The sequence below is a fragment of the Acartia tonsa genome, chromosome 1, assembly GCF_053477335.1.
Source record: "Acartia tonsa isolate MP-2025a chromosome 1, ASM5347733v1, whole genome shotgun sequence".
Taxonomy (NCBI): Eukaryota; Metazoa; Arthropoda; class Copepoda; order Calanoida; family Acartiidae; genus Acartia; species Acartia tonsa.
The window spans coordinates 12,574,048-12,646,136 of NC_137260.1; the positions used below are offsets into that span (position 1 = coordinate 12,574,048).

The 72,089-nt window shown below is 33.7% G+C and overlaps 2 protein-coding genes and 1 long non-coding RNA gene across 3 annotated transcripts; all 3 read left to right on the plus strand.

The window, feature by feature from the left end:
- The first annotated feature begins 1,164 nt into the window (after nucleotides 1-1,164).
- LOC145313256 (uncharacterized) lies at nucleotides 1,165-2,958 on the plus strand. Its single transcript, XM_080152580.1, has 4 exons — nucleotides 1,165-1,359; nucleotides 1,607-1,728; nucleotides 2,176-2,436; nucleotides 2,814-2,958. The coding sequence occupies exons 1-4, from the start codon at nucleotides 1,180-1,182 to the stop codon at nucleotides 2,938-2,940; spliced, it is 690 nt and encodes a 229-aa protein (XP_080008706.1). The 5' UTR covers nucleotides 1,165-1,179; the 3' UTR covers nucleotides 2,941-2,958.
- A 529-nt stretch (nucleotides 2,959-3,487) lies between these two features.
- On the plus strand, nucleotides 3,488-4,327 carry LOC145313266 (uncharacterized). The gene is made up of 2 exons (XR_013877290.1): nucleotides 3,488-3,600; nucleotides 4,185-4,327. It is a non-coding gene; the product is annotated as an uncharacterized LOC145313266 (long non-coding RNA).
- A 23,498-nt stretch (nucleotides 4,328-27,825) lies between these two features.
- Nucleotides 27,826-37,226, plus strand: LOC145313272 (uncharacterized). Its single transcript, XM_080152598.1, has 16 exons — nucleotides 27,826-27,866; nucleotides 28,268-28,327; nucleotides 28,962-29,001; nucleotides 29,887-29,953; nucleotides 30,453-30,480; nucleotides 30,641-30,712; nucleotides 32,096-32,150; nucleotides 32,984-33,028; nucleotides 33,324-33,383; nucleotides 33,813-33,862; nucleotides 34,441-34,481; nucleotides 35,020-35,127; nucleotides 35,482-35,514; nucleotides 35,885-35,974; nucleotides 36,325-36,389; nucleotides 37,041-37,226. Exons 2-16 carry the CDS (start codon nucleotides 28,312-28,314, stop codon nucleotides 37,171-37,173), a joined length of 903 nt encoding a protein of 300 aa, XP_080008724.1. The 5' UTR covers nucleotides 27,826-27,866; nucleotides 28,268-28,311; the 3' UTR covers nucleotides 37,174-37,226.
- The last annotated feature ends 34,863 nt before the right edge of the window (nucleotides 37,227-72,089 follow it).

Below are 72,089 nucleotides of genomic sequence, written 5' to 3' on the forward strand. Positions count from 1 at the left end.
GGCTTTTTCCGACGATTTTTATAAGGTACAGGGAAAGGAAGAAATTTTCCGTATTATATAAAATGTCCATTAAATTGATTTTTTGGTATTATCCTCTTAGAAATTTTTTTTTCAATATTGAAAATTTGAGTACCCCCCCCCCCCCCCCCCCCACAGCGAACTATGAACTCTGGAGGCAGCGCTCGGCTCCCTAGCCTGCCTAGCCGCAGCGCTCTGCCCCCTTGCCTGCCTAGCCGCAGCGCTCGGCCCACTTGCCTGCCTAGCCGCAGCGCTCGGCTCCCTAGCCTAAAACCTAACCTAACCTAAAATAGTTGTTCGTCGGTAGTCGGGGGGGGGGGGGACAAAATTGAAAAAAATTGAAAAAAAAATTATAATTATAAAGATGTAATTTTGTTAATAATCATTAATGATGTGGATCAATTTATCGGGGATTGCCTTATCCCTTTAAATCCTTGAAGTTTTACCAACAAAATTCCGTTTGTCCCACTGTCTTATTTGAGAGCTTTACTCTCATAAACGTTATCATTGTTATTTTGTGGAAGGGAATTATGTTTTTTGTAAACGCGAAGCTTTTCTATAATTAGTGTTGGATGGCCGGTCTGTATGGACGAAACTCATAGCTATTATCATTAATTCAAGCATGTAGGAATTGTCCTATCTATTTCAAACTTGTTACCTACTGATTATTTTGGTCTAGCTAAAAAGTATAAGGTTTCTACTTTTGTCGTATTTTTTTAGTTTCATACCTATAGTTTTTGATTATAACAAATTCTTTTATTTAGATTGTAAAGAAACAAGACCTCAGATCAGCATTTGAAACATAGGGGGCAGTTGAAGAAGTAAGTTACAGAAAAGTTTCGCAGCTTATATTTATCTTTGTAGATCTGTATAATAATACAAACAATATTTTGGTTTCTTTACAACAAAATGGCTGGGTGTTGCCACCCCCTTAAAAGTCAAGGCTTGCCTTCACCTTTTCATTACTTGAATTTTTTGTTTGAAACTTTCACTACTGCTTTTAGTTAGGTTTAGGGAGATCAAGAAGGGTTTAGAATATTCCACAAGGGTAGGAGGTATTTTTAAGTTATAGGGAATTGTTTTCATTTATTTTTACCTTATTGTTATTAAACAAACTTCAGGTCTTGAAGTTATTTTTACTTCACTTTATTTTTTAAGGAAATGAACGGTACATTATATGCCGGTGAATGGCTGAGAGTGGAAATATCCCGGGGACGAGGCAGGGGACGTGGAGGCGGTGATAGAGGACGCGGAGGTGATAGGGGGCGCAGTTCTTACAGAGGTAGAGGCCGGGGTGGGGGCGGGGATAGGTATGAAAGACGCAGCCCCCCACATTACTCTAGGAAAGTTTTTGTTTTAAAAAGTAAAAGTTAGAAAATCTTTAGGTAGGCTTATTTATTAAATGTAACGTTTAAAAGCAATGCATTTTTTGTAATTTCGCCATGGACTGACGTACAGTTTTGTTATAAAGTTGCTGCGCTAATAAAACAGCAGTACCTAAGATAAAAAAATTTAAAATTAATCTTCCAAAATACTTACTAAAAATCATCGAATTTTTTTTTTCAAAATGAAAACATTTAAAAATAACAGAGGTGGCTCTAGAGGAAGGGGAGGTGATAAGGGTGGCTTTAGAGGCAGAGGCCGTGGAGGGGACAGGGGTGGTTTCAGAGGACGTGGTGGCAGAGGGGGTGGTAGATCCCCTCCACCAAGGTAAAATTTTAAATTTTAAGATTAGTTTAGATATTGCTAGCGGCTGCGGCCCTAGCATTTAGGGGCTCTGTATTAAAAAGGATAGATAGGGGACAGAAATATAGTCTAAAACCATTCCGTGTCATATGAGAAGCTTTCCTACCTATAAAGGAGAACTCAATCGGTTTAGTAGTTATCGAAATCTTAAGCTAAAGACAAAGAACCTTTTTACTTTAAACAATTTAGTATATAAACAAAATATATTAGTGTAATTTCCAAATTTGCTAACTTTAAATGCCTACCATCTCTTTTATTGCTTTATTAAAGATTTTCTAAAATTACAATAACTTTCCTACCTAGATATGCTCTTTTTTATTAGTTCTTCCCTTTTCTACCAATCAAAAAATTTTAAAAACCTTTTTTTTAATGAATTTTAACTTTTTAAGTAAATTATGTTTATTTTTTCAGGTATGAGAGGAGAGATGGCTACGGACCCCCCTCACATTACTTCACAAGGGAGGCACACCCCAGGGGCGACTACTCCCCTCCACAACAACGTTACAGAGGCCCCCCACCGCCAATGAGGGATATGTCGCCACGAGGACCCCCCCGCGGACCTCCTCCCCCCCACCACAGAGAATATTCCCCGTCACCCAGGAGGGGACCTCCCGGTAGGGGCCCACCACCCAGGGATTACTCACCTGAACCAAGAGGTCGGCCACCCCCAAGGTAAAATCAAATTTATATCAGGGATGTAAAGGGATAAGTCAATGGCCGATAAACTGATGAACATCAACATCGATGATACATAAAATTAGTGGTTAAAAAACGTTTGAACACTCAACTTATTGAAACAATAAATCAAAATTTAATTAACTCCCCAAAGTAGTTACCTAAGCCAATGAATAAGAAAACGTTATAATAAAACTTTTGGGACTGATGAAATTAACAGTTCATTGTCTCCTCTCAATAATGACATAAAGTACCTAGTTTTTTTACCTAATTTGATTTTTAATAGGTATTTTTTAGAATTTTGATGATATATGTTATTTTTAATAGATAACGACATAACATTTACTTATTATAAACTAATCTGAATATTCAAGGTACATGTCACCACCCCCATCCAAAGGGCCACCAGGTGACTATTCTCCAGGACGCAGGGGACCTCCACCCTCCCCGGGTAGACGTGGACCAGGGACCAAGGCTATTCAGGAATGGGTTATTAAATGATTTAAGACGAAGTAAAATATTGTTTAAGTTTAAAAAAAGATTGTACTAAAATAATTTACGTTTCTGTAGACACAACGGGAAACATGGTTCTTATGGGATAGGACAAAAGACGAAGTATTGAAATTAAATCAAGATTTACCTAATAAAAATTAGGTACTCAAAGTTTTTGAGTTGACGAATAAGTAAACTTGTTTCTGAAACTTTGGATACCATTATGATATTTACACCATATTTTACCCTCCCTGCCTGGGGTTTAGGTCTAAATTTATCTAATATTAGTACTTGTTTGGGACAGGGATCTAAAGGGACAAGACAATGGCGGATAAATTGATGTACATCAGCAATGATGATACACAAAATTACCCCTTCTGTGGAGTATAATTAGTTGTTGAAAGCTTTAGACACTTAACTTGATTAATCAACCATTCAAAATTCAATAAAAGTCCCTAGAGTTGTTAAAGCAACGAAGAAGAAAATAAAGCTTTGGGGACTAGTGTAATAAACAGTCCACTTCCTTCCTTCATTTAATCCTCCATAACTTAGGACCCCGTGTTCCACGACTCCATACGCCACGTGAAGCATATAATCAGTAATGCCGAGTAGTATGGACACAGCATGTTCTTGTTAGCCAGGGATGTTGTTACTGCTTATGTTTTCCAGGTAAGCTTTCCCTTTATTTTTTCTCGTTCTGCGTTTTCAAAGATGTTTAGTTAGATAAGTTTGCTGATTTTTTTGCCACGTGTCAAGATGCCTGTAGGAAATGAATGAGGGGGGAGAGGGGGAGTCGAACCTACACACTTTTATTTTTGCTTTCAAAAGAAAAAATTTAGGTGTGAGAGTAAGGGGGGGGGGGAAGTTCTGACACATTTGCGTAAACAGCGAGTATAGGCTTTATCTTTGGGACGGACGGACGGACGGACGGACAGACATCGTTCTACTTTGTATTATAGATTAGATATTTAGTAGGGAGGGATGGGACATTGGGCTGTAAATTACACTAGCCCCCAAAGTTTTCAAATAACATTTTCTTATTCTTTGGCCTAACAACCTTGGGTACTTTTATTGATTTTTTATTGGTTGGTTCATTAAGTTGAGTGTCCTAACATTTCAATCACTTATTGTAATCTACAGAAGGGGTAACGATGTGTATCATCATTAGAGATGAACATCAATTTATCAGCCATTGTCTTATCCCTTTATATCCCTGTAATTATCTAATTAACTAATGAGCAATTTTATTCCAGGTTGAATATCAGTGATACGAGGTCGAATGGGGCCGGTGCCCAGCAAATCCAGGAGGTTGCGCAACAGTTTTCGCGGCCAGAGCAGTAGAATCAAGAAAAATATGTTTAAGTGTTGTTTCAATCAATAAAGATAAAAATGAAAACAATTTTTTTTTATTTTTGCGATTTATACCTACAAGCGATGTTTTTCTATAATTAAGGTCAGTCGTTTTTTACCACTTTCTCGTGATTTTTACCACCCGTTTTTACCACAATTTTTGGTAAATTTTTACCATATTTACCCTATTTCTGGTAAAATTTTACCAATTTAGGGCAAAAATATTACCAGGTGTTGAACAGTTTTACCACTTTTTCGGTAAAATCTTGCAGAAATTTGCGGTAAGATTTTACCAAAAAAGTGGTAAAAATTGGTCAAAATCTAGTATAAATTTGCGTCCTAAAATGGTAATATTTTACCGGAAATCTGGTAAAATTTTACCGATAATTGTGGTAAAAATCGCTGGTAAAAAGCGTGAGAAAGTACCACAAAAAGTGTTTTTACCACGGTTACGGTAAAATTTTACCACCTTTTAAATCGTATAGGCTGGTAAAATTTTACCATAAAAGTGGTAAAAACTAGGTTTTTTTATGGTATTAATTCCGTCCTGGGATCAAAACGGAGTTTAATTGTCGTTTTTGAATAAGAACTCTACAAGCTAGAATGATTCAATTGATAATGAAACAGATGATAACGAAGTAGAAACTGTTTTGGGAGAAATTTTGGGAGAAAAAAGAAAAATATTTGTTTTGATATTATTCCATGTTTCTGCACTCGCTGTTACCTCACTAGAATTTTAGAAGCACAAATACCATGACTAGTGAATGTAAGTACGTACATTTGTAGTAGCAGCCGCGGATTTCAGCCGCTGTGAGTTCGAATATTACGGCGGTGTAGGCAGACGTGGACAGACCTTAATATAGAGGAGCCCTGCCCTAGTTTCTACCAGGGGGAAAAGGTTTACAATGCTTCGCCTATTTCTCAAGGGGAATTACTAAGACAGACCCAAATTGGAGCGAAGCTACTCTACAGCTGGTAAAGTAGGGGGAGGATACCACACTTTCTTCCGAATACCCGTTGCAACTAATGTTTTTTTTTTATTTTGTGTTTGTTGGGAAAAAATATTACTAAACCACAAAAACATAAAGGCTTGAATTAGTTAGATTTTACAAATGCGGTGCTACGATATGTTTATAAATCTTGTTTAACTGTACTTTAGTATTACTTTTACCCCGAGAAGCACATTATTTTCGGTCCAACGGCTACAGAGATCTTAAGCTTCAGACAGACAGACGGGCAGATATCTTACTACTTTGTAAATATCATTTGATTTTCTATGAATATACTTTATTTTATCTTTCTTGTTATTTATTGTTAATAATTAAACTTTATTTTACTTATGAACAGAATAGTCCTTGTTCATTTTAATTCAAATTTATTAATGTTCAATTAGTTTTCATAAATAATTCTGTCGAATTTTATGCGCTATGTAATTTCTAAAAATATGCAAAGCTAATAAACTTTAATAAGAAAAGTAAATAGCATAAGGCAAAATTATCCCCAACTAATTTTTAGCGATCCTCAATGATTTTAATGAGGCAGTGGGACAAAGCCAAAATTATGTCAAAAATTATGTCAAAAATGAAAACCCCTAAAATAGCCTAAAAAAGAAATGGTTAACCCATCATTTTTTTGACGTCACATGGATCATTTTTGACACAATTTGGGTTTTGACAGGCAGTGAGTACAAAAGTTTTTCTTAAGAATCCAACACAGGAAATAAAACGATGTTAGACATATTTTTTTTGTATGGATCAGAACCGGTTCTAATCCATCGGATATTAATCGGTTTCAAATAAATGTGAGAAGAATTATTACTGAAAGCTCAATAACATTTTTAAAATCTGTGCAGTATTAATACGATTTTGCAGATAAAATAATTTAATTGAAAAGGATTTAAAATAGGAGAAATTACAGGGATTTAGTTTTGCAGAGTTTAAATTTGCCCTTTGTGTAAAGTTTATATTTATGTAACTGCACATATTTGCATGTTTTCATTTTAATTGATTTAATTTTATTTCTCTCAAAAATGTTTAGATAACATAATGAAATTCAAATATATCTAAGTTTTGCAAAAAAAACTAAGATTAATAACATGATGACCTTCAGCAGCTATTTCATGTAGCAAATGAGATAATTATGATTTCTTATGTAGTAATCAAAATTACCTTGCCTGCCTGCCTGCCTAATCTACTTTGTAACTTGAAAGATGAAGTAAATTATAGATTAGATGCGTCTTTCAATACATATTTTCATATCTTTAATAGCAACCGAGTAAATCGGATTTTTCACATACAGTCCTGATGTCTCTCATTGCTTTTTTCACAGACAATAATAGTTATTTCTAGTATCGTATTATAAACGGCTTTCCGCGGATATAGAATGTACAATTATAAGATTAAAACAAGTTTTTTAGCCCCGAGGTGCCGAAGGCACGGCCGAAATTGATTGTACATTTTTATATTCGTAGAAAACTGGATATAATACGATGCTAAACTTAGTTTTTTCGTATGGATGAGAACCGGTTCCTATCCACCGGATTCGAATGGGGGGGGGGGGGATTTTTTTTCTAGGGGCGATTTCTCTTGGGAGGGTGGTGGTACTCTCCCCAAAAATAGTTATAACCTTCCCAGGACCTATGTGAAGCTACCCTGTTAAGAAGAACTCGATCGGTTCAGCGGTTAGCGAGATCCTTTGATACAGACAGACAAACACACATCCTGTTACTTTTTTCACTGGTTTTAATGTTATTATTGTACATTTCTATATTCGTAGAAAACTGGATATAATACGATACTAGACATAGTTTTTTCGTATGGATGAGAACCGGTTCCTATCCACCGGATTCGAATGAATACGAGAAAGCTTATTCACTTCTCAAGTTAACATGGAGCTTAAGGACGGACTGACAATTCAAATTATTAAATAGCTTCGCTAATAAAAAGAAATATTGAAAGGTACATGATGACACAAGTATTTAGAAACAGGGGACATTGGGCTGTTTAATACACTCAAAGTTTTATTGTAACGTTTGCTTATTCGATAGCTAAATAACTTTGGGGACTTTTACTTAATTTTGATTGGTTGATTCATTAAGTTGAGTGTTCAAACTTTTCAACCTCTAATTGTAATCTGCAGAAGGGGTAATATCAATGGGGATTTACATAAATTTATCGGCCATTCTATTATCCCTTTAGATCCCTGCACGTACAAGTCTTATTATATACAAGCAATTTCATCAAAATTGACAATAGACAACATAATGGATGGAAATACAATGCAGCAAATAAATTAGATTATTTTGCTAAACACGAGTTTTAAGTGGCCACGCTTTATAACCTCGATAACCTGTATGGAGGATGGGATACACCACGAGATCTTATTTCTGTATATCTTTTAACAAACCAATTCTTAATGAAGTGCATAGTTATAGGCCAACCAACTCTTTAGTAGCAATTGACATAGTAAGGCGTTGAGCCTGTTTTGGCCCAAGGCATTCCACCTATTCTTAACTATTCAGTGTTGGGCCGAGATTCGAATAAATCATCTTTCCGACAATCAGCGGATGCGCTACAAGTTATGATCCAGCTACGCTCTATAATTGTCCATTAGATCGAAAAGGAAGGCTTTCATTTCCAATGAGTCAGAACAACAAAGCAATAACACAATTTCTATTTTTTTTTTAAATAGATAACAGAGAGAGTGGCAGACCCAAAATTATTGAGATCCTACGCTACATAAAGATAAAACTTATTTTATTGTTAAACTGTATTTACACTCTGCTATACTCATACTTTTCTTTTGTCAAAGAATTCTTTTTATGGAGAGTGTGCAAAATAAGATCTTTTGAAATATGTAAATTTTAGTGTTTAATACAGGAAACTTTTACCGGCAGAATCTTTAAAACTCGTAGATCCTCTATACATATTTGTTTATGTGTATATACAGACTTAGTTCTGGTTTTTATTTTAAGTAATATCTATGAATTTGGGGTAATATCAATTTTTTTTTTCAATTTTGAAAATTTTAGTACACAAAACTCTGGCCGCAGCGCCTCGGCCCCCTTGCCTGCCTAGCCGCAGCGCTCGGCTCCCTAGCCTATAACCTAACCTAAAATAGTTGTTCGTTGTTCGTTGTCCGGGGGGGGGGGGGGGGTACTCAAAATTTCATAATTGAAAAAAAGAGGAGAACAACGAATTTGGAAAAAAAAAGTTGTTATTTAGAAAGTGTATTATAGCATATTTTTAAAAATCGTAGTTTTTCTACATTTAGGGTAGGTCCGCCCGTAACGGATTGTTTTTTTAATTAATTAAGACATTGGAATTGCCCTATGGACTTTAACCTCAGAATGATAAGTCCTGACACAGTTAAAAAGCAAGGCAACTTTATAATTATTAATATAATTTATTGCTAGAATGTCTAGGTACAATTTTAACATTAATCTTTCAGCCTTTATTAGAATTGACTCCAGGGGCGTGGTGACGCTTCGGGTTCAAGTCCTCTCCACGTCACCTTAAACATACTCTGCATTTTGAATTGCAATGAAATGCGCTCAATCAATCGCCAAGGATATCAACACCTCTCAGACAACCAACCTTTGATTGCACGATCTTTGTCTGAGAAGTCCTAATTGTGCATGGTAAAAACGAAGCTTTTCTATAATTAGGGTCGGACCGTCCGTAATTCCGTCCGTATGTCCGAGACGGATAGCTTTTTTCGTTAATTTAGGCACGTTACAATTGTCCTATCAATTTCAAACTTTGCATGGTGATTCCTGTGGTAGTTGGGTACGATTTAGAAAGCGTAGCAACTCTGTATCAAGAAGTTTTTCAACAAATTTACTCACAATTTTGCTTTGACTTTTATTTTATTTATATTCTGATTATTTAGTTCTGACACTATACAAGTGTTAATGTCCGTTTGTCCTACCGTTTCAGAGTTTCGCTTTTATGGATGTTGTCATCCTTGTTTAAAAGCAAAGCTTTTCTATATTTCGGGTCGGTCCGACCATCCGTACGTCCGTCCGTGACGTATAGCTTTTTTCGTTAATTTATGCATGTTAGAATTGTCCTATCGATTTCAAACTTTGCATGGTGATCCCTGCAGTAGTTAGGTAAAATTTAGAAAGCGTAGCAACTCTACAATCGTTACAAAATGTCCGTTCATTTTAAACATGTTGAATTTTTCCCTTTTTTAACAACAAATTTTTATATCATCTAATTCTCCGATTGATCTGATTTTTGGTATATGGATTTCTAGGACAACAAAGAACAATATTATAAACGAAGCAACTCTATAATCAAGTCCTAAAAATGTAAGTATGTCTATAAACATTATCCTGTATCAAGCAGTTTTTCAACAAATTTACAATTTTTCTCGAATCTTATACATTAATATTATGATTATTTAGTTCTGACACTCTACAAGAGTTAATGTTCGCTTGTCATTCAATTTCAGAGCTTCGCTTATATGGATGTTGTCATCCTTGTTACCTTTACGTTTTGCTATTTCTTTTACAATCTCTAAATCCCTAAATGTTTGCACGAATGTTTTGCTTATCATTATAAAAACAAGGTTGACAACATCTATAAAAGCAAAGCTCAAAAAAATCAGAAGGCAGGACAAACGAACAATAACTCTTGTAGATTTTCAGAACCTAATAAGCAGAACATTAAATTTTAAGTATAAATGAAATTCTACATAAATCTGTTATTAAATTGTGTAAATATAGGATACAGTAAATGGACGTACAGACTTTCTGGTAATGATTATAGAGTTGCTTCGCTTTCTATTTGGTACTTAACTGTTATATCATGCAAAGTTTGAAATCGATAACTCTAATATAACTCTAATATGTTAACTTTTATCAGTAAGTATATCATACAAAAAATACTGTCAAAAAAAGTTAGAAATCAGCATGTTTTAAATGGACGTACGGAATTTTTGGTATCTATTATAGAGTTATAGGAATCATTATGCAAAGTTTGAAATCGATAGGATAATTCTAACATGCGTGAATTAACGAAAAGTGTTATCCATTACGGACGGAGGGACGTCCGGACGTATGGACCTACCCTAATTATAGAAATCTTCGCTTTTAAAAGCTTAATTTATTGAACAAAATCGTCCATGTTCTTTTTTTTTAATGCAGGTTTTGGTAAAGTTAAATAATTACAATATATTGTACTTAATTTTAGAAGTTTTTTTATGCCTATAATTTTGTCCAATCAAATGAAAATAAATGTGCTAGTTGTCTGTAAAGTTATCTAAGATTATGATTAAAACAAGGATAAAAATATCCAGAAGAGATGAAGACTCAAGGGTTAAATAACAATAACAAGATATAATATTTTCAGTATGGCTTCGAAACCGATTAATATCTGCTGGATAAGAACCGGTTCACAGTTTTACTGAAAAATCATATCAGAATATATAATACAAATTATGCAATTAATACCAGTTTTGTTAATTTTAACATCCGCGGAAAGCAATATATAACTAATATCAGTGCAGGGGGTGGCTTTTAAACATTTTGCAAAATTTTGCATTTTGATTTTTTATACCTTTTAAATAAGGGCGTTTTAAGGGGGTGGGATTACTTGATTATGGGCCTTCTAATTCTTATCCCTTCTTCCCCATCCCTTCCCCTATCAGTATCTATATCCCCAATTTTTATACCCCATCTCTTCTCCCCCATCTCTTCTCCCCCATCCCTTCAGCTAAATGACATTTCCCCCATAGCATTACGGATTGATAGACATAGTGAATTATTGAATTATCACTAAAAAGTAATATCACCATCTCCCACCCTCTACAAATTGCAATTCAAAAATCTGTCACTTTTTTATGAAGTGGTGTTCGTAAGGATTTGTTGTGGTGGTGCGTGAAGTGCACCAAGAAAATTTTACACCACCTTCAAACTAAAATTAATTAAAGACAACAAGAGTTGTGTTATTTTATTAAGTCAGGAATATAGTGTTGTGAGCTTTTATTAGGATTTTATTGTAAATTGCTAAAAAAAATGTCTTTTAGTTTAGGGAATATGCACAAATAAATGATAAACTTTTCCTTAACATCATATGCTACATTTATATATTGTTATTCATTTAAACAGACATACAGGTTTGAGAAAAAGACTTAGATAAATGTCAAAGCAATTTGAAATGTACTTGTAAATTGGCGCGCGAAGCACCCAAATTTTTTCACATAAAGGATCTTTTTGTTTAAATATTTGATGTTTACAAATGTTTTTTTTCTATAGAAATAACAACAAAATATACCATGTGATGAAAAGTAGAAATCATTTGAAAGGCCTTGATGTGCAAATTATATTTCAAATATGCTGGGATGGAGTGGACGTTAGCTATTTATTTTACTAGTCCCAAAAGTTTCAACAACTTTAAGGACTTGATTGAATTTTGATTGGTTGGTTAATTAAGTTGAGTTTCCATATGTTCTATCCACTAATTTTAATCTATATAAGGATTAATTTTGTGTATCATCATTGGGGATGTACACAAATTAATCGGCCATTGTTTTTTCCCTATAGATCCCTGCAAATATGTATTTTCTTTTCGATAAAGTTTAATTTTATATGACAAAATCCATAATTAGCAAAGCACATAAAAATGCAGATGATTATTTTAGATTTATTTCAGAAAATAAGCACAAAACCCTGTTTCATTTTGTATGATGACTGTTAGACAGACAGTCAAAGTAGATAAAATACTGGATGCTAAGTACAATGGAAAATTATTTTGATACTGTCAACCAAAAAAAGTTTGAAAATCGGGCCAAAAACACCAATTATAAGGGGAAATATGCAAATATAAAAATAACAAAAAACCTGCTAAAAGACAGTCCGACCACCATGGATGTGTGGTAGGGGTGAAGCAGTTCAACCCTACTGAGCGAGTCTGGTCAAAAGAGCCCCTAGCCTTAAGGATTCTATCAATAAAGAACTACAAGTAGTTACAGTTTGAATGTTTTATTTGAACTGAATATATACAACAAGTTAATTGCTTTATATACAACAGATTACAATAATGGGTTAGGTAGAAAATGGGTGTGGAGAAGATGGGGAGCCTCAGCCAGGTGAATAGTAGATGGGTAGGCTCTGGTAGGGGGTAAGGTAGACGTCCCCTGGAAAAGGGTAGGTTACTGGAACATGCAGGGGGGAGGGGCAACTCCCTCCCCATATCAGCGGGTGATAAGTTTGACTGCTTTCTTTGACGGTCAAACAATGGAAGAATGGGTTGGCTAGAATTGTGATAAGGAGGGGATTAACATCTGGGTGTTATCGGCAGTCCCGGAGCATAGCGTGCTCTAGGAAGTGACAGTCTGTCTGTCCCAGGAATAAGGTATAACCAACAAGCAAAACAAATCTAAAATAATATTTGGGGGGCAAATGGAGAGGTCGTCAATTTTACGATGTGTTGCCCCCCGACGACAGCTGAAAAACACGTATAGGTTTCGTGATTTTCTTCCGAATTAATTTCGTTATTGGTATGAGCTGTGTCTGTCCGACTACCACAGATGTTTTAAAGTTGGTTATGTTCCTTGATAAGTGCCCCTTCGGTTCGCAAGCCACTGACTAATATAAATCATATATTCATGTTTCTTGAAAATTGAAATGGCCTTTTTAATTGAAAATAAATATTTAAAAAATTATTTTCTTTATTAATGAAAGATACAATAAAAAATGGCAAGAATAAGATCCACAAAGCTGCGCCATTAGCCTCAAAGGTCTTTTTCAATATGATGACAGGGTTTCCTCCAAAATAGGAAAGGATCAGAAAACAAAAACTTAATATAAATTTGATAACCAGTTTATTTCACCACCGCTCCTATACTGATTCATTTCCGATGATTAAAACCGGTTCTAATACAATCATGTATAAAATCATGTGTAGCATCGCGTTACAGAAATATTCCACAATTTGTAAATCTTAAAATCAATTCCAATTTTGTTTAGCTCTGGCATTCGGCCCCTTGGGGCCAACAAAACTAGTTTTAATCTTATTGTTTTTCACTTTAACACCCAACTATTAATACAATGCAATAAATAACTATCATATGCGCCGTTCACAGGTTATATATATCGTATTGGGTATTTGAAAGTAATAGTTTTGATGCACAAAAAGTACTTTATTTATTTCTGTTCTATTTGGTTATAGAATAAATTTGCTTAATATGTTATATAAATATTTGTTGGCTGCTTTTCTATCTGAAACAGTTAGGTCAATATACTTTGGTTGGTATAAATAGGGAGTATAATATAGAAAAAAGTTCAAATTTACCACCCCAAATAAAGATGAAATTCAGAAGAAAAAAATTGCAGAATAAAGATGGTACTGCTAAGGACATCAAATTTATATTTAATTGATTTTTTTCTGAGAACTTTTGAATTGCCAAGTGGTTAATTGATAGCTATGGTTATCTTAGCAAGTTTGTTGAAGCTAGATTTCAAGATGTGACATTTTAAGAGTGCCAAGATTTTTTTTCATGGCTTAGAGCTCACATAGAAAAAGCACATTTGTTGGAATACTTTTGTTCAAATTGTAAATTTTTGTTGCTCTTTATAACTTTATTCTAAGTATTTACCATACTGATAAAGCTACTCAGTAGTTAGAAGCATATTGACATAACATAAGTAAGTATTGGACACTTACATATTCTTATATAAGAAAGAACAAGGATAACAAGATCCATAAAAGTGGTAGGACAAATGAACATTAACTCTTATAGAGTGAAAGAACTGATTAATCAGAATATATAGTTGTAACAAAATATTAAGTAAATTTTTGAAAAACTGATTAGATACATCATACAGGATAATGTTTAAGGAAATACTTACATTTAAAAAAATTAATTATGCTCCGCTTATAACATTGTACTTTGTTGTCATAGGAATCAGTATACCAAAAATTAGATCAATCCAATAATTTCAGAACATAAAAATTTGCTGTTGAAAAAAGTTAAAAAAAAACAACATGTTTAAAATGGACGTACGGAAATTTTGTTAACGAGTATAGAGTTACTACGCTTTTTAAATCCTACCTAAGTACTACAGGAATTACCATGCAAAGTTTTAAATCGAAAGGACAATTTTAACCTGCCTAAATTAACGAAAAAAGATAACCATTACGGACTGAAGGATGGACAGAACGACTCTAATTATAGAAAAGCTTCGCTTTTAAGAATACATTACGAGTTATTTCTTCCGAATATGCATAATAGTATCATAATTGTTGTAGATAAATGCTAATGTAATGATTACATCTGATAAGACAATGAAATATTACTTTAAATAGGTGCTATAGCCTATAGGCTGCTCAATGTATTGTGGATTAGAAGTATTGTATATTATAAAAAAGTCGTCATTTGGTGAAATAAAATATCAGTCTTACAATTAACAGAAAAGCCAGGCAAAAAAATAACCTATAGATGCTTATTGAATAATGAATATATTTATGAAAAATTATGTTAAATTGATTTTAGTAGCGAATGCTCGTTCAGGGCTAATCTTAGCTAGAGAATAATATTTTTAAACGGGATATGACGAGCTACTCTTCTTTCTCTAACACAAACACTTTTAATAATGGACGTAGCAGTCCTTATTTTTTTCCTGTAACAAATATTTTCAAGTATTCTGTACTAAAATATCAATATTGTTTTATAAGTCCAATTAGATTTATAAAAATAAAAAATAAGCGGGTATAGTCCTTTCCATGACATCGCTCCATATGGGGCGATGATTTTAATTGATCGCCTCTTATGACAAGGGGCGATGTATTGGCTCCTTGAAAGGAGCGATTTAATAGCCCCTTATAACAAGAGGCGATGTTATGACTCCTTGAAAGGAGCGATTTGATAGCCCCTTGCCCTAAGAGGCGATTAAATGATCCTTTATCGCTCCATAATCGCTCCTTCTAAAGAGGTAATGATATGTCCTCTTATCCCAAGGGGCTATTTAATAAAATATCGCCTCTTCATGGCCCCTTCACGATTTTATATATATATCTGAGTTCCTTGATGGCCCCTACATCGCTCCTTCATCTCTCCTTCTTGAAATTTATATTACATTGTACTTACTTTGATGGCCCCTACATCGCTCCTCCATCGCCCCTTCATCGCTCCTACATCGCTCCTTCATCTCTCCATCTTGAAATTTATACTACATTGTACTTTGATGGCCCCTACATCGCTCCTCCATCGCCCCTTCATCGCTCCTACATCGCTCCTTCATCTCTCCTTCTTGAAATTTTTATTACATGGTACTTTGATGGCCCCTACATCGCTCCTCCATCGCTCCTCCATCGCCCCTTCATCGCTCCTACATCGCTCCTTCATCTCTCCTTCTTGAAATTTACATTACATTGTACTTTGATGGCCCCTACATCGCTCCTCCATCGCCCCTTCATCGCTCCTCCATCGCCCCTACATCGCTCCTTCATCTCTCCTTCTTGAAATTTACATTACATTGTACTTTGATGGCCCCTACATCGCTCCTCCATCGCCCCTTCATCGCTCCTCCATCGCCCCTACATCGCTCCTCCATCGCCCCGTACATCGCTCCTTCATCGCCCCTTCATCGCTCCTACATCGCTCCTTCATCTCTCCTTCTTGAAATTTATATTACATTGTACTTTGATGGCCCCTACATCGCTCCTCCATCGCCCCTTCATCGCTCCTACATCGCCCCTACATCGCTCCTTCATCTCTCCTTCTTGAAATTTATATTACATTGTACTTTGATGACCCCTACATCGCTCCTCCATCGCCCCTACATCGCTCCTACATCGCCCCTACATCGCTCCTTCATCTCTCCTTCTTGAAATTTATATTACATTGTACTTACTTTGATGGCCCCTACATCGCTCCTCCATCGCCCCTTCATCGCTCCTACATCGCCCCTACATCGCTCCTCCATCGCCCCTTCATCGCTCCTACATCGCCCCTACATCGCTCCTCCATCGCCCCTTCATCGCTCCTACATCGCCCCTACATCGCTCCTTCATCTCTCCTTCTTGAAATTTATATTACATTGTACTTTGATGGCCCCTACATCGCTCCTCCATCGCCCCTTCATCGCTCCTACATCGCCCCTACATCGCTCCTTCATCTCTCCTTCTTGAAATTTATATTACATTGTACTTTGATGGCCCCTACATCGCTCCTCCATCGCCCCTTCATCGCTCCTCCATCGCCCCTACATCGCTCCTTCATCTCTCCTTCTTGAAATTTATATTACATTGTACTTTGATGACCCCTACATCGCTCCTCCATCGCCCCTACATCGCTCCTACATCGCTCCTCCATCGCCCCTTCATCGCTCCTTCTCCAAATTTATATTACATTGTACTTTTATGGCCCCTACATCCCCTACATCGCTCCTCCATCACCCCTTCATTGCTCCTCCATCGCCCCTTCATCGCTCCTACATCGCCCCTTCATCGCTCCTACATCGCCCCTACATCGCTCCTTCATCTCTCCTTCTTATAATTTATATTACATTGTACTTACTTTGATGGCCCCTACATCGCTCCTCCATCGCCCCTACATCGCTCCTACATCGCCCCTACATCGCTCCTTCATCTCTCCTTCTTGAAATTTATATTACATTGTACTTTGATGGCCCCTACATCGCTCCTCCATCGCCCCTTCATCGCTCCTACATCGCCCCTACATCGCTCCTTCATCTCTCCTTCTTGAAATTTATATTACATTGTACTTACTTTGATGGCCCCTACATCGCTCCTCCATTGCCCCTTCATCGCTCCTACATCGCCCCTACATCGCTCCTACATCGCCCCTTCATCGATAGATTGATAGATTGATAGATGGATAGACAGACAGATGGATAGATGGATAGATGGATAGACGGATAGATGGATAGATGAATAGATGGATAGATGGATAGACAGACAGACAGATAGACAGACAGACAGACAGACAGACAGATAGATAGATGGATAGACAGACAGATGGATAGAAGGATAGATGGATAGATGGATAGATGGATAGACAGACAGACAGATAGACAGACAGACAGACAGACAGACAGATAGATAGATGGATAGACAGACAAATGGATAGAAGGATAGATGGATAGATGGATAGATGGATAGATGGATAGATGGATAGATGGATAGATGAATAGATGAATAGATGAATAGATGAATAGATGGATAGATGGATAGACAGACTGACATTCTACCTTGTATTATAGCAGCTTCTCCTTGTATCTATGACCTCTATTTTAAATTGCAATGTTAGATTACTCATTTGAATAGATTACTTAATAAATATATTAAAAATATATATTGAGTTTTTTATTTTGTTTTTTTTATGTTTTTTTCAGATAAGGTAAAATGATGTTTTATTTGTAGAAGGGGCGTTGTAGGGGCCATATAAATATATTAAAAATATATTAAGTTTTTATTTTGTTTTCTTCTTAGTTACCATCTATGTATTGCAATGTATTGCAAATTTAAGGAAGGAGGGATGTAGGGGCGATGGAGGAGTGATGTAGGGGATATCAAGTTGCAATGTAATATAAATTTGGAGAAGGAGCAATGGAGTGGCGATGAAGGGGCGAAGTAGGGGCCATCAAAGTGCAATGTAATACTAATTTGGAGAAGGAGCGATGTAGGGGCCATCAAAGTACAAAGTAATATAAATTTGGAAAAGGATCGATGTAGGAGCCATCAAAGTAGAATGTAATATAAATTTGGAAAAGGAGCGATGTATGGGCCAGCAAAGTAAGTACAATGTAATATAAATTTCAAGAAGGAGAGATTTAGGGGCGATGAAGGAGCGATGTAGGGGCCATCAAAGTACAATGTAATATAAATTTCAAGAAGGAGAGATGAAGGAAAAATGTAGGGGCGATGAAGGAGCGATGAAGGGGCGATGGAGGAGCGATGTAGGGGCCATCAAAGTACAATGTAATATAAATTTCAAGAAGGAGAGATGAAGGAGCGATGTAGGGGCGATGGAGGAGCGATGTAGGGGCCATCAAAGTATGTACAATGTAATATAAATTTCAAGAAGGAGAGATGAAGGAGTGATGGAGGAGCGATGTAGGGGCCATCAAAGTACAATGTAATATAAATTTCAAGAAGGAGAGATGAAGGAGCGATGTAGGAGCGATGTAGGGGCGATGGAGGAGCGATGTAGGGGCCATCAAAGTAAGTACAATGTAATATAAATTTCAAGAAGGAGAGATGAAGGAGCGATGGAGGAGCGATGTAGGGGCCATCAAAGTAAGTACAATGTAATATAAATTTCAAGAAGGAGAGATGAAGGAGCGATATAGGGGCGATGTAGGAGCGATATAGGGGCGATGGAGGAGCGATGTAGGGGCGATGGAGGAGCGATGTAGGGGCGATGGAGGAGCGATGTAGGGGCGATGGAGGAGCGATGTAGGGGCCATCAAAGTAAGTACAATGTAATATAAATTTCAAGAAGGAGAGATGAAGGAGCGATGTAGGGGCGATGTAGGAGCGATATAGGGGCGATGGAGGAGCGATGTAGGGGCCATCAAAGTAAGTACAATGTAATATAAATTTCAAGAAGGAGAGATGAAGGAGCGATGTAGGGGCGATGTAGGAGCGATATAGGGGCGATGGAGGAGCGATGTAGGGGCAATGGAGGAGCGATGTAGGGGCGATGGAGGAGCGATGTAGGGGCGATGGAGGAGCGATGTAGGGGCCATCAAAGTAAGTACAATGTAATATAAATTTCAAGAAGGAGAGATGAAGGAGCGATGTAGGGGCGATATAGGAGCGATATAGGGGCGATGTAGGGGCGTTGTAGGAGCGATGAAGGGGCGATGGAGGAGCGATGTAGGGGCCATCAAAGTAAGTACAATGTAATATAAATTTCAAGAAGGAAAGATGAAGGAGCGATGTAGGGGCGATGTAGGAGCGATATAGGGGCAATGGAGGAGCGATGTAGGGGCCATCAAAGTAAGTACAATGTAATATAAATTTCAAGAAGGAGAGATGAAGGAGCGATGTAGGGGCGATGTAGGAGCGATATAGGAGCGATGTAGGGGCGATGGAGGAGCGATGTAAGGGGATGGAGGAGCGATGTAGGGGCCATGGAGGAGCGATGTAGGGGCGATGGAGGAGCGATGTAGGGGCGATGGAGGAGCGATGAAGGGGCGATGGAGGAGCGATGTAAGGGCCATCAAAGTAAGTACAATGTAATATAAATTTCAAGAAGGAGAGATGAAGGAGCGATGTAGGGGCCATGGAGGAGCGATGTAGGGGCGATGGAGGAGCGATGTAGGGGCCATCAAAGTACAATGTAATATAAATATCAAGAAGGAGAGATGAAGGAGCGATGTAAGGGGATGGAGGAGCGATGTAGGGGCCATGGAGGAGCGATGTAGGGGCGATGGAGGAGCGATGTAGGGGCGATGGAGGAGCGATGCAGGGGCGATGGAGGAGCGATGTAAGGGCCATCAATGTAAGTACAATGTAATATAAATTTCAAGAAGGAGAGATGAAGGAGCGATGTAGGGGCCATGGAGGAGCGATGTAGGGGCGATGGAGGAGCGATGTAGGGGCCATCAAAGTACAATGTAATATAAATATCAAGAAGGAGAGATGAAGGAGCGATGTAGGGGCGATGTAGGAGCGATGAAGGGGCGATGGAGGAGCGATGTAGGGGCCATCAAAGTACAATGTAATATAAATTTCAAGAAGGAGAGATGAAGGAGCGATGTAGGGGCGATGTAGGAGCGATGAAGGGGCCATGGAGGAGCGATGTAGGGGCCATCAAAGTACAATGTAATATAAATTTCAAGAAGGAGAGATGAAGGAGCGATGTAGGGGCGATGGAGGAGCGATGAAGGGGCGATGGAGGAGCGATGTAGGGGCCATCAAAGTACAATGTAATATAAATTTCAAGAAGGAGAGATGAAGGAGCGATGTAGGGGCGATGTATGAGCGATGTAGGGGCGATGGAGGAGCGATGTAGGGGCCATCAAAGTACAATGTAATATAAAATTCAAGAATTAGAGATGAAGGAGCGATGTAGGGGCGATGTAGGGGCCATCAAAGTACAATTTAATATAAATTTCAAGAAGGAGAGATGAAGGAGCGATGTAGGGGCGATGAAGGAGCGATGAAGGGGCACTGGAGGTAAAGGACTATGGAGGGGCGATGGAGAGGCTATGAAGGAGCCATCATGGGGCTATAGTATAGCCTCTTATCATAAGAGGCGATATTAACGCCCCTTCAAAGGAGCTATTAAGAGGCCATGAAGGAGCTATAGCATAGCCTCTTATCATAAGAGGCGATATGAACGCTCCTTAAAAGGGGCTATCACATCGCTCCATATGATAAGAGGCTATGCTATAGCTCCTTGAAGGAGCTATAGAAAATCATCGCCCCATATGGAGCGATGTCATGGAAAGGACTATACCCAAATAAGCTTTTATTTTGTTTTAATGTTTTAATTGTCTCAAAAGAATTTATTAAGAGACAGTCTTATGTATATGGATAAGCAATCACCTATGCGCAACCATTAAGCAGGACTCGGCACCTGCGCGTAATCCGCGTGAAAGCCTCAGTGAAATTGTCATATTATAATTTGAACCAGCACCTAAACTGACAATTTATCTTTTAGGAATTTTCATTTTTGCACTCAAGCTGGTTTAGATATGAGGCTTTTGAGCGGCTGAGGGAAGGCCTGTCAAGCCCTGTAATTCAGCTTATACCAATAACGAAATTAATTCGGAGAAAAATCACGAAATTTATACGTGTTTTTCAGCTGTCGTTGGGGGGCAACACATCGTAAAATTGACGACCTCTCCATTTGCCCCCCAAATATTATTTTAGATTTTTTTTGCTTGTTGGTTATACCTTATACCTGCCTGTAATTAAGTGTCACACAATACATGACATACGTAAAAATAATTTTAATGTGTTTAATTTTGACGCAGTTTGAACAAAAGTCACGGCTATTGACAAGGGTTAGGTTCTCTGGATGATTTATAGAAACAAAACAAAATTGTTTTACTTTGTTTTCATTGATATTCAAAACCTTTTTTTTGTGGACAACCTGTTTGTATTGCATTGTCAATATTTAATAAATGTAAAAAAATGTACATAATTCCATTGAATGACAAGGAAAATAACAAAACTGACAGAGAAGAATGAATATAAACCTAGGACAAATCCAATTATAAAGAACCTGCTCCAAGATTATAAAAATAAATGGGAATGCTCTGCTACATATCTAGTACATATTTCTGTACAGTGTGTCACAAAAAAATAGTTATTAGTTACTCTTTTTAAAATAAATCAAGGATCAAATACGCAAATTAAATTTTATTCCCCAAAAAAGTATCATCAGTATATTTAAAAATTCAAATTAGTCAAAAAGTTTGATAAAAAGTGGTAGACTAAAAAAATGACATACGGACGTTTCTGGTGCAACAGAGTTGATTAGTAAATTAACGTTTTAGTCAAAACGAGCAAAAAGATTTTTATTGCAAAATGAAAATATTGAGCTACGTCAATACATACGTACTTATCCTATAACTATAGATTAACTGCTTCACTAATAAATCTTGTGATTTTTTTTACTTTCTTTCTAGGTATGCATATTCAATTTTTAGGGTCATAGTGTAGGACAGAGAAAAAAGGGGACAATGGGCTGTTTATTACACTAGTCCCCAAATTTTTATGATAGCTTTTCTTCGATGGCTTAATAACTTTAGGGTCTTTTGAAGTAAATTTTAATTGGTTTGTTAATGAGTTGAGTGTTCAAACGTTTCAACTACTAATGTTAATCTACAGAAAAGGTAATTTTGTGTATTATCATTGGGGATGTACATCAATTATGAGCCGTTGTCTTATCCCTTTAGATCCCTGCATTGTAAGTGTAGGCAGACACTCATCAATTATTATTTTTACCTGGAACTGACACAGTAGAATTGCGGGGAGGAAGACACGCATACTGTCTCTTGACCTATCCCTGCATCCCTGGGAGGAAGACACACATAATGTCTCTTGCCCTATCCCTGCATCCCTGGGAGTTAGACATGCATACTGTCTCTTGCACTATCCCTGCATCCCTGGGAGGTAGACACGCATACTGTCTCTTGCCCTATCCCTGCATCCCTGGGAGTTAGACATGCATACTGTCTCTTGCACTATCCCTGCATCCCTGGGAGGTAGACACCAGGGATCTACAGAGAAAAGACAATGGCTGATAAATTGATGTACATACCCAATTATAATACAAAATATTACGCCTTCTCTTGCCTGTCTCTTGCCCTATCTCTGGGAGGAAGACACGCATACTGTCTCGTGCCCTATCTCTGCATCCCTGGGAGGAAAACACTCATACTGTCTCTTGCCCTATCCCTGCATCCCTGGGAGGAAGACACGCATACTGTCTCTTGCCCTATCCCTGTATCCCTGGGAGGAAAACACTCATACTGTCTCTTGCCCTATCCCTGCATCCCTGGGAGGTAGACATCAGGGTTCTACAGGAATAAGACAAAGGCCGATAAATTGATGTACATACCCAATTATGATACACAATATTACGCGTTCTACATATATATTTAATTTAGTAGTTGAAACTTTTGGACACTCAACTTAATACAACAACCAATGGAAATTCAATGAAAGTCCTCAAAGTTGTTAAGCCAACAAATAAGAAGACGTTATTATAAAACTTTAGGGACTAGTGTAATAAACAGTCCAATGTCCCCTTCCTCCCTGGGTAGGTAGACACCCATTAGTTATTTCCTTCACCTGTCTATGACATAAAGAAATAGATACAAACTATTTGCAGCCAAATATACAGCGACAAATACCTTGTAAAATAACATTTCATCAACAAGTATGACAACATCCACAAAAGCGAAGCTCTCAAATAAAACGGTAGACAAACGAACATGAACACTTGTTGAGTATGTGCGAACTAAATCTTATAGGCTGTTGTTCGAATATTTTTTTTAAAAAGGGTAAATTCTAGCAACATAAGGTCCTAAGGGACAAGAGCTTGCAAACATAAGTTAGTTCAATGTTAGGAATACAAAATTTTAAGAGAGAAAAAAAGTGCTTGTACTCAAACCCAAGTTTGGATTGGACCTCCAAATTTCATAAAATGTCGTGAATACAGCCCCTTCATATATATCCTTACGGGATGTTATACATGCGGAGCTTTTTAAATGTTTCTTAAGATAGCATTAGATCTACTCATCTCTTCAAAAGTTACTCTGTGGTCAATATGCTATAATTTAAGTTAAACCAAAATTAAGTTTGTTTGAGGGTGGTGTAATACAGACAACAAAAGGGGTGTAGTTTTATTTTCAGGGGGTAGAAGTATAACCCACCTATATACTAAGCAACATACTCAAAAAGTTTACTTTCCCCCCCCCCCCCCCGCCCCTCTCCACTTGGCTGTATATGGGGGTGTTTGATAGGGGGGGGGGGTCAAGAGAGATGTTTCAGGGAGATATTACAGGGATATGTATCAGGAGGGTATAGAGCCTTGTCAAGGGCGGTGTATTCACCCACTAACACCCCACCCCCACCTTTTGCAAGCCTCTGTTTACAATGTAATATCATAATATATGTATGAACTAATTTCCATAATATAATGGTTCTTAACTTTAGGGTAACTTTAAAGTTCGCCACGTATTTGCCAATTCATCTTCCTTATTGGCTAATGCAACATGATCAAACATATTAGACCTGTTACTCAAATTCACTTTTTCGAATTTAATTCTTCTGCTAACCTGTAAAGTTACTTTAGAGGCCCTAGAAATACATGTACAAAATTTTATCCCTCTATCTCTACTGACTACCTAGCACCAGGCCTAAAAAAAGGGGCCATTTTTGAGATCCCGTTATTTCGTACAAAAATATAAAATGAATACGAGAAAGGGTTGGAGATTAATTTAGGTGTTCTGCATATTTTTTAAAATTATAACATGCGATTAGGACTGTTATGTCAAAAGTATGCTGTGCTATCTTTGAATCGTACCTGGCGCTAGCGATGTCTGTTTTTTTTATAACATTTCTCATAATTTTTTTTAGAAATCTGAACGGTGCTAGTCGTAGAGTAGACTTTGACAAAAGATTTTTTGGATATCATATCTTTGGCCTTCTATGTTTAAGTTGAAATATGCAGAATTGATAAAAACCTGCACATTGCTGAGAAATTGTTAAAACCGCCGTGCTAAAGTTATCAGTTGATTTTTTAGAGGCCTGTCGCTAGGTAACCAGTAGAGATAGAGGGATGAAGTTTTGTACATTTATTTTTAGAACCCTGAAGTAACTTTTTAGGTCAGCAGAGAATTAAATTCGAAAAAGTGTATTTTGAGTAACAGGTCTAATACATATAATATGTAGATTTTACAAGGATGATAAAAGTCATAAGTTGCAACGCTTTTTAGATCATATTTTTATACATATTTTATAAAATTTTCTACAGCATTAAGGAGGGACAAAGAGACATACATGACTAATTAATGTACTCTTACTTCGGCCCCTCGGGTCTAACAAAACTGGTTTTAATCTTATAATTTTTCATTTTCATACCCACAGAAAGCTGTTCATAATACGATGCGATAAATATATATTTCTAGTGTCATAGCTAACTTTTCTAAATTTGTCTAAAACTAACCCAGCATCTATGATATGCTTACTATGACTCAATTGGTCTACTGTTGTCAGCGAGATCTTGACGGACAAACAAATTAAACCCTTTCTACTTTATAAAAAGGACAAAACCAGTTTGTTATTGGTTAATAGTAAAAGTAAAATGAAAATGCTTTGTCACGGTAAGCCTTAAAATTTTCTTTCTTAGAAGCGAAGCTTTTCTATACTTGGTGTCTGTACGTACAGATGGCTCATATCGTTTAATTAGCCATGTTCCATCGATTTCAAACTTGTTATGATCATTCCTGTAACCTTTCGGTACAATTTGATAAGCGTAGCAACTCTATAATCATTACCAGAACGTTTATAGGTTTATCTAAAAAGTATTTTTAAATTTTTTTTATCTTAAATTTTCCTATTTATCTGAATTTAGTTATACTGATTTCTAGGAAGATTAGGCACTATCTTAAATTTTCCTTTTTATCTGAAATTAGTTATACTGATTTCTAGGAAGATTAGGCACTATCTTAAATTTTCCTATTTATCTGAAATTAGTTAAACCGATTTCTAAGAAGATTAGGCACTATCTTAAAAGCAAAGCTTTTCTATAATTTTCTAAGTTTAAGAATGTAAGAATGTCCGTATGAAGCATACTGTATTTAGGTAATTTTTGCGATTTACACAAATTTGTATATTTGTTGTTGAATATAAAATGCGTTGTTACTTTATAGTGTTACTAGCGGCTTTGCCTCTAACCTCTAGGGGCTTTGCCCCAAGAGGTAATTCTAAAAATAAATAAAAAATTGGAGGTGCCCTGCCCAAACTAATTTAGGAGATTTTTTTTGTTTTTTTGGTGGTTGGGGGTGCCCCACCTTCCAAGAAAATAGCCTAAAACCACCACAGGACCAGTAGATATATTCCCTGAAGAGTAGAATCCGATCGGTTCAGTGGTTACCGAGATATTAAGAGACAGGCGGACGGACGGACGGACAGACAGACAGACATTGTTCTACTTTGTATTATAGATGTTCATTTGTCTGTGTGACTCGTCGAGGTTCTCTTCTGTGGATGATTTCATCCTAGTTTTCATGTCATCCTTATCTATAATCATAGCATGTTAGTACGTTCTAACATAGATATCTGATTATAACCTCATCATTTTCTGATGCATTTTTAAAATGTATTTGACGAAATTGAGTTAAATTTTAATTGATTGTATTTAATTTTTTGTACTTTGCTACTTATTGATGTTGTCATCCTTGTTTGATTTATTTTCACCAACTTATGTAGAAAGTAAACATTTTATTCCCAGGCACAAAGAGAAAGTTGTGCAAGTTTAAGAACAAACAGATCAGCATAACCATTTTAACTTTCACATTTCTAAAAGTGTTAAGTAGAGCTTCAGTTTAGAAATTGTTCTTCTAAAGTCAGAAATTTTCTCTTATAAAATGATTACCTATGTTAAAAGAAAAATTTAATATTATGAATTTTTGAATAAAAGCAAATTAAAACAAAACAAAAAGTAAAAAAGTGAAACATCTAAGAAAAGAGAATAATAGTTATTTATCGCATCCTATAATAGCCAGCTTCCGCGATTATTAAAATGAAAAATTCTAAGATTAAAACTAGTTTTGTTAGCCTTAAGGGGCCGACACCATTTTATACAAAATCTTAAATTTATACAGGAACTAATAAAATTTTCAGAATAAAATGTTACAATGTCCTTCTCCAATTTTTATAAGACAGGAAAATATTTCAAATGTTATTATACAGCATATCAAAGTATATGGATAAAGTATTACTTGGATCTTACACTAGATTTTCCTGTTCCATAATAAAGTGAAACACTCAGTGGGATAAAATTACGACTCCCCCTTCCATTCCCCATACCCCACTCCCTCCCCTCCTACTGTATGACCGAATTGACCAATAAACGAGTCAATGTTAGCAAGCTAAATTGGTGACAATTTTTCTTTTGTCATGATATCCACGTATATTCTACATCTATTGTTATTATAGTTTAACATATATATTCCTTTCAACACCAAGTCTCTTGGGCACATCCCTTAGAGGCTGGGGGTGAACCACTAGTAAATATAAGAAAATATAACAAGCAGTTTTACATACCTATGACATTTATAATATTTATTATTCAGAATTTCAAATATTCCTTGGCTGTGTTTGCCTTGTTGTTGTTTACAGGTTTCATTTATTTTATTATTTCTTATCCTATGATATAAAGTAAGAAATTATTTTGTTAGTTCGTTGTTAGGGTCTCCTAATTTTTTAGAAGCTTTACAAAGGTCATGTTTTTGGCTATTTTATCTTCATTTTTTTAATATTTAGATAGATCTTGTCTTTTTGGATATAGGTGCTAGGGGCGCAGCTGCTAGTTTAATTGTAATCTAAAATATTTCATATTAAGAATTTCGTACACACATGTAACATACATGTATTATGTTCTAATTTTGATATTTTATTAAATTTAATTTGACAAAATTAGTTCCTGAAAGTCTTTAGAGATATTTCAATATATTGCCAACAATGGCGTGGTCAGGGTTTTGACAGGGGGGTGCGCAAAGTGCACCTGAAATCTTTGACACCCCCCTTAAACCACAATCAAGCGGGGTGTAATACAGACAACTAGAGGAATTTTACATTTAAGGGGGTGTTGCTTTTTTAAATTTAACATATCTTTGCTGTTATTGGTAAGTTTGTCGGGGTGTGTGTGTGTGGACCCTTATCAAGAAAAGGTTTAAAGGGGTGTTGAGGGTGCACAATTAGAAGTGTATTCACATCCTTACACGACCCTTATGTACGCCTCTGTATCAACCTATTAACTTTGACAATGCTAAAATTAATTTCTTTCTAAGTATAATATATTAATTTTTAAAAATCAAAACATATTTTTAGGTTTTCAAGTAATTCATGAATCAAGGAAAAATTTAGGTAAAATAATTTTCATAGACTTGAACATTGATGAATTAGGTAAAGATTTCTTTCTGCTTGATTTTCAACTTTACAATTTACATTTTTATATTTAATTCTTTAAAGTAGTCTCTCTGTAAATAAGTCATTTTATATGATTTAAGAATATAATGCAGGGCTCGGCAGCCGCGCGTCAGAGGCGTGAAAGCCTCGGTGAAATCGTCATATAATGACTTAGAATTTAACTAAATGTCTAAACCTGTTACGACACAGACTATCCATCTTTTCAGATTTTTTATTGTGCACATAATGGGTTTTTAATTTCATGCTTATGCTCGGCTGAGGCGCGACTGCCGAGCCCTGATATAATATAATTCCTATATAAGGAACTGATTTGAAACTATCTTGCATTATATTTTTAGATATAATTGAATATGGACTAACAACAAACTTAAATCATCCATTTATGAAAGAGTTAAAAGGTTGGAATAATTACCAATATTTTTTTTCTATAATTAATATCGGTTGTATTTACAGATTACTACCTCCCTTCCTTTTTCAATGACCTTATTCGTCTGCTACCAAATTATTTCCTGCCTCTTGGCTGTGTTAATACACACCACACAATTGGTTTTTTTTTCAATGCCCCAATTGAAAGAGGGCACAACGACAGTGCGATGGGGACATACAGTTATTTAACCCTCCCTCTCTCTAGTGTTTTACTCTAATAATAAACTTAGCCTTTGCTATGCCAAAAAGGGATGGTTTCAGTCGTCAACTTCATAAATTTCTAGTTTAAAATCTAAAAATGGAAAAAAAATATTGTTGGAAAAGATTAAAAGTTTTCTTAGGTTTGTTACCAAATACCTTCAATTTGACTATGTTTTGAATGCACAATCGATATCAAATATTTCAGCTCTTAAATTTTAAGTCTTGGATTTGAAATTAATCTTGTAGTGTCTATTAAAAATTACGCCATACTGGCCTACCATTGGTCAATTAAAATTTTATTGGCCTATCATTGGTAATTTGTATTGTATGACATCATTTTTTATAAGCACTTTGATCTGCTTTATTTTTTATCATCTGTGAAATTGATGACATTATTATTTTTAGACTGGATGTTACCAAAAGTTGAGCCTAGATATTGTATCAGGTTAGATTCATTCCATTGAAGACGCGAATCTTCTTTAGAACTACAGTATTTGTGTTTTTGTGCTAAGCCATAGTTTTAAGTGGGAACGATTTGGCCTTCTTACCCTTTTAAGTTTTCCCTGGAGTCGGCGAAGAGGGTGGGTTGTTGTTGTTGTAAAAGTGCACCCCTTCCGTAAATTTATTAGAGGTGGTAAAGACCTTTTTCGTCTGCTAACAAATTGTTTTCTGCTACTTGGCTGTGTTGATATTCCTGACCCAATTGATTGATTTTCATTGACCCAATTGAAAGTCGACACAAGGTCATTGCGATAGGGAAATACAGGCGATAGCCGATAGGAAAATACAGCGTTTTACTCTAATGAAATACCCACTCCATGGGCATTAATTTGGCGATCTATTAAAAATAACCGCTTTACTGTATACTTTTACTAGCGGATTCGCCTCTAGCCTCTCGGGGCTTTGCCCCAAAAGGTAATTAATGAAAAAATATAAGTACCGCTGGAGATGTCCCCACTCCACCACTAATTATAATAATTAAAAAGGAAAATTAAATACCTGTGGAGAAGCCCCCACTCCACCACCAATTTTAAATAATAAAAAAAAAATAAGTACCTGTGGAGAATCCCCCACTCCACCACTAATTTTACATAATGAAAAAAAGCAAAAAAAATCAAGGGGGGATTTTTTTTTGAGGGGGGGGGGTGTGTCCCACCCTCCAAGAAAACAGCCTAAAACCGCCACAGGACCAGTAGGTATATTCCCTGAAGAGGAGAATCCGATCGGTGCAGTGGTTACCGAGATCTTATGGGACGGACGGACGGACAGACAGACAGACATCATTCTACTTTGTATTATAGATTAAGATTAATATAATTTATTTTTTCAGGACAAAACCAGTTGGAGAACATCAACTGGATTACACAATCTGTTTGAAAAATAAGGAAGAGGATGCGGTGATTAATTATTTATTAATTAATTACTCGTGATTACACCCCTTAAGATGCTTCCAAGGACTCTCAAGGGAAGAGGGAGGGGGTTGTTTAGTCCATCATTCAATTTATTATTTCAGAGAGGTGAATTCTTAAAAAATATTTGCCTCACTAAAATTAGTTTGCCCCAATAAAATCAGTGGGGCAAACTGATTTTTTAGAGGGGATAATTTTGCCCCACTAAAATTTTAGTGGGGCAAAAGTTTTTTAAAGAATTCACCTCAGTTTTTAAAGGAAATAGTAAAACTTATTTGTTTTCATGGGAGGGGGGGGGGGGGGGGGCGGAGGGGGTTGTTCTGGACGATTTTGCTTAGGAAGGTTATAGTTATAGACCTTCCATTAGCCAATTAGAACCTTCACTTTAAAAAGTATCAGTTCAACAATTAGCGAAAGTCTTTTCTATAGAAAGACAGACATTCTAAAACTAAAAAATTAACAAAAATAAGAGAATGTAATTTTTTAGGTTATTTCTGGTGCTATACTTGAAGAAGGTACTTTTTTAAATGTAACTTACTAGCTATAGAATAGTAATTAGTTTGGCATATTCTAATATAAAAAAATTATAAAATTTTGTAAGGCTTTGTTAAAATGTATTTGACTAAATATTATACATAGATGAATTAAAAAAACAAACTATTTTGTTTGTTTCAGGAATATTTGAGAGCGAGAGTGTTGGAGTTACAGCAGATATTGGACATCTATATCCTCAAGCTACTTTTATAGGTAGTTCAACTTTTTCTAAATAATAAAAATGTATTTGGCAAATAAAGCAGGGGTCGACAGCCGCTCCTTTAGCCATGTGGGTTCGGCGGAGTTTGGCTGCTGATGAGTTGGCCTAGGAAGGCTTCAACTGGGGTTTATTGAGTGGCTATATTCCCGCTTAGAAAGATAATGGAAATAAAATTTGTTAATTTATATGCCTTTTAATTTTTTTTTATTGTATGTGAATACAATCATAGAAATGTTTTGTGTATAATACTAAAGGGTTAAGACAATAGCCGATGAAATGATGTACAATCCCAATGCTAATACACTAAATTCCCTCTCCTGTAGATTAAAATTAATAGTTGAAACGCTTGGACACTCAACTTAATCAACCAGTTAATAAAAGTCCCCAAAGTTGTTAAGCCAACGAATAAAAAAACGTTAATATAATCTTTGGTGACTAGTGTAATTCTGGTAGAGGCCATGGCTATCGGCCTCGGGAGTCCGGATTTACGGATGTGTGAGCAGACGTGGACAACCTTGATTTATAGAGGAGATTCGCTTCTCTATATGTATAACAATATAACTCGGATATAATTCAAAGCTGTTTATTTGAATATGGTCTTGAATCTACTAGCTACTATACAGAATAAATCAATAACACAGAATTAGGGATACATATTAGTTAAAATGGCATGGTTAAAGTATAGCATAAATTAGATAATTAACTAGGGTTAGTCCCTTCCCTGCAAAGGGGAGGGAATAACATACAATATTGATCAGATTTACAGTTATAGGCACAATAAACACATAACAAACGAATAACCTAAACGGGGGGAAAGATTACAAGGCTTCGCCTCTTGCTCAAAGGGAAATCAACAAAATAGGCCCAGAGCTGGAAAAGCGAAGCTACACTATAGCTAGTAAAGTAAGGAGGATACCACATAATACACAGTCTATGTCCCCTTCCTTTCTGGGTGTAATATCTATGTATAGATATAATTTTGAAACTTTTTTATCATTTCTTATCATTAACTGAAACACAAGACAAAACCTATAAGTTAGCTATCAATTGTAGAATTCCTTAGGATAAAATTAGCTTTCTCAAAAAAATTGGTGGCATTTTTAACATGAATGCAAAAATAAAGGTGTTTGTCTTCTATGGAATTCCTTTTTAAGTTTGACGAATTTTGGGGTCAGATGTACCATCTAGATATATTATGTCTACTGTAGACTCAAACAATACCAAAACCCGCAAACGCTATAATAACTCCCTCATTGAACTCAAGGATCTTAAGGGATAAGACGATAAATTGATGTACATCTTCTATGATACACAAAATTTCCCATTTTGTAAAATTAGTGGTTGAACTTCCTACAATAAATAAATTCTTATTTTAGATATCGGAGCTAATATTGGAATACATAGCCTTGCCGCACTGAAAGCTGGTTGCAAGTAAGTTTTTCTATAAAGCTCATATTCCCTCACTTCATATGTATACTAGTTGGCGACCCCCCTAGAGGCCTCTAGTTGCACTTGAGGAGATAATAGTTGAATTTTATAACGCAACTTTTTATTTTAGTTTTTTTTGGAGGGGGGGGAGGGTCAATTTATCTTGGGGAGATTTATTTTGGGAGGGTGGTGGTACCCTCCCCCAAAATAGTTATATACCTTCCCAGGACCTATAAGGGCTACCCTGATACGGAGAACCATTACGGTTCAGAGGTTAGAGAGATCCTTTGTTACAGACAGACAGACAAACATCCTGTTACTTTATTATCAGGATACGCAGGGGCGTCCAAGCTTTTTATTTTGGGGGGGGTAAAATTTTTTTAAGGGGGGGGTAATTTGGTTTTGGGGGGGATAAAATGGCGCGCGAAGCGCGCCGCAAATTTTTTTTACCCCCCCCCCAAAATTTTTACCCCGTGGGTAAAATTTGCTTGGGGGGGGTAATTACCCCCCCTGAAATCTGTTGGCAGAGGTAAAATTTGTTTACCCCCCCCAAAATTTACCCCCGGGGTAAAATTTTTGGGGGGGGTAATTTAAATTTTATAAAAAATTTAGTATTAAAAATGCGCGCGAAGCGCGCAAAAATTTTTTTTGTTAGAGATTTTCTATTTTGGGGGGAGTATTTACCCCCCCAAAATCGTTTGGGGGGGGTAAATACCCCCCCCCAAAATCGTTGGGGGTGCCTACGGCACCCCCAAGGTAGGGGTAATTTTTTTTTGGGGGGGGTATTGTTCACAAAATTTTGGGGGTGCCTACGGCAATGAAACAAATATTTGTAGGGTCATCGCTGTTGAACCGATTGGACGAAATTTAGCTTTTATCAGGTAAAGATAAAATATCACTTAATACCTATATTTGCGACAACTTTTGTTCAATAGAATTGGAAAAGTGTTTGCTTAGGTATTAAGAAATCTATTATTATGTAAATTTTTTGGTCAGAGGGATTTTTTTTCAATTGTTAGGAAATGTGTGAAGATTTAATTGGAAAAAAAGAATGGATGGAGCTCATTTAGTAAAATTCGATTTATTTCTCAGTTTGCTTGTAATTCTGTAAACTTTAACGCTTTCTCATCTAATTCAATTTTGAAAGTTTTTACTTTGACATAAAGTTTATTTCAGTAAAAGTGCACATCTGATGAACAATGATCATAAAATTAGATATCTACAGAACGTTGTCAGGTGAAACTTTGTCTGTCCATCAGTCTGTCATTCAGTCTATAACGCTATGGTGGAAATATGGATTTTCTTGGCTGTGCAATTAAAAATATTTAGCAAATATATTTAGTGTAGATTCCTATGACATATGCTCATCTAATCTATACATTGTTTTGTCTGTCAGTCGGACATTCTTTCAAAGACATGAATCTAAGTTTTTAAAAAGGTTTTGTTATTTTTTTTGTTTTATATATTCTCTCACTTTCTTTTCTTTGAAAAAACAAATAAATACCTTTTTTCTGTTTGTCCATACAATGATTTTATTTGATTTGCTACCAATTGACGTTTCATCCTTGTTATATAAAGCGTCTTTATTAATATCACATTTTTTCTCCAAATTAATTAACCTTACCCTGATTTTTATAAAGTTAAATAATTGTTCTTTAAATTTAGTGATATTCATGAGCTTATGTACCCAGTAGAAAACTTATCGAATAATGGAGGTAAAATAAATTTCATATCTGAATATTAATAAAATCATAATTTGTCCCTATCATACATGATAAAATCAATATAATTTATACATTTTCTCTATGTAATAAAAAAATGACTGTATGTTCACTTGGCTGGGATCCTGTGCCGACTTTCAATTTGGTCTCAGTTATTAGACCTGGAAACATTACCAAGGCCAAGTCACTACAAAAGAGCAGAAGAAAAGGTTTTCACCCCTAGGATAAGATAGTTGTTTGAGTTATACATCTATACTTATACATTTATTATCTCAGCTAAATCTCCAATATTACTTGCTTATTGACCACTTGACTAGCAAAATAATAGTTATTTATCACAATGTAATATGGACAGCTTTCGGCGGATATTAAAATTTAAAAAAAAAGATAAACCAGTTTTGTTAGACAAAAGTGGCCATAGGTATTGAATTTATGTTTTTAAAACATTCGTGGAAAACTTCTCTGTAGTACAATACTATATATGTTTTTTTCAGTATGGCTGAGAACTCTGCTAAACTTAATTTTTTTACTTTAATCTAAACAAAAGTAGTATATTTTGAAATATATTTCAGGTGGCAATTCATTTGTCAATTCAAAGAATTCTGATAAAAAGGTACTTGTATAAGGCTTTATTACTATAATTAAAAAAGGATCTAGTGCCGTTCATGGTTAAATGTTCCTGGTTACGATTACCAAAAAAAAATCTACGAATTTTAAAGGCTACAACCAGCCAAAAGGTATAACGTGTAAATTATGGTAGCACAAAATTTTAACCCACAAAAGAAGGCCTACAAATAATCTGGGATAGTCATTTCCGCATAATGCATTGTTAACTCGCAGTGCACATAAATGCGCAAAATACTTTTTTTACATTGATGCTTTTTCTGTGCATCCTTGTATCTTGGCAATTCCAGATTATTTTAAGGCCTTCTTTTGCCACTTAACACCATGTGTGGGTATATCATGTACGTTTACCTGTTTGACAGCTAGCTGCCTTTAAAGTGATTAGATTTTTTGAGATAATCGTTACCAGGAACATTAAAACAGGTAAAATATTTGACACAGAATGAAAAACTAAACTTTATTTAAAAAAAACAACTTTATGTGTTAATAATAAAATCTAGTTTTAAAGTTTTTATATATCTTTTTAGCTTGCAGACACAGAACCATTTAAATCCATAGTTATTGAAGATATAATGAAAACTGTAGATACTCCTGAAGCTTTTATAAAAATAGACGCTGAAGGAATGGATTGTAAGGTAATCAAACAACACTGCATTGTTGTTTTAAGTAATAGCAACATCCATGTAAGAGAAACTCTAAAATAAGGTTGATAAGCAGAATATTAATATATAAGTCTAAACATAATTGTATGTAAATTTGTTGCAATATTTATGAAATACAGTTTTATACTGTTTATGAACATATTTACATTGTTAAGACTTAATTATATATTTATTTACAAAAATTTGTTGTCAAAGTTTTTTTAGTAAACAATCAGCCTATTTTAAGTACGTGTGTAATAAGTACAGAATGATAATATATGTAATATATGTAATATGTATGTAAAATATAAATATATGTAGGTCATTTATAATGTTTTATTGATTTAGGTGATCAGAGATTTTATACCGAAGTTGAACAAGGTCAGATCGATTTTAATTTTGTTACAAACAAAATATAATTTTTTATTAGATACATATATCAACTATTAAAGTTTTAGAGTTGGTAATAGTAACAAATTTGATTGTCCGTCTTTTAAATGGATTTTTGTTTTCTAATATTAAAGGAAAAGTAAATTTATTTTCCATTTTACGCTTATTTTTAAAGTTCTCTGCTGCTTTTTAAGATAAATTGTCATTTTTTGGGAAGTGTATCTATTATACAACTTACTTTTACTGTCGATTCTGCGGTCATTTAACAAAAGACATAAAAATACATTTTATGACGGTTCAGTGGTTTTATATTATCTTTTATTATTAAAATAAGCCTTAATGAATATCAATCTATGATTAGAGAGTTTATGTTCCTTACATAATGATGGAATGGGTAATGGTAGTGAAGGAATTCCCAGCCCAGTGTAAAAATATAGAGAACATGATCCAGGTAATGGGCATTTCACATTGTCAGTTTGTCAGTCTGTCTGTCCTCAAGTACAAAAAATGTGATCGGTAGCTATTAGATAGAAGACATGATATTTTCATGTACATCTACTTTATTGCAGTGGCGTATAAGAGTTGAAGCAAAATTGTAAGTAAATTTGTTGAAAATCTACTTGATACAGGATAAAGTTTATAGACAAACTTACATTTTTAGGACTTGATTATAGAGTTGCTTCGCTTATTATATTGAACTTTGTTGTCCCAGGAATCAGTATACCAAAAATCAGATTAATAGAGGGGATAACACCACTTTATCCCAACCCTTGGACGTTTACAATACAACTTTTTTTTCAGGATTTTATAACTGCTGGTTATACCCCTTATGAAGCTAATTTAAGAAGTAAACTTAATAAAAACAGGTTACTATTAAAATAGTTATTTTTTAAATGATAAAAAATGAACGGTTTAAGGGTTTATTTTTAGGGAAATGTTTTCTTTGTGGAGGGAGGTATAATGAACTGTAAATTACACTGGTTCCCATAGTTTTATAATCACGATGTTATCTTATTCGTTGGTTCAAAAACTTTGAGTGCTTTTATTTTATTTTGTTTGGCTGGTTCTTCTAGTATGCATTAACCTAAATCTACAAAGGGGGAATTTTGTTTATCATCTTTGAATATGTAAATCAATTATCGTAAATTTTCTTTTGTTAAAATCCGAGCTAGATATCGGATTCTGAAGGGTTTAGACGGGTTGTGCTTTAAAAACTTGGTGGGGTTAAATTATCACAATGAAAAAGGAAAGCCAGGCCTGCTATGCAAAAGTTGTCAATGGTTGGACGTCAAATCGGGGCGGGGGGGAATGGGTGAATACCCCCCCCCCCAAATAATTATGTTGGTGCCGTAGGTACCCTCAAAATGTTTACCCTTCACCAACTTTTTTTTTAAGCTTTGACGTCCTTGCCTATTTGTTATAAATATCCCCCCCCCCCCAAATGAATTTTGAATGAAATGAAAAAGCTTTGACGCCCAAACAACTTAACAATTTTAAGAACAATATTTATTTTACAGGATTAAGTTTCCTTTTGACAATATAATATGGGTTCACAGAGATGCAAAGAAAATTAATTTGAACCAAGATTCTCCGCATTTTGTTGCACAATATGGAAATGGAGTACAATTAGTTATGGGTGCTGATAAGTGATTATTGTTTTCATTTTTTTATATGTGATATTATAAATAAATAAATGTAAACTACGCTTTTTTTAGCAAAGAAGTAAGAGTTAAGACTCTAGGGGGCTAGGTGTCGCTTCGGGTACTAGACCTCTCTCCACGCACCTTTGAACATGCATACAATACTTATGATTGCGGTGTAAAGCGTCCATACACCCATCAGACAACCAACTCTCTGAGATGCACGACATTTTTCTGAGAAGGTCCAACTGTGCATGGTAGCGAGTTGCGCCTATTTTGGGCTAAGGTATTCCCCCCACTCTAACTATTTACGTCGCGCATCTGACATAGTAGCAGTGGGAACTATTTAGTTATGACGCGGTGTAGGACCGAGATTCGAACCTATCACCTTCCCGACGACGAGCGGATGCGCTACGTGTTGAGCCACGGTCGCGGGTTTAGCAAAGAAGTAACTCTATAATTCACTTTGCCTGTCAGTCCTTTCCAATTCCAATTTACTGTCTCTCAATGTTTAAATAATTAATATTTTTCAGAAGAAAACATTTTTATAGAAGCGTAGCTGAATAAGTTGTCATCCTTCTTGAATTCATGAAAAAATAGTTCTTCGTTGGAGACCTCGGAGCGCTTGAAATAATAACCCAGGTAGAATTCAGACGGACGTCTTCCAATATTAGAGAAGCTTTGCTATGTTGAATAACCAACAGGATCCAGTCTATTATTCAGATACATTTACATCCAAGGTTCACAAGTAACTAACTTACAATTTATATAGGTGCATCTATAGTTATATACAAAATAAATTTATGGATAGATTACTGATCATTACAATAGTTTTATACAACACATAAACACATACCTGCACCTAGAGGCAAGGGTAAGAAATCTGGGTTAATTAGTCCCCTATAATCAACATAGCTATCATAAATACTTCTGATTTAAATTGGTACTGATGCTAACTTAATGATACACAGAACAAGGAAAATCAATTAACTCTGAACGGTGTGGCCTTACTACACTTACACAAACACACCAAAAATAGGCAAAACATAAAGTAAGGTTTCAGATTAATATTACAACCCACTAAGTTCAGTTTAAAATCTCTGTAATATTATGGGTTGAAAAGGATAATACAATGGCCGATAAATTGATCCCCAATGATAATACACACAATTACCCCTTATGTAGATTACAATAAGTGGTTGAAATATTTGGACAATCAACTTTATGAACAAACTAATCAAAATTCAAAAAGGGCCCCAAAGTTAATAAGAATAAGAAAATGTTATTGTAAAACTTTGGGGACTGGTGAAAGAAACAGCCTAATGTCCCCTCCCTCCCTGGTGATATTGAATTTAAAATAAATCTCCTCTCCACTTTCTCTATTTTCTGAAATTGATCTAATTTATTTTTTTAAGACTAGATTTTTCTAGAGGGAGAACCTAGAAATTGGATTAGGTTTGATTACTTTTTTTACAGCGCTGCCACTTCATACATAATCCATTATAATAATATTTTGTAGTTTTCATAGTTTTCGTTGTAATTTATAAACAATATATTATTAAAAGCGACTACGCCCCTAGAGGCCTCTAGCGGCACTTAAAATTTTCTTTTGTAAAATGTTTTTTAAGCCAGTGGTGGTCTCTAGTTGTACTAAATTCTTTTTGGTTTTCATTCCTGGGGGCGATTTATCTTGGGAGGGTAGCACCCTTCACAAATTTAATAGACAAAGAACAAGGATGACAACATCTATAAGTAACGAAGCTCCCATTACTGATTGACGGACGGACGGACAGACAAAGTGAATTATAGAGTACCTTCGCTCAAAAAAAAATAGTAACTATAGTTGCATTTATTACACATATCAAGCATCTATCAAATGTCGATATAGTGTAGGAATAAAAAAGAATACTAGGAACTGTAATACTAGTTTTAACTAGAAGTCCTTTTAATCTGATAAATAAAAATGTATCAAAATATGTCATTTACACACAGGTCTGCATTTAACAGATTTAGTGTGTAAACAATTATATTCTTTTGTAGTAAAGCATTTCTATTATTAACTATATCTGTCTGTCTGTCAGTCCTTTTCCTGTAATAATAATGAATATTATTCTCGAATTATGTTGTACTTAACCCCTATCTATTGCTATTGCTAATCAACCAAAAACTTACCATTTTGATTAAAATCATTAGCCTATTTCTACACCTTCTGTAAATATATTCTTTGTGATTCATAAAAGTTTTGGGAAAATATTAATGCATTTTTCTCCTTTATCAAAAACAGAAAGAAAAGAAAAAAAACTTTATCAATTGATTATTTTAAGAAAGCAACTTCCCTCTTTATGAAGGTATCTATTAACAATGTTACGATAAAATAAACTTTAAGGTTGATAAAAGAAACATGAAAAGCGAGCTCGACAACTGCGCATTGCTTTTACGGCTAAAGGATGGCTAAAGCTGACAAATTATTGATATTTTTTGTATTAATTGGTCTCATAATAATTTTTCGACAATTTATATAATATAATTGAGAATGTTATGGTACAACATTCCCTTTAATAAATTATGAAATAAATTATATAAGATTATCAAGGTTCGATAATCAAAATATTATGAGATTATCTGATTTTAAGAAAAATAGTGCATTTAATTTGGAAAATAATGATGTTTTTATAACTGAGAAAAATTAAATAATTATTAAACCATCCGGCAGCCATTTTTAATATTACGGAAGCCAGCCGCCATAATGTTTTATTTGCTACCTTATTTAGCTTTTCATTTTTGCAATTCTAAACAAGCAATTAAGGTATTGACTTTTATAATACCCATCCTCATTCACCTAACAAAGCGCCGGTAACAGCTTACAAATGGGCTTAATGTTCGCAGACACTACTTATTTAGCTGTTTAACTCTAGTAGGGGGCTTGGTGTCGCTTCGAGTTATAGAACTCTCCTCGCACCTTGAAACATACACACGATGGGTATTGTGTTACCCAACAGAAACCGACCCTTTGATTGCACAACTTTATCTGAAAATTCTGATGTGCTTGGTAATTTGTTAGGCGACTCTTACTATTGTTGTCACGCGCCTGATATAGCAGCAGTATGTACCATTTTTAGCGTCTCTAGTATATCGTATGTCTCAGTGTGGTCCACACTCAAACCCAACAGCTCCCAGCAGCTAAAAATTTGCGGCTCCCAAGCCCTGTAAGGATAATTAGATGATATCGTATGCTAATCAGTAATCATATAAGATACTTATTGTCAATCAAATATTTAATCACATTTATCACGCTATATATTAGCACAAGGATAAACATCTATAATACAAAGTAGAACGATGTCTGTCTGTCTGTTTGTTTGTAGCGAAGGATCTCGCTAACTGCTGAACCGATCGGGTTCTCCTTTACAGGGTAGCTTTTCATAGGTCCCGGGAAGGTTTATAACTATTTTCTTAGGGGGTGGGACACCCACAACCCCAACCAAAAAATGAAAAATACACCCCCCCCCCCAAAAAAAAAAAATTCTTTTAAAAATTAAAATAGTGGGGTCGACTACCCCCCCCCCCCAATTTTTTTTTCAAAATCTAAAATACGAAAAATTGGTTTGATTAAACCTCTTGGGGCAAAGCCCCTAGAGGCTAGGGGCGAAACCGCTAGTATAAAATAAAATATCAAGGATCCCCTCCTTAATTAATTTTTTTTTAACCAATTTAAATGTGTTTTTTTACTTTCTATCTTATTATATAGAGTGGTATGGTTTTCTTACTTTGTAGCTTAAGATTTCAATAACTACTAAATCGATCAAGTTCTCCATTTTAGAGAAGCTTCATTAAGGTCCTGGGGTGGTTTTAGACTATTCTATTTTAATATATTTTAGTCTCAGAACGACATAAGACTATTTTTCTACACTATATACATTTTCAATTACAGATACCTCTAGATCTGCTAGGATCGCAGCAGCTCGTTAATAAAAAAAATTCTGGGATTATGTTAGTCGCTTTTGGTTAACACATTTTGTAATAAATTTATACAATCAAGAACTTTATTTTTCTAAAGAGTAGCTACCAGTCCAAAAAGATTTAATTTCATGACTATCTAGAATTGGTTGAATATTATTATATTAAACTGTATTATTTACAAAAAAAATTCTTAAACTCTTTTTCAACAGTATTGCATCGTATTATAAACAACTTTTCGCGGATATAAAAGTGTACAATTATAAGCTTAAAACCATTTTGTAGCCCCGAGATGCTGAAGGCACGGGCTTGTTTTAATCTCATAATTGTACATTTTTTATTTTTATATTCGTAGAAAACTGGATATAATCCGTTGCTATACATAAATTTTCAGCACGACTGGGAACAGGCATTCATAGATATTTCTATTTACTCCATATTCCTTTTTTTTAATGTTCTCACTGTTTATATTTGAAATTTTCATTGATGAAAAAAGATAATTTTACAACTTTGATGAATGTAAGAAAAAATTTCAAAATTAAAGTTTGAATTTTCAATCAATGTTTTGTTTAGCTTAAGTAATAAAATCTAAGCTTTTGATTAAAATTTTCGTATACATAGACGCTTCTCTGTAAGTGATTGTGACTTTCCATCAATTCTGCATGTTGTAGCGGGTAGACTTAATTGAGGAGCGGCTATGCGCCCCATAATAATAATGTCCTTGTATTAAATCTGTTAGAATAAATGTATGTACATAAACAGGGGCGTCCAAGCTTTTTATTTTGGGGGGGGGGTAAAATTTTTTTAAGGGGGGGTAATTCGGTTTTGGGGGGGGGGGGTAAAATGGCCCGCAAATCTTTTTTAACCCCCCCTCAAAATTTTTACCCCGGGGGTAAAATTTTCTTGGAGGGGGGGGGGGTAATTACCCCCCTGAAATCTGTTGGCAAGGGTAAAATTTGTTTACCCCCCCCCAAAATTTACCCCCGGGGTAAATTTTTTTGGGGGGGTAATATAAATTTTATCAAAAATTTAGTATTAAAAATTCGCGCAAAAATTTTTTTGTTAGAGATTTTCTATTTTGGGGGGGGGGTATTTACCCCCCCAAAATTGTTAGGCGGGGGTAAATACCCCCTCCTAAATGGTTGGGGGTCCCTACGGCACCCCCAGGGTAGGGGTAAATTTTAATTGGGGGGGGGGGGGGGGTAATCGCCCCATTACCCCCCCCCCCCCTTGGACGTCTATGTATGTAAAAAAAAGTAAATTTGTTGCAAAACTGAATAGATAAAGTATACTGTTTAGGGACATTCTCACGTTTTTAGAACTTAGTTATACCTTTGCTTAAGACTTTACCTTGTAATAGGAGATAATAATTCAAAAATCAGATGAATAGGATTATTACATAAAAAAATCTTTGTCAAAAAGATTAAAAATCAACCTGTATTGTATGGACGTAGGGACTTTCTAAATTGTACCTAACTGTTAAAGGAATCATTATGCAAAGTTTTAAATCTATAGGGCAATTCTGACATGCTTAAATTAACGCAAAAACCGTTCATATTTATATTTTCCTGGGTGAATAGGTCCCAATTTGCCAATTTAAGTGTATGGTTTTAATAATTGATGCATCTTAATGTTGTTTTCAATCATGTTTTGCAACTTATATCTTACAAACAATTGTATAGATCAAATATTGAATTCTTCAAAATATTTTATGTTTTTTTAGTAGCGAAGCTACTCTATGATTCACTTTATCCGTCAGTCCGTCCGTCCGTAACTCTATGAGGGAAACGTGATTTTCTCGGCTCCTATACAAGATAGACAGGTGAAATTTTTAGTGAAGATTCCTTCGACATTTGCCAATCTAATCTATACATTGTTTTGTCCAACTGTCTGTTATTTGGGGTGCTAGATCGAATCCTAAATTTTTCAAAGGTTGCGTGATTTTAAAGGTTCATGTTTAATGTTTATTGAATGACAATGCTCTATAGTAAATTTTTTCCCAATATCTATTCATAATTTTTGAGCTTTTCTACTTATGGATGTTGTCATCCTTGTTTAAAAACTTATTTGTAGGGAGATTCGGTCAAAAGCATTTAGGGAACTGCATAGCTAATTTTCATTCGTCTACAAAGGTAAACAATCACCATTTTTACATGGTTTTTGGACGATTTATGTGAGTTATGATTGACTATTCAATAAATATTAATCGAAGGTTGAAATATATTTGAATATTTTGTACATATCAAACGAAATGTTTTGTCATCCTTTGCATATTGATTGCAAAACAGATAAATGCTGTCTGACCGCCAGACATGACAAAGCATAAGATATTACCTTTTAAGGGAATATTCCTGCTAGCCATTATCTGGGTTTGGGCTGAATTCTTTGCAGATAAAACCTTCCCCATTCTAATTTCTATCAAACCTGAGATAAAATGGCGGGAAACCCCTATTCTAAAAATACTAGAGTTGGCTCGATATAATTATCTCCCTATTGGCTAGTTTTCTATATGCATATCTATTTCTCAATAAATCTATTTTCCTCACCCGGCATTACTATCTAAAAGAAAGTAAATATTTAATAATCTAAATTATTTTAAAAAGATTTTTTAAATTATATTTTTTTCTTTACATTACCATCACCAAAGGGTTAATGATGATGATTACAATTTTAGTTTAATATTTGAACACACAAAGTGTCGCCACAATCGAATTCTTTTAAAATAGAGTTTTCTTAAATTTATTATATTATAAATCTAAATTTTCTTTTTATGATTAGAAATTAAATACATTGATATAAGGTAAATAGCAACATGAAATTAAAAAAAGGAATTTATTTTTAATAAAGTAAAATAATGGGTCTTATCGTTCTGGGCAATGAGAGTTTATTATGGATTATTGGAGCACTATTAGTTTTAAACAAATATTCCTTGGAAAACTTGAGCTTGTTTATAGACATTTATTTCCTATATAGATCTGACATGGATCTTGAAGCAATTAAGCAGGCCGTTTTGTACATGTTAAAAATTGGAAGATTTCATTAAATAAAAGTTATCGCAAATATACTTAGTAAATAAAATATTTTTAAAAAATATAAACTAAATAAAAAATATCTCAGAAATTGTTCTTGTAAGTTTGTTGATGAATATATTTTTTATCATATGTTCTTTGTCAGGATTCTGTACTCAATCATGGTCCAAACCCTAGTCCCTGAACTGCAAGGTGTGTATGTATAATATAAACTTAATCCTTTTCCTACAGTAGCGTAATCCTTTGTATTATACTAGCGGATACGCCCCTAGAGGCCTCTAGGGGAAGTCTACCATTCACTTTCAATAGTATTTCTATAAAGTGAAAGAATTTTTTTTGGAGGGGGGGATTTTCTAGGGGTGATTTATCTTGGGATGGTGGACACACCCTTCCCCAAAATAGTTAAAAACCTTCCTTGGGTCTATAAGAAGCTACTCTGTAAAGGAGACCCATTTCAGTTCAGTGGTTAGCGAGATCCTTCGCTACAGACAAAAAAAGCTTCCTCCTTTATATTATCGGATTAGACACAAAGACAGCAAAGGATTAAACAGTTAGATATATGAATAAACTATTATGTAATTGATATTTACATCCATCTACCCCCATAATACCAGTAAGAGGAATGGTTTTTGGCATTATAAGCTTAGTTTAAAAGGGGTAGAGTGTATTTAAAAAGAAAAAAAACGATATATATATTAAATTATTGATATATATTTAAAAGATATCTAACTCACAAGTATTTAAATATTTTGTTTTATATGTATAATAAATTTTAAATTGTTTCATGTACATTTTAACATAAAAAATTAGATAGAGGTAAAAAATGAAGGCCAGACAGACAATATTACCTAGTAGCTTCACTTCTAAAGAACACAAGAAGTGAAATATTTCTTGCTAGCGGCTACGCCCATAGATGCTTCAAGGGACACTTGAGTTGGGAAAAAAAGTAATAAAATGGGAGGTGGTGTTGTGAGCAAAACAATAAAGGTTCATTGGTACAGACAGACAGACTCGCTGTTACTTTTATGTAAGGCTACATAGAAATATTTTTGCTTACCTAACTGTGATATTGTATGAATAAAAGTGTTTATTACATACTGTTTTATTATATTGGATTTATTATTACGTGGATCTTACATCAGATAATCATAAACTCTAATAAAGTTTAAAATGTTTTGAAAAATTGAAAGAAAAATATTTTTTTAAACTTTAGATTTCTACAGTTCAAATATAGATTTACAGGAAGTTTACTTCGTTTATGAATTTTTAAATTTATCTATTGCTATAAACTAGAAGTATTTTTTTCGTGACTTGGAACTAGGGAAAAAAAGTCGGATACTATTTACTAACCCTTTGACATAAGTTTTAACTCATATTTTAAAGATCATTTGCTATTAAATCATCCATGTAATAAATTAAAAGGATCTCTATCTGTGTGTATACCGAAGGATTTCGCTAACTGCTGAACCGGTAAGCTTTGAGTTATTTCTTTTTCTTTTTAAAGCAAAAACAGAAAATTAGGTTCAAACCCAACATCCTCAAGTGCCCCTAGAGGCGAAGCCCCTAGTTATTTATATATCAAATATTCCTTTAAATAATACTTATGTAATTAAAAACTTGTTTATCAAGGAAAATAGTGAAGAAAATACATGAATACATTATTATTGTATTATTAGGCTGAGTAAGGTCTATGAATTATACAATAAGAAAGTCTGTATTGTAATATGATGAATGATAAATATATTAAAAAATTGGCTGAAAATCAAGCACATTCGATTGCTTTAATTTTTTTATTAGCGGCTACGCCCTTAAAGATCTCTAGGGGAGGGGGAAATCGAAGATTAAATATTTTCAATTTTAGTGATAAAAAGAAAAGTTTAATTTTTTGGAGGTGTATTGAATAAATTGGCTTGGCGAGATCCTTCAATACATACAAAAAGACACACACACAAATATAGACATTCTGTTACTTTTCTATAAGAAATGAAATATAAAGATTAACAACTTTAATAACTAATATTTGAAGTAAAAAGTCTAGCTTTAAAAATTGTAAGAAAATGCTCTTTAATTAATTTGTTATTTATTGAGGACATACGAATTGGGCTAATATTACAGTTTCTGCGCTAATTTAAAGTAACATACCTAAATATATTTCTATCAATTCACATTTTCTTTTATACCTGAAAACAACAATGCATTACATAACATCAAAGATGTGTCATACCAGTCATACCTGGAACAGATGCGTAAACAGTTTTTGCCAGGAGGGTGCGCGAAGTGTGCCGAAAATGTTTGCAATGCCACGATGGTTTATCGTCACTACCTTAAAGTATTAATAGTAGGGGGGTGTAAAAATGTGGTTGTGATGGTCATTTGACAATTTCCATTAAAAGGGGGAGGGGGTAACAAAAATCGTGTGTACGCCATGACTGTCAACATTTCTTTTATGCCATATAGTTTAGGAATAATCAATTGATTTTTTTTTTTTTTTTGGGGGGGGGGGTCATCACCTCAGTACACATCTCTTTTTCGCACACCCTTGCTTATAATATCAGTTATGTCAAACCTGTAATAAATGGACAATAAATTATGGCTTGGTTAATGTAGTATACAACTTAATTCTTTATAAACATATATATACATGTTTACACATTGTAGTTTGGGTATTATACCTGGAACCATCGAGCGGATCACAGAAACCTTCCACTAAATGTTTTTGATCCATTTTTGTATTAATTTGTTTCTGAAATATACTTATACTTTTAATTTAATCACTAAAATACATTTTTTTAAATTTAAACTAGTTGCTTCGCACCTAGCCTCTAGGATAAAGTCAGGGGAGATCAGAGAAAATAAACTAAAACCAATTCAAAACATTCTTAAACCAGCCCTGAAAAGTACCACAAATTCCAACCAGTATTTAGCTTCAGACAAAATCCTTACTATTTTTATAATTTTGTAGCATTTAATAAATAAAACTATACACATATTTATTTAAGCGAAGCTTTTCTATAATTAGGGTTTGTCAGTCCCTCTGTTCGTCCGTCCGTCAGTCAGTCCGTCCGTGACGGATAGCTTTTTTCGTTAATTTAGGCATGTTAGAATTATCCTATCGTTTTCAATCTTGGTATCATGGTGATTCCTTTAGTTGTTAGGTACGATTTAGAAAGCGTAGCAACTCTATAATTATTACCAGAATATCTGTACGTCCATTTTAAACATGTTGATTTTTTTACTTTTTTAACAACAAATGTTTATGTGATCTAATTATCCGATTGATCTGATTTTTGGTATATTGACTCCTGGAACAACAAAGTATAATGTTATAAGCGAAGCAACTCTATAATCAAGTCCTAAAAATTTAATATGTCCATAAACATTATGCTGTATCAAGCAGTTTTTTAACAACATTTATATTCTGATTATTCAGTTCTGACACTATACAAGTGTTATCGTCCGTTTGTCCTCCCGTTTCAGTGATTCGCTTTTATGGATGTTGTCATCCTTGCTTTTGACATATCTTTACAGACACAAATTTAAAAGGAGTGTGTATACATAACTTTTAAGTACTTTTAGATTAACATTATAATGTTCACAAAAAAAGCATGTAATAAACCTTTTGACTTTTTCAAAGTATTTAACATCAAACGTTGTACATTAACATGAAACATTTTCTTTTCTTTTTTGTGAGAAATATAAATAAATGTGTTTTATTCCCCGTATTAACATAATATTCCAGAAATATGAAATTTGAATTTAAATCTAACCACAACAGTTTTAGTTCTTCACATTTATGTCAGAAATTTCATAATTTAAAATTTTAAAGTACAACAATGATAAAATATAGTTTAAATTTATATAAGACACAGGTACTATACAATTAACTAGCGGCTACGCCCCTACAGACCCCATGGAGCACTTGATAGGAGGGGAGGTTGATTTTAACCACCCAATTTTTGTATTTTTTTTTGGGGGGGGGGAGATATTTTTGTTGTTTTGTGAGGGGGGGGGGGGGGCTCTCCCACCCTCCAAGAAAATAGCTTAAAACTATCATAGGACCTGTAGGTATATTTCCTAAAGAGTAGAGTCTATCGGTTCTGTGGTTACTGAAATCTTCAGACAGACAGATGGACGGACAGACGGACGGACAGACATACATCGTTCTACATTCGATCAATCAATAAAAATTCATATAAGGGCCAGCATTAGCATTATTCTATAAGATGCTATACGTGATTTTTAGGTATGACTGAAAACCGTTTTTAATCCAGCGGATATCAAACAGTTCAATCATACTGGAAAAATTTTTGATCTAAATAAGAGGGGTTATTTTGTGTATATTACTTTACTATCCCTTATCTTATCCCTTAAAATCCTTGCTAGAAAATCTCACTAATGTTATCTAAAGATAGGATATTTGTAATATGATATGCAAAGGAGATTAATTGACTTATATGATTGATTTTCTTCAGAAAGAGAGTACCATTATAGAACATCTATTCTACAAGAAGATATTTACGTCATTATATTACATTATATGAATGGATTTATTTTTACTAGGATCTTACACCAGATTTTCATGTTCTCTAAAAAAGTAAAATGAATAGCGGGCTAAAATACCAATTACCCCCTTTCACCCCCATCCCCTCCTACAGAATGAACGAACTAAACAATGTTAGCAACCCAAATTGACGACCAATTTTCCCCTGTCATAATATCCACGTATATGATACATCCATTATTATAGGCATGTCCTTTTTTAAAGCAAATTTAAAATCTATTACAACAATGTTTGAAACCTTTTTTTTAAAAGGTGGATGTATGTTTGTGTGTGTAGGGATCTTAAGGGATAAGACAATGGCCGATAAGTTTATGTACATCCTAAATGGTGATACACAAAATTCACCCTTTTTAGATTACAATTAGTGGTTGAAATGTCTCGAAACTCAGCTTAATGAACCAACCAATCAAAATTCAGTAATAGTCCCCAAAGTTGTTGAGCCAACGATTAATTTTTGGGGACTAGTTTAATAAACAGCCCAACTTCTCATCCCTCTCTGGGTTTCATTAAGATCTTGGAAACATCGGGAATTATATTGGCCAAGGACAAATCTTAAGCCATTTTTCACCTTATTTATCAGAAACAAAAATCCTTATACTAAAGTAACAGGATGTTTGTTTGTATGTCTGTGTATCTGTACCGAAGGATCTCGCTAACCGCTGAACCGATTGGGTTCTCCTTAACAGGGTAGATTCTCATATGTCCCGGGAAGGTTTTTAACTATTTTGGGGGAGGGTATCACCATCCTTCCAAGAGAAATCACAATAAATTCGAAAAAAAAATTAATATTTCTGCCGCATAGTGTCGCTAGCGTAGTCGCGCTGCGTAGAGGCATGAATTTAACAGCTGATAACATAGAAAAATTATTTCTCAAATTAGATATTTAAAATAAAAAACAACACTTAAATGCCACTAGAGGCATCTAGGGGCGTAGCCGCTAGTTATAATTAAATTAACTGCTAAGACAATAGTTTATAGTTCTTGATAACCTTTTTCGAATATTATTTTACTTGTTACTATAATAACATTAGATAACTGGAATATTCTATATTTGTTTGTAAAATTGCAAATTGCACCTGTATATAAATCAATATTGTAAAATTGTATTAAGATTGAACTACGCAAGAAGAGAAAGAGGAGTTGGCACGAACAAGAGCAAGTGATTCTAGGCACCTTCCAACAGTGATTATAAATATTTTTTGTGAATATGTTTAATATCGTTATATTAATTGTTTATTTAAAGTTTCACCATGGTTTTCTATGAATAAAACTTTGAAAAGTTAAGCATTGTTTTATGAAATATCATCAATGTTTTGTTGAGTTCAAAGATCAAATATAAAAACATGCAAAAACATAATCAAATGCTGTAAATTACAAAATTAAACTAATAAAACTGTTAACAATATTATACGTTACATCCCTTCATTCAAAAAGTTTACATTTAATTCACATCAGTTTGAACTCAACAAAACATTTGATGATATATAGTAATTTAGAATCACTGCTGGAAGGTGCTTAGAAAGAAGGTGTACCTAAGTTGATTATAAGCTATTCATTACTTACGGACATACATACATTAATTACAGAAAAGCTTGGCTTTTAAGAATATACTTTGCTATTATTGCTTGATCCTAGAAATTTATTAATTTAAATTTCTCGGTAAGTAAAATTAAGATTCTTTAAAAGCGAACATACAATAAAATCTGTATTGGCTTAAATTCCAAAATCTTTTCATAAGAGCACGTAAACTACGTTTTATTTACAAAGCAGCGTATTAAAAATTTAGCTATTGCATATATTTTGTTTGTGCTACTTTAGAAAATATACTAAGCCCCCAGCCACTAGGGAGTTAAGAAAAATGACTTAAAAAATCATGACGATAATTATAAAGCTTACACGAAAAGTAAAAGTAAAATTTGGACCAGCAATTTCTAATAATTATAGTTTCAGCTAAAAAAACTTACTACTCTATAGTAAAGGATATTTTTTTATCTTATTACCTTGATTAGGAAATAATTATTGTACCTAAAATTTGCTTTCTGTTTTTAACAAACATTTTGGTACTTGACTCGTATGAGCGAAAACATTCTTGTTCTTGCTGGAATCCTGTTGTGCTAGACCACTTGAGTGTGGAAATGTTTTGTATGCAAAATGCAAGCTGAGTGAAATATTAACACTTTTTTCTCTACATAAAGCGTTGATGCTCTATAAGTCATTTGGTTCAATTGTAATTAAATTCATTTGGTAGGTAAAAATAAATTTTTCTTGTATCGTTATTGGTTAAACAATAATTCGGATCTTGTGCACTTCATGGTAAAATGATCCTAGTATCAAATATCGAATGTTTGCAAAACACTATAAACTTTAAAGACTGCCAAACAGCTGAATGTACATGTTATGCCCGCGATACGTTATAAGGCACTAGCAGCTTCGCCCCTAGCCTGAGTCTAGGGGCTTTTTTATCTAAAGGTTCAAGGGAGAATTTAAAAATTTGTTTACATTTTTCATAGATGTTTTCTGTATTTTATAACATTTTATAACTTTTTATAACTGATTATTTTTTTAAACCTTTAAATTTTTTCTCTTTTTTAATGTTTTAAAATTTTTTTGCCATTAGCCTTTTTGGGGCTTCCCCCCTACAGGAGAAGGAAGGTTTCTCAATCTTTTAAATTTGATAAAACAAAGAAGAAAAGAAATTTAAAAAGAAGAAAAAAATTAAAATATAAAAAAGTATAAAAAGAAAAAAAATTAAAAATTTTTATTGGGGGGGGGGGAGGAAATTTCCATTTTTTTTTTGGGGGGGGGGGGTTGGGGATGTCCAATCCCCCAAGAAAATAGCTTAAAACCACCAAAGGACCAATAGGTATATACCCTGAAGTAGAATCCAATCGGTTCAGGGGTTACCGAGATCTTAAGCTTCAGACGGACGGAAAGACAGACAGACGGACGGATAGACATCAAGCTACATCAAGGAGAGCTTGAGAAAGCTGTGCATTTAAAAAAATTATTGTTAAAAACCATCGCAGGTCAACCAACGGGAAAAAATCCTTCGTAAAAACAAAGAAATGGATGTGTGACGTCATAAAATTATGTCTAAAAAGAGGTATAGCAGGAGAAGTGTTAAAAAAGCGCATATAAAAAGAAAATATTAACCACTCCTTTTTAGTTGTCTTTGTATGACGTCACACTTGACACTTCCCAGCGCTTCAGCCTTTAGTTCGTGCATTATTAATATTATATCTGCGCCATTCTTGTACAAAACTGATCTTGTTGCATCACTCTAAATAAATCTTTACAACAAGAGAAATGTTGAATGATTGTTGCAAAACCAGAAGCATCACTCTAAACCATGCAGGCCTAGTCCAATAAATAATACAAACATAAGAGAGGTTTTCAATGCTATATTTTTATAAGTAAAGTATAAACCCCCTGACTTCGAAACCGATCAATATCCACTGGATTAGAACCGGTTCTCACCCATACTGAAAAATCATGTATAGCATCCAGCTAATATACACTGCTTTCCACAAAAGTTTAAGTAAAAATCATTAAATTAGCCTTAGGTCTCTAGTAGCTTACAAAAGTGGTTTTAATTTAATTTCTTTATTTTTATCTGCAGAAAGCTGTCTATAATACGATGCTTTAAATAACTAAATAACTGTTACAGCATTTACAAACAATAACTTTAAATGGAAAACAGTATGATAAAGCATTTCTGCGAATAAAGACTAGAATCCCATAGCCAGCTTTTTATAGCCAGCTGTAACGTTTTTTATTCAAGTTTATACCTTTATGTAAGCAAGCGATGAAAGTATACCAGATGTGTATAGGCTAAATATAGGTTCTTTTCCCGTTTCTGACACATTTGAAGATGTGTAATCAAAGAGCATGCATATTCTATAAAAGAACAATAAAGGTTGAAATTATTTCTTAAGTGTGACCGAGAAACTTGTAGTGGAAAAGTATTTGTAATACGTATTTTACATTTGATATAGGCTTAAGTAATGATTATTTCAGTCCAGCAGTTTTGTACCTTTTAGGAATAGAGCTCGCCACTAGCACTCATTAGTTATCCTCTCATCTAGTCTTTAAAAAGGATTCAAAATGCATGGACATATATCTTTTTAACTCTTATTTTATACATCTCAATTTGAACTGATGATCTATTTTTATAAAGAAACATATGTATTCCACCAATAAATAGTTAAAAAATTAAATGTGTTTATACATATAATAATATAATATAAAGTAGTAAGCATAGGCGTCCAAGGGGGGGGGGGTAATGGGGCGATTACCCCCCCCATTCAAAATTTACACCTACCCTGGGGGTGCCGTAGGCACCCCCAACCATTTAGGAGGGGGTATTTACCCCCCCCAAACAATTTTGGGGGGTTAAATACCCCCCCCTAAATAGAAAATCTCTAATAAAAAAAATTTTTGCGCGCTTCGCGCGCATTATTGATACTATATATTTAATAAAATTTAAATTACCCCCCCAAAAAATTTTACCCCGAGGGTAAATTTTGGGGGGGGTAAACTAAATTTACCCCTGCCAACAGATTTCAGGGGAGGTAATTACCCCCCCCAAGCAAATTTTACCCCCGGGGTAAAAATTTTGGGGGGGGGGAAAAAAATTTGCGGCGCGCTTCGCGCGCCATTTTACCCCCCCCCCAAACACGAATTACCCCCCCCCTAAAAATTTTTACCCCCCCAAAATAAAAAGCTTGGACGCCCCTGGTAGTAAGCTTATTTTGTCTGTAGCAAAGGATCTCGCTAACCGATTGACATATATGGGTCTCCTTTACAGTAAAGCTACATAAAGGTCCAGTGAAAGTTTTTAACTATTTTTTAGTAGGGTTCCTCCACACTCCAAAGAGAAATTGCTCCTAGAAAATAGACCCCCCTAATTTTTTAGAGTCATCTACTCTTGCGAAGAAACGCCACTCTAGTAGTTAAAATAAAGGGTTGTTTGTTATGGTTCACTATATCATGAGGGTTACCCTACTTATTCATATTATACTATATCTATACTATATAACTAGTGGAAAAACTGGTAGAAAAACTAGTGAAAAAAGGAAGTCGACAATACGCTTTAAATTTTTGGGGGATTGGGTAATTTATTTTTGGGGTTGATTAATTCTCCTCAAAAATAGCTGTAAACCTATCATGGATCAATAAGAAGCTTCAATGTAGAGGAGATCATCATAATTTTTTTTTATACAGACAGGCATCCGTTAATTTTATTTATATGAGAATGCATACTACATTTATTTTGAGAAGTATGATATAAATGAAGAAAATGGTTTATACACAATCATTGTTGCCAGTTTTTATAGCTTTGTTTGACATTTAGGTGTGGGTATATTTACGCATATCCTTATAATAAAGTAACAGGATGTTTGTATCTGAATTTTTGTCTATTTATAAAGAAGGATCTTGCTAACCGCTGAACTGTTATGGTTTTTCTTTGTAGAGTAGTAGTAAATATAAAAAATCCACCGCCAATGTTTTTTTTACTTTTTATTTAAAAATCTAAATAAAAAATTTGGTTATTGAATTGAATTCAACTCCCCCCTCCTCAGGTGCCTTTAGAGGTATTATAGTAATATATATCAACGAGGACAATAAATCAATAATGTTTTAACAACGTATGATTAGATTACTTAAAGTAAAAACTTTTAAGTGAATTCTAACTAATGTTTAACTTTAAAAATTCGTATGAGGAGTTGGTTTTTGTGCCTTACTGGTTTGTGAAAAAGATATTAATTTCTCAATAGTATTCTATAATTTTTTTAAAAATTTAGTCTATACCTACTTGCTGATTTGTTTCCATACTGTTATTTCTTCTTCAGACAATCATTTCATAATATATTCATAAATCAAATAAAATGACGGATTTATATCAAATAAAGAAAGTTAATAGTTTTTTACACGATTAATGGTAGTGAAAAAAAAAATAAAAAAATAAGAATATCTTAATTAAACATGAAATATTTTAGCAGCATATCTGTGATTTTCATGGATGTTTCGCTTTGATGTTTTTCCATGAAAGTATTTTTGGGCAAGGGGGTAGAGAGACGTTTGAAATTGTATTAACTGCCTGACAATAATAATGAGAAAATGGAAATTCCTTGGCATATAAACAGGTAGATCCGTGTATAGTTTTGACATACTTATTTTTATATATTTTATCAATATGTGTTATGATTAGAGTAAAACAATAGAGAGGGAAGGGTTGAGATAATTGGATGTCTCCACCCCGTAGAACGACTTCAATTGCGTCTTTGAATATAAACTAATAACGACAATCAAAATCGCTTGAAAAGAGCAGAAAGCAAGAGTCAGGTAGTTGTCTGGGTTATATACATCTATACTTATTACATTTATTGTATTGTGTACAATAAATGTTTCAAGAAAAATAAATTAACTAAATTCCTTAACCCTTACAGATCGGGCCCCAATTCCCACCTTAATAGATCGGGGGGGGGGGGGGGGGGCTCAAAGAGCCCCCCCCACTCTATCTCGGCTCCTGGTACGGATAAAGACGTAAAATTTTTTTCTGGTGGTTCATGTGTATTTTTAGAGAAAATTACTTTTTCTAGTCATAGCAGTCAGACCGCTCCTTAGCCGTTTTTTAGCGGCCAGCCGCTAAATTTTAAAACAGCTGTAGAGCGGCCAATTTTGCAGCTAGGATGACCAAATTTTAGGACGAACTTTTATTTTTCATAACAAAAAAATTACTTCTTCTGATCATCGCCGAAAAACGGCAAATAACGGAAACCGCCATTTTCGGCGGTTTCGGCGGTTAAACGGCGGTTGGCGGCGCAAATTAATATTTTTATCTGTTTATTATTGCTCAAGGATATACCAAAAAAAATTATAGGTCTCTAGCTGTAATAGAAGCCACGATATTCATGATATATGTCTGTAGTAAAAGCCGGACAAAAATCGGTCATACAGTCGGTCAGGGAGCGGTCAAACGGTCATAACACCACTTTTCTCAGATGGTCATTGATATCTAAGTATTCACCAAAAAAATTTTAGGTTTCTACCTAATACACAAAAGTCATAATGTAGAAATTAGGATTTATTTGGAATTTTTTCTAATTTTTTTTGCTGCCCAACCGACTTTGACCGGACACCACGACCGACACAGACCAGATATCCTAATAAAATCAACTCTTGCCGACGTATAATTACTAAACTTAAAAAGTCATGAAGTTACAGCTCTCCATCTTACCTACAAAAAAAATGAGATTGAAAAAACTAGAGGGGGGGGCTCTTTGAGCCCCCCCCCCCCCCCACGATCTATAAGGGTTAAACCATTTATGTAATAATGTTATACAAAGACAATGTGTAAATGATTGTGAGTACATTTTCCATGAGTAAAAACTACTTAAGTATCGGACCAGGTGCCAAAAAGACATCATTAACAAGGTATACAGGAAATGCAGAAAATATTTTCTTATTCTTTAGATTAAAGCTCCTCTTTGAGTTAATCTCTGTAATTTTTTACCGTTTTTGCCTTACAGCACTTTAATACCAGCTATTTGATTGCACTACCATTGTCTGGAGGTCCTGTCAGTGAATAAACTAATCAACATGATTACGAGCTAAGGCATCGTTCATTCTCTTACTATTGAAGCAAAATATATATTAGATACGGTAGTTACCTAATTTTAAACGTTTCTAGTATGATGTGGTTGGTTCAGACCCGTTAGCTAGAAAGTAAGTTACTATTTAATTATGCTAATGCCATTTGTTATATTAATCACCGAACGCCTGTATAATGATTACAAAACCAGCCCCTTACCGTTGCTGTGATCTTAAGAGACTGACAGATAAAATTTTGTTGAAACAATTATCATTTTTTTAGGGTGGAGGCGAAGGAGGGATAATTTTTTAAGAGATGGTGTCCAATACCCCCCCCCCCCCAAAAAAAAAAACAGCCTTAAACGTTGTTTTGCCCTAAATGGTAAATTCGCAAAAAGAACCAAAACGGTTCAGTGGTTTATTCATACAGACAAACAGACAGTGAGGATTTTACTTAAAATATAATAGAAATGGACATAAATGTTACCAAAGTAAAAGTCTAAATTTGCAGTGTAATTTATCTTTCCTTAACATATGAATAGAAACTTTAAAACATGTCTGACTTGTTTCAAGCAAAGCTGCTCTACAAGTCAATAGTTCACTTAAAAGTGCATACACTTTTCCAAAGGCCCACGTTTTGTTTCATGTGTTGTTGGTTTTAAAGTAATAATATTTTTGAAGTAAAACCTACCATACTTATGATAAGAATGTTAGTCTTAACTGAATGTGTAAGTTGGTAGGTGCTTTTAATAGAAATGCTCCTAAAGATACCCAAAACATTCTAATACATTTACATATGGTGTTATCTATGAACAATGAATATGTATATCCTCGTTATTGCGCAGACATAAGCAAATCAATCCTCTATACAAAACTAAATAAAAGTAAGTAAATTGTAAACTTCTGCTTTAAGTATTTTTGTATTCAAATCCAAAATTTGTACTATTAAAAATTGTTAGTTAATTTAATAATAGTTATTTCTTTCATCGTATTATAAACCGCTTTCCGCGGATATAGAATGTACAATTATTAGATTAAAACCATTTTTTTTAGCCCCGAGGTGCCGAAGGCACGGGCTAAAAAATGGTTTTAATCTTATGATTGTACATTTCTATATTCGTAGAAAGCGGTTTATAATACGATGCTAGACATAGTTTTTTAGTATTGATGAGAACCGGTTCCTGTCCACCAGATTCGAATGAATACGAGAAATAAAATTATAAGCATTTATGTGTGTATAATTAATTTGTATCTACAACACATTTTAAACAATAAAGGTTTAATAATCACAAAACTTAGTTGATTTATTTAACAAAAAGATTAATGGCTAAACAGTGGAACAGACCCTAGTTATAAAACAGCTGCGCTTACATTAACACTAAAATATTACTGTACAAGTCTTTTAAATTATCTCTGTAGCTTAAGATTTACAACATTTGGCCTTTCTAAACTTAAATTGACTTAGAATATATCAGGAACTTTGGTCAGATATAGGTATACTAGTTTCTTCATCTATAAAACAAACAATATGTCCATCTGTATGTCTGTATCTTGTACTAAAAGATTTCACTAACCTCTAGACTAATTTTCTATTCAGTGAAGCTTCTTATATTTAGGTCCCGGGAAAGTTTTCAAGTATTTTGGTAGAGGATACCTCCACCCTCCAAGGAGATTTCGCCCTTAAATTTAAACTGGAACCATTTTTGTACTTGCCTTTTCAAACTATAATCTAAGGCAAGGTGTCGAAGACTCCCCATTTTATTTGTTTAGAGAGTAGTAGAGGCTCAAGTGGCGTAGCCGCTAGTAGAAGAATGAATTTGATTTCATTGAAAATGTTAAATATGACGCTGATTAATATGAATTATATAATCAATTTAATCAGAATCTCTGTAGTTAATATAATTACTTAAAGGGTGTTTAAAAAAACCAATCGCTTCACTCTTTTTAATATAAACCCTACAGTTTTGGTCAAAAACTTTTTAAAAATGACCCAAATCATGTCCAAGCAGTGACAATGAGAAAACACTATTGAATTTTGATTTCTACTCACCTCTCCTGAGCACTACAGCTCGAGTCCTAGCCCTTGTGGAAATTTTTCCCTACGTGGAGAGTGCATATTTTATCACAAATTAAGACAGTCTTTGTCTTTTTTAAAAGAATAAACTGTCTAAAGTACTTGAAATCTTGTAGATAGGCCCCATAATGTTTAGAGTTTTTGATGGGGCACATAAAGACCTTTCTATAGACGCTTTTACCAGATTTCTGACTCATTTTTTGCCAATTTGGCATCAAAAAGACAGACGAATCAAACATTGAGACATGACTGCTCTGTCTTTAAAAAAGAACAAACTGTCCTAAGTACTTAAAATCTTGTAAATAGAACCCATAATGTTTAAAATTTTTGTTATGCCAAATTGGCTAGGATTGAGTTAGAAACCAGGTTAAGGTGTCTAAAGAAAGGTTTTTACATGCTCTATCATAGATTCTAAACATTGTGGGGTCTATCTACAAGATTGTAAGTACTTAAGACGATTTGTTGTATGCTAATCTCCATGTAAGGGAAAATTCTCCACAAGGGCTAGGACTCGAGCTGTAGTGCTCAGGAGATGTTAGTAAAAATCAAAATTCAATAGTTCTTTCTCATTGTCATTGCTTTGACATGATTTGGGTCATTTTTTGTTAGTTTTTGACTAAAACTGTAGGGTTTATATTGAAATGAGTGAAGCGATTGGTTTTTTTTTAAACACCCTTAATAAACATTAATTTACCTTTCTTGTAAATATGAATATTAAAAATTCAATTACTAAGTATGCTATCATTTCATTGTAGCAGCTACTGTCCGTTCGTATGTTTTTCAAAATATTGCAATATTACGGACCCAAAGTAGATAAAGTACAGAATAGAATCCAGGTAGACAATTCTGCTTGGCTAGCCTGAAATAAAATTGTAACTTTTGAACGTCCCAAAAGTCATTATAGCTTTTAGTAAAAACGCATCATTACAGAAATTATCCACATATATTACTTAAATAAATGCATTTTTTAATAATTTACTAAAAGTCATACCGACTGGCATTACAATTGATTAAAACTTTATACGAAGTGCAAAACCATATTCCAAATTTAATTCAAGTGTGAATTTAGTAAAAAATTTAGAAATATTTTGACAAAAATAATAATATTAGCACATTTGATATGTTTTCTTTTTTAAAAGTATTATTTCAGTTTTGTCCAAACTGGACAATCGTTCAATTCAAGTTGGTTATAATTTTTTCATTGCGCAAATTTCTTCAATTTTACAAGATATATTTGAGGTTTTCAAATCTACATTATCTTCTCTGTACGGGCCTTATTATTGTGAAAGTATGTGTTACTTTTCTATTACATTACGTAAGTAATTAAATACTTGCAGATTAATGTGAAATAATTCCCAAATAAATAAATAAACATGTTGGTTTTATTATGATGTTATGGCAATACCCACCTACTTGATATATTAATTTATTTTGCATATTACTTCCATACAAATATGCTTATAATTAATTATGTACAAAATGGATATTGCGAGAATTGGTTGCCCCGCAAATTATTGGTTAAAGTTTAATATTATTATTGGATTATATGCAGCTTGACATTAACCAAGCATTTGATTATATTGACTTTAAATTATTTTACAAGTAGAAATTAACGGTTTATCAAAAAATAAAAATTCATTGGCCAGGGGATTTATCGCAAATAATTTACTCTATCTTAGATAGAATGTCAAGTAAATAACTTTTCTGCCGTAGCATTATAGACATGGCTTTCCTATAATATAATGAAGTGAGGTTTTTTTGCCTAAAGCTAAAATTCTCGGAAATTGCAGATCCGACACGTTTGTGCTTTTCAAGAAGCTTTTTAGATTTCTTTTGCTAAGGTCGAAGCAACTAGTGTAAATTATAAAGTAACTTCGTTCGTTAGTTGCACATGAAATTTTTAAAAATGATCTGCTTAACCAATACTTAGCAGTAACTGTCATTTTATCTACTAGCGGCTAGGCCCCTAGAGCCCTCTAGGGGTACTTAAGGGGCGGCTGTTGTTGAACCCTATCAATTTTCATTTTCTGGGGTAGATTTCTCTTGGGATGGTGGTGGTAACCTCCCCAAAATATTTATACACCTTTAATGGATCTTTTAGAAGCAACATTGTAAAGAGTAACCATTGGTTATCGAGATCCTTCGCTATAGACAAAAAATCCTAACTACTTTATATAATAGAATACATGAATTTTTTTTGATTATATAATTTTTTGTACACCCCATATGCACCGATACCCTCGTAACCTTATGATAATCTAATTCTGTATAACATGACACTATTATATACGATAATTAACCCACAGAGAGAAAAAAAAATAATATCCTCCAACACCTTAGAATAACATCATACTCGAAGAAGGGAGAAGCAAAATTAAAAAAGATCGTTTACGTCCAAATGTGGGAATGCTATATACGTTACTAGCGGCTGTTTTCAAAACGGTAGAAAAATAGCCTTAAACCATCCATAGATTTAATCGAAAAATTTAAATTCCTAAAACCACCATGGATTTATATGAAACTTTCCTAAAATGGAGAACTCAGTCGTTTCAGTGGTTAGCAAGATCTTACAAACAAAATTTATTTCTAAGTTTTATTGATGGAAGACACTTGTTTCACTATTAAATAGATCATCAGTTCCAAAAAAATAAAAAAATAAGAGTTAAAAAATATGTGTCTTTGCATTTTGACTCCTTTTGATAGACACAATAATTTGTGTAATAGGATTATTCGTAAACAGTTAGCAGACACAATCTCGATCCAAGTATTAAAAGTTCTCATAATTTTCATTCCACTTTCAATTCTAATTTTAAAAAGAATAAGTAAAAAATTGTCATTTGTGGGGGTAATTACTTTCCAGAGGTGATTTCACTTTAGTAAGGTACCCTACCCAATTGAATAAACCTTCCCGTGACCTATAAGATGCTTTACTGTAAGGAGAACCAAATCAGTCCAGCTGTTTTCGAGATCTTAAACTACATACACAATGACAGATAGACATCCTTTTACTTTTATGTAAAGATTGCTAGTTATAAAATAGTTATAAACCTTCCCTGGACCTGTAAGAAGCTTTACTGTAAAGGAGAACCATATCAATCCAGCGCTTAGCAAGATCGTAAGCAGAAACACAAAGACATCTTGATACTTTTATATAAGGATTGCTAGTTAATACTCCTTTCGCCCTGAACACCAACAGATATAATATTCCCCCCCCCCCTCTCTACTCTAAAGTATAAATGATCTTTGTGCGTATAATCTCAGGGATCTAAAGGGATAAGACAATGACCGATAAATCAATGTACATCAACAATGATGACACGCAAAATTACCCCACCTGTAGATTACAATTATTGCTTGCAACGTTTAGACAATCCACTAAATGAACCAACCAAATAAAATTCATAAAAATTCCCCAAGATTGAGAAGTCAACAAACAAGAAAATGTTATAATACGAATTTGGGGGATAGTGTAAAAAATATCCCAATGTCCCCTTCTTCTCTGGTATAACCAATATATCAATATTATCATTCATTAAACATTTCACTTTCAGTACTCCATATAAGCAAAGCAAAGCAAAGCAGATCAATATAAGTCATTGAAGTAACTAAGGGAATGCTTTTTATGAGAAAATAACTGGTAAGCCACTATCATCTATGACCTTTAACTACATATTTAATGGGAAGGGTGATTGTATTTTTTAAATTTACAATCGATATGGAATTAAACCAACCGTTTTCCAAAAGCTTTTGTCACAATCTGTTTAGTTTAGTTTATAGCGATAATTTAATGGACAAACGATTTGTCCTGAATATTTTGCGTTTGTCCTATCTGACGTTTGTTTTTTCCGACGTTTGTTCCTATCGACGTTTGTCCAATTTTAAATTTGTTCTAATTTAATATAAATCTTTAAACTATCTTCTAATTTAAAGTCTAAAAAGTCGCTAATAAACAACAAGCAAAGATTTTTTTAATGCGCAATGTGCTAGCTTAAGAGAAGCTAAACTTTGTAGAACACACAATATGTGTTACAGTAGGATTTTTTATGTAATGATTATCTTGTTAAATAAGTATTTAGATAATGATTATATTAAGCAATTTATATCGTTTATTTTATCCAAAATAATATATATTTTTTTCGTGTATTGAGTATATTTATATAAAAGAAAATAATAAGATAAAACAAGCTGACAATATCCATACTTAGAAAGCCATACACATGATATTAAAGAAACAAAAACCTCGGAGGGAAAGAACCATATGGAAAATATTAGTTGGCTCAAAAACTATGTGTAATTTATCAAATCTTGATTGGGTTGTCCAAAAATTAATTTTCCAAACTTTTCTACCAATAATTTACTTTGACAGAAGGGCAATTTTGTATACCGTAATTGGGGGTGCAAATCAATTTACTGTCCTATGTCTTATCATTATGGATTTTAGAGATGCTTTTTTAATGATAAAAATTCAATAAAAATATATACATGAAATGACGGACATTTAAAATTGTTAGGAAGCCTTGCTGCTGATAAAAAAACAGAGTATATATGATTTCTGTTCTTTTTCCAATTATATGTTCCTGTTAAGTATATTATTTGTAGTATATAACAAGGAGGTTTCCTCAGGGATATAAAGGGAAAAGACAATGGATGATTAATAATATCCTCAATGATGATACACAAAATTATCCCATCTGTAGATCACAATTAATGGTAAAAAAATTTGCACAATTAATTAAATGTACCTACAAATCAAATTTCAATAAAAGTCCCAAAGTTTCTAAGCCAACAAATATATAAATGTTATTATAAAACTTTAGGGGCTAGCGTAATAAACAAATGAATGTACCATTCCTTCCTGGGTTTCCTAGATGAATAACAGGGGTCTCTAACCGCTCATTATCTTACAGCTAGAAATAAATTGTTGAAGAAAATTTTGGTTTGATTGAAATTTGGCAGCTGGATTCTGGACATATTTTATTTTTTCTAAATCAGTTAAAATCAATTTTAAGTAGGAAATGAAAGTCTATATCTACTGTCTATCTTTGTTCAGATAACTTTTACTAACGAATTGGTTTTAAAAGTTAAACATAAAGGGGGTAGCGGAAAGTGCCATGTATGACGTCATAAAAATACGTTTAAAAAGGAAGGATAAGAGGAGAAGTGGGAAAGGAAACCCCTAGAGGAGGATAATAAAAGTATGTTAACGTCACACTCTCCCCTGTAAATAGAGTAAATATGCTGAGACTGCAGCTAATTTATTAATTCAGCTTTATAAATTGCATGCAAGACTGACAACATTAACAGAGACAATGACTTTTTGCGCGGATGCTGTACCCTGATAAATATATTCCCTAAAGATAAAAAACAAATTTGGCGTTTTTTCGTAAATACTTGTTTTCCTCTATAAGAGAAATTTAAGAGAATAATGTATATTTATTGCATTATATTATAGACAATTTTCTACCAAAAAAGACTTCCGAATTTTGTTGGCTCCTAAAGCCTAGACAATTTATTTCAATTCTTTATAGCATTTCTTTAAAAAATGTATTATTTTACAAAATAATTTTGTATCCTATTTCTTGTCAGAAATAAATTTTGTTATTATAATTTTTAGTAGCCTAGCTACTCTATAAATAACAATGGCCTTTCAGTTCATCTGAACGAATAACTTATCTAAATTTCCAAATCTGCTTTGAAAGATAAGCCCCTAAATAAACTCTTTGGGTAGTATCAGACATTTATAAACATTGCTTGTTAGGACTTCTATTTCACTTATATTTAGGTACTTAATTTTATTTGTGTGCTATCATTTATGCTTGTTATGAACTTGATTGTCCTTGTTAAAAACAACAACAAAAAACTCTGCAATTGTGTAAGTTGACTGGTAATCCATTATTCATAGGATATTCAACAAAGGACACTTTCCATGATAAGAAAAGTTTAGATAAAAGTTTACACAGAGAATAATTGAAAACCTGACAACTACATTCAACATTCATAGGCGTGCTAATGGAGAATACTATTGGGTGACCTCCCAGAACATTTTCAACCTTAAGTAATTTAGAGGGTAATTTTTCGCATCGTTTCCATAACGTTATTTAATAGCATTAGTCAAATGCACTTATTAAGTCAAACTGTTATTATTTTCCAACATTTCATATAAATACAATGCAATGGGTCAAAATTAAGAAAAGTTTGACTTAATAACCGCATTTGATTGAACGCTAAACGCTGTTGCGGAAAATACTCTAAACAAAATACTCTCTTTCATACAAAGCCCCCCCCCCCCAGGTAGTTGATTTATTTTTGAGAAAATGCTCCACCCACAAATGTGCAAACGCCAATGTTCGACATTCATCTGATTTACTTTTTGTTTGTTCAAAACATAAATTTAAACTTCAAATAGACCATTTTAAAATAGAAATAAAACAAGGATGACAACATCAATAAAAGCGAAGCTCGAAAACAGTAGAACTAACGAACATTAACCCTTGTATAGTGTAAGAACTGAAAAATCAGTATATAAATGAACAAAAGTAGAAACAAAATTGTTAGTAAATTTAGTCAAAAGCTGCTTAAATAGAGGATAATTTTTAAGGACATACTAACACTTTCAGCACTTGATTATTGAGATGCTACCACTATAACATTGTACTTTGTTGTCCAAGGAATCATTATTCTAAAAATTTAAGACATAAAAACTTTTTGTTAAAAAGTTAAAAATCAACATGTTAAAAATAGACGTGCGGACATTCTGGTAACGATTATAGAGCTGCTCCGCTTTCTTAATAGTACCTAACTACTACAGGAATCATCATACAAAGTTTGAAATCGATAGGAATATTCTAACATGCCTAAATTAACGAAAAAAGCTGTCAGTCACGGACGTACGGACAAACGGATCGACTCTAATTATAGAAAAGCTTCGCTTTTAATAAAAGATTATAATGTACACTAATAATTCTATTGTTATACACATTCAAGAAGTTAACGTTCTCTGTAACATTAATTTTAATTAAATTTAAGTAAATTTTGGCATCACAGTCTATTGTTTGAAACTTGGTATGGGAAATCTGACATTCCGGTTACATTGTTTCGAATATTTAATAGGGGAGATGTTGCCAGATTTAGGATTTATAATTTTAACAATTTAAAACAATCACAGTTGCATTATTATATAAAAGAATGTCTGTCTGTAGCTTAAGATCTCGCTAACCGCCGGACTGATATGGTTTTCCTTTACAGTGAAGCTTCTTATAGGTCAAGGAAAAGTTTATTACTATTTTTGGGGAGATTACCTCCACCCTATATGGGGATGTCCCCATTTAAAAAAAAATATCTTACCTTAAAGTTTGGGCTCAATACCAGCTGAGTATACACGAATTCCCCAATAGTAGCTGAGTATCCACGCATATTTCCCAAGAGTAGTTAAATATCCACACTTTTTCCCTTTGGTAGTTGAATATCCACAATATTTTCCTATTAGTTTTTTTATTATATCCTTTCATATTGCTGATTCCCGTGACAATAAAGCACATAAATGCAAGCATTTCACATCTATCAATAGACTTTAATACAGATTTACAACTAGATATTAAAACATTCATAAAAGCGAAGCTCTGAAATAAAAGAACAAACGAACATCAACAGAATAATAATGCATAAGTCTATATAAAATTATTGTTTCAAATATAGGCGCAGCTGCTATTTCATTATGGTATGTCTGTTGGTCTGTATGCAACTAACCTTTGTTTATTTTTTTTTAAAGAAAACACTTGTTTGATATTTAGATATTTAGGGACAAAAAATATTTATTGACTTTACCTGCTAATTTTTTTTTATTTATTTAAATGCTGCGCTACTAATATAAGTTAATTCTATAAGATTTCATATCAAAACCTTTGTTACAAAATCCAAAATAATTGTTTTAAATTTTTCCCCCCAATGGTAGTTGAATATTCACACATATTCCCAATGGTAGCTGAGTATCCAAAAATGACCCCAAAAGTAGCTGAATATCCACGTGGATACTCAGCTGGTATTGAGCCAAAGTTTGTTTTATGATTGAAAAAGTAGAGTCGAGTTACCTTCCCCTCACCTTTCCCTTTCCCCTAGAGCCCCCTTTCCCCTTGAACCGATAGTGCAATGATAATTTAACTGGTCTAGTCTAATACATTTTAGGGTAACAAAGTGAACGATGTTTAATTTCTGCTATTTATAGCGCTTGGCCTTAAGGTATTTTCTTGTGGAATAGCATGCCAGCCATGACCACTTTTTTTTATCATTGCATGGTTTTTCTGATATCAAAAATGTTAGATTCAATTTGCAAATCCCTGTTGACAGTATGTGAGTTAATGCATGTAAGCCAAATAACACCACATATTGAATAATGTTACTTGAACAGTTGGGAGTTTGAAACCAACTTTATAATAAAATCAACTACTATTTCTTTAGGAAAGCTCATAAGGAATCTGAAGTAAAAGGAAAACGACTATGGACGATATTGATTATATTCTCAATAAGAAGAAACTAAATTTTCCCTTCTGTAGATTAAATTATTGGATTAAGTTGAAAGAATATTACTAGTGTAGAACCAACTAACCAAGTTTTTGAGTCAATGAATAAGATAACGTGATTTAAACTTTAGGTGCCAGTGAAATTTGCAGTCCAATTCCCCTACCTTCATGGCTGTTTGTAAATGTCGTCATTACTAAGATATGTTGCCCCCCAGATTCACGAAACCTTTTCGAATTTATTCTTTTGTTGGTTACAGCTGTAACAATATTATCAAAAATCTATTTTTAAGCAGAGTTAGTTTAAATTTTCCAACTGTGAAGACAGGAAGTCAATAATCCAATATTGTGTAAGTACTAACCATCCTTACACGCAAATATTTTTAGTAGCAAAGCTTCTCCATAATTTGAAATGTCCGTCTGTATGAACGTTTATGGAGAAACGTAATTTTCTCGGATTGTACAAAAGCTGAAACCTCTTGTCAACATTCCCACCAATATCGAGCATAATTAGGTATAAAACATCCATAGAGGACGGGCTGCTTTTAAGCAGCTTTTAGCCGCTTTTATTTTTCACTACAAATTTTCTCAGCTCCTATAAAAGATACAAACCTTAAAACTTCTTGCTAACCTATGCTAATCTGATTGCTTTTATTGCTTTGCTTTGGTTGTCTATTTCATAATAGATTTTATGCTTCGCTATTTATGGATGTTGTCATCCTTGTTTATTTTCTTCAATTATTGGACGTGAAAATTCTATAAACATGTATGACAATTACAATTTATAAATCACTGATAAAATTATTGTATATGTTTTCAGGTAAGGAAGGTTAATTATACTAGTCCCCAAAGTTCATAATAACTAGGTTTTTATTTGTTGGCTTTAGAACTTTAGAGACTTTATTCCATTTTGATTTAGTGTCCATTTAGTGAGTTAGTGTCCAAACATGTTAACCACTAATTTAAAACTACAGATGGGGTAATTTTATGTATCACCAATGGGATGTACATCAATTTATCGGTCTTATAACTTTAAATCACTAATTATTTCTGTTCTTGTTTTTTTTCATAAATTGGAGATATTTTAGATTTAAATGAATAGCAAAATTCTTGTCCCAATATCCATTATTTCCTAATCCATTAATATAACAATTCTATACATTAATCTCTTTGAAAAAGAATTATATTTATTTCATTTTTGCCCTTTTTAGGTTAAGATCAAAGAAATCTTATCTACGATCAGTACAACGTTATATGCTAGTACCTACGCCGATAGCATTTAGAGTCATTATCTTAAGGGCTAGAAAATAGCTTAAAACTATCCCAAGACTATAATCTGAAAATAGAATACCCAAAAACATTACTGATATGTTTTCTCCCAATTCCAATAAAACGTGCCAAGTTTCAGATCAAGAAGAGAATACCAACCAAGTTGAAGCCAATCTCCAACTCATATGACAAAGCATAAACTTAGCTACCAAACTGAATAAGTTAAACGCAATCTTGTCAAAGTTTACAACATTTAGCTGGTTAGACTAAATTGATTCAAGTGATAGATGTGATAAACAATTCAACTTTGCCAAAGAAAAGTAGTTCAATTCAATACTTTAAACTTAGATTAAAATTATGTTATGAAGTACTTATAAGCTATAATTTGCAAGAATATTAAATAAAGCTAGATTTTCCAAGAATAAATAAAGCTAGATTTTCCAAGAATAAATAAAGCTAGATTTTCCAAGAATAAATAAATAAAAATTTATCCAATGCTTAATTAAACTCTAGCAAGCTACCAGGTGTATTTTGCTTTTCTTATAACAATAGAAACTCAGAGTAAACTGCATAGCCGGCTTATACAAGTACAACTTGATGCGCTACCGTACCCTTACTCCTAGAATCCAAGCTATTAAGCTACAGAGCTGTACTAATCAGTGTCCCAAAATCTAATTCAGCATGTATTATACAACTTAATATTTCTTATCAAGCATCCTTAAAGAGAGGTACAACTATAGAGGTTCCCATGTTCCGGTGTGCTCTAGGGCCTCTAGAGTGTCAACCGGTGCGAGTGTCCCCCTAGGGCCGCGACCAATGGCCACAAATATACTAGCATTCTCTAGGGCCTCTAGAGTGTCATCTAGCTGCAATTGCTTGTACACAAGGCTCTCAATTGCATTTGTGTCGTGCGTTTCAGTCCCTAAAGCTCCAAACGCCTACAGATAGCTGTCCTTTAATCTCTAGTAATTTTGCAAAACTTAAAATATTTGTATCTACTATATATGTAATTGCTAACCACGTTGATTCCTAACCCTCAACTAAGAATGATTCTATTTATGCACTTGAATAATTCCTAATCAAGTTGGAGGAAAGAACTCCACTCTTTACTAACGTTTTCCAAAGGTACTAGGGCTTTCTAACAAGCTTTGATATTAGCAACTACTTTGAATTTCTAAATAAAAGGAATCATCAAAGTATTTTGAAGTTACTTTATACTTAGATAATATAGTAGCAAAAGTCCTTTAATAAGTTGTACATGTAGACTATCATAACTTAATGAATATCAACTATATATATAACCACTAATCACGCTATTCCCTCCGCAGGAATAACTCCGCTCTTTACTAATCGCTTCCAAAGGTACTAGGACTTTCTAACAAGCTTTAAATTAGTAATTATTTTGCTTTCTAAGGAAAAGTCTATTAGATAAAGAATATTTAAATAATAAACATTTACCAAGATAATATAGAGGCAAAGGTCCTTTAGTAAGTTATGATATGCTTATAAGTTAAGTTTTTAAATTAGTTTTTACTTTTACTCTTAAACTACTTAAGTAATGGCAAAATTAATACAAAGACCTAAGTGTTGTAAACACTTCCACGCGAGGATCTCCTATTATTTATTAACTTTAGTGCAATAAAGAATTGTTGTCTCACAACTTCAAGTTCAAATTATTCAATATTTACCAAAGTGAAAAATGTACTAAGTGTTTATTGTTTATACTTTATTGTTGATTAAATGTGAGTATCATAGTTTAGTATTGTATTCTAACATAAGTATAATAATGTTTTTTAAGTTATTTTCAATTATTTTATATAAGGTTAAATATGTTTTATGACAGTTAAAACATATCTTTGGATTTGCAAAGTGTAAACCATAAGTTCTTAATAAGAAAGTAAACTTTAAACTTATAATATTTGATTCTTTAAGATTTTCTTTACACTTGACATGTAATTGTTTGTTATCCAAATACTTTGAAAAATAATCATCAAACTTCATTATGTTTTGTAAATTTACAAGTCCAAAGATATAATAGTTAAACTTAGATAAATTTGCTAAAGATAGATTTTTTTTTAAGCAGCATAAGTATATGATTTTTCAGAACTTAGACTATTTCTCTAGTTTTGAGCTTCATTTGATTTTTACAAGTCCCAACAGGGACCTTGTAAAATTTCTATAAATCTCAATAAAAGTAAAACAGAAATTAAGATAAATGAAAAATTGATACACATAAAAATAAACACCATTCTTATAAAAACTAACAGAATGGTTAAGAAAAGATAGAGTATACAGATAAACACATTAGATAGGTTAAACATTTAAGAGATACAGAGGTTAAATAAAAGGTTACGAGTGAATGAGTGTGCAAGGCTCATTGGAAACCAGACACTTTGCTGCTCTATTTATACTAAGATCTTAGAATGTTCTAGAATTTGGTTAATGGCATAATATGATGCAATCCTAGCTTTTTTGTGCATTAAAAAGTATAACAAAAACTTCTACATCAGTTTTTTGTCATATAATAAAGAAGTTTCTGGAATCTTACACATGATGCAATATTAGCTTTTTATGTATTAAAAGTATGACAAAAACTTATTCATTGGTTTTTGCTTGTATAATTAAAGTGTTTCTAAGAACATTCTAGTATCTATATACAATTATATAATACAAAATAATGATGAAATTATTGAATCACAATAAATAACTATACTTTTTGTTTCCTACAAAAAGTCTAGAATATTCTAGATATAAAACACAATTATATAACTGTGAACTGTTGTGCAATCTTTTAAACATAGTTTTTGCTCTTGTAAAATTGTAGCAAAAACTGCACTTTCTGTGGAAACTCAAAATATACTAATACTTGGTTTTTTTTATTTATTTTAAAACTACAATTCTTTTTATGTTTTTTTTTAAATTTTTTTTTTGAGAACTTATTTTCTATCTAAATTTACTGGACTTTAGTCAAATTGATTTTGGTGTATTTTTAATAAAAGTAAATCATTACAATATATACAAGATTCCATGGAATATATAACCTAATTATTTCAGTAGTTATTGAGATCTTAATCTTCAGACAGACAACTACTTTATATAAAAGGAGAGAAAACTGACATTAATGTATTTACACTGACAAGGAACTTAAGCTTACTAGAACACACTTGCAAGAAAATTTGCATAAAGTTAATTGAGTGGCCACTGTTGGTATGTGAGGTGCACTGCGGGGAGGGAGGGAACATTGGGCTGGTAATTACACTAGTCCCCAAAGTTTTTAAATAACGTTTTATTATTCGTTGGCTTAACAGATTTGGGAACTTATATCAAATTTGATTGACTGGTCTATTACGTGTCCAAAAGTTTCAGCCACTAATTTTAATCTTCAGAAAGGGTAATTTTGTGTATCATCATTGGGATGTAAATAAATTTATCGACCATTGTCCCATCCCTTTATTTCCCTGGGTGCAAATGTACGTGTTTTATTTGCAAAAAGACATTAATATTTGGCACATGCTTACTTTCTTACAATTATACAATTACACCTGCCAAATTAACTATTTTACCATGATTTAATGAAAGTAAGAGTTGATATTACAATAGTAATGCACCATGTACTCACGTTTTGAACTGAAAAAAAAATATTCCAGTAAAAAATGTATAATAAATGTAGCTTATAAATTTGACAGATTTTTAAGAAATGAGAATTTTCAGATTTCTTTATATTTATGTCTATAGACATAGCTTAGAGTACCTACAATATTTATTCATAACCACCCTTCATTATTGTTGCCAATGTTTCAAAGGCAACAGTTACATCTATGATAACAAGCATAACAACATCCATAGAATAATCAAATATAAAGAAATAAACATTGTAAAATCTATAAAAATGTGTGTATGTACAGTTATTTTGATATTGCAGAAACAGAA

Coding starts and splice junctions, on each gene's coding strand:
- LOC145313256 (XM_080152580.1), top strand. CDS start 1,180: ATGAACGGTACATTATATGCCGGTGAATGGCTGAGAGTGGAAATATCC. Junction 1,360..1,606: donor GCAGCCCCCCACATTACTCT/AGGAAAGTTTTT, acceptor TTTAAAAATAAC/AGAGGTGGCTCTAGAGGAAG. Junction 1,729..2,175: donor GGTAGATCCCCTCCACCAAG/GTAAAATTTTAA, acceptor TTATTTTTTCAG/GTATGAGAGGAGAGATGGCT.
- LOC145313272 (XM_080152598.1), top strand. Junction 33,029..33,323: donor CGAAATTTAGCTTTTATCAG/GTAAAGATAAAA, acceptor AGTTTATTTCAG/TAAAAGTGCACATCTGATGA. Junction 35,128..35,481: donor CTGAAGGAATGGATTGTAAG/GTAATCAAACAA, acceptor TTATTGATTTAG/GTGATCAGAGATTTTATACC.